General features: G+C 38.5%; 2 protein-coding genes across 2 annotated transcripts; both read left to right on the forward strand.

Moving 5' to 3' along the window:
• The first annotated feature begins 30,758 nt into the window (after positions 1-30,758).
• On the forward strand, positions 30,759-34,120 carry LOC110737742 (ABC transporter I family member 17-like). Its single transcript, XM_021918081.1, has 4 exons — positions 30,759-31,061; positions 31,335-31,688; positions 33,372-33,559; positions 33,647-34,120. Exons 1-4 carry the CDS (start codon positions 31,034-31,036, stop codon positions 33,899-33,901), a joined length of 825 nt encoding a protein of 274 aa, XP_021773773.1. The 5' UTR covers positions 30,759-31,033; the 3' UTR covers positions 33,902-34,120.
• A 1,887-nt stretch (positions 34,121-36,007) lies between these two features.
• On the forward strand, positions 36,008-42,721 carry LOC110737743 (ubiquitin-conjugating enzyme E2 35). Its single transcript, XM_021918082.1, has 8 exons — positions 36,008-36,178; positions 36,344-36,371; positions 36,545-36,631; positions 38,059-38,117; positions 41,442-41,483; positions 41,569-41,642; positions 42,150-42,247; positions 42,403-42,721. The coding sequence occupies exons 1-8, from the start codon at positions 36,143-36,145 to the stop codon at positions 42,438-42,440; spliced, it is 462 nt and encodes a 153-aa protein (XP_021773774.1). The 5' UTR covers positions 36,008-36,142; the 3' UTR covers positions 42,441-42,721.
• Positions 42,722-72,089: the final 29,368 nt, after the last annotated feature.

The raw sequence follows: 72,089 nt of genomic DNA on the forward strand, positions 1-72,089 counted from the left end.
TGCCGTCGGACGCCTGCTATAACGTTGGGACAGGTCGAATTGAATTTTTATATTTTGATCAGTTGGCTTGGCGCCTGGTCTGATCATTTTAGCTACGAGCCTTTGATAGTTCTTGGTGAACTGTATTATGGGAGTGTAGCCGGTTGAGTGAAACAAGCGACGTGCCCCTCTTAAGTAAGAATAAAAATTAAACATGGAGAGTAGCCGACTGTTTGTCAGTAGGCATGCCCCTCTTAAGTAAAAATGAAAACTGAGTATGGAGAGTAGCCGACTGTTTGTTAGTAGGCGTGCCCCTCTTAGTACAAAATTGAATATTAAGTATGCAAACTTTTATTAAGTAGCCCTTGACTATTTATATCATTCAAAAGAAATATTTCTTAAGATTATCTACATTCCAAGTTCGAGGCAACGGTTGGCCGTCTGGTGTTTCCAGACGGTAGGTACCGTCCCTGACCTCTTCACAGATTCGGTAGGGTCCTTCCCAGTTGGGAGTTAGTTTGCCAGACTCATTAGCCCTTCCAACTGCTTCAATTTTTCTAAGTACAAAGTCCCCCACTTTGAGTGGACGCCTGTGTACTTTTTTGTTATATGATCTAGTCATTCTCAGGCGGTAAATTTCATGGCGCAAGACAGCATTGCCCCTCCTTTCAGGAAGTGAGTCTAATGCCAGGCGCATGGATTCCCAGTTTGCCTCTTCGTCATATAGCATTACTCAAAGAGTCGGCTCGTAGAGTTCTATTAGAAGAACAGCTTCCGCACCATAAGTTAGGAGGAATGGAGTTTCTCCAGTCGCCCCTTTTTCAGTCGTCCTAATGGCTCAGAGAACATGTGGCAATTCATCCGCCCAAAGGCCGCCTGCTCGTTCAATCTTTTTCTTGAGACCGTCTGAGATGATTTAATTAAAGGCTTCTACCTGGCCGTTTGCTTGTGGACGGCCGACAGATGCAAAGTAGTGTGCAATCCCTTGGTCACCCAACCAGCTTTTGAGAACAGGCGTCTCAAATTGGGGACCATTATAAAAAACCATAGACATGGGAACCCTGAACCGAGTGATGACATTTTTCCAAATGAATGAAATTACATCCTTCGTCTTGATTCCCTTTACAGCCTCCGCCTCTACCCATTTAGTGAAGTAGTCGACGGCAACAAGTATGTACCTCCTTCCGCCTATAGCAGGCGTATATGGACCCAGAATATCCATGCCCCACTTAGCAAACGGTAGTGGGCTATGAATGGTAGTGAGGTCAGTAGCCGGACGGTGAATTAGTTTGCCAAACCTTTGGCACTTGTCACATTTTTTCACCATCTCCATCGCATCTGCTTCTAAGTAGGCCAAAAGTAGCCCTGCCGCCTTGCCCGTTGAGCAAGCGTCCTACCGCCTATATGGGAAGCATAGTAACCAGAGTGAAGATCATCTAGTATCTCTCGCCCCTTTTCTGGAGTAACACACTTTAAGAAGGGTTGAAGGTACCCCCTTTTGTGAAGTTCTCCCTTAATTATTTCAAAACTGGTTGCTAGTTTTTTCAGTGCTGCCGCCTGTTGATGATCATCCGGCAGGGTACCATTTGTCAGATATGCCCTAATTGGATCCATCCAGGTTGAGCTTCTGTCTAAGATTCTAATAGGGTCTTCCTCAATGCTTCTCCTCTCCATTACTTCCCAAAAAACAGTTCGAGGAGTATCACAGGAGGCGGATGATGCTAATTTTGAAAGTGCATCCGCCCGGTTGTTTTCTGATCTCGGCACTTGGGTAAGATGGAAATCCTCAAGGGAGCCGACTGCTTGTCGGACCGCCTGTAAATACTTGATCATGGCCGGATGGGTTGCTTCGTATTCGCCATTGTACTGACTCACTATCAATTGTGAATCGGAACAGGCGTCTATTTTTCTTGCCCCTGCCGCCTTGCACATGCGGATTCCGGCTAGTAAAGCTTCATATTCTGCCTCATTGTTTGAGGCCTGAAAACTGAAGCGTAGAGCATACTCGTACCTGTCGCCCTCTAGCGACTGACATATGACGCCTGCTCCACAACCATTTGAAGTAGAGCTTCCATCCACATATACCTTCCAGACTTGGTCTGGAACTTGATAGTCAGGAGGACGAGTCATCTCAACAATAAAGTCAGCAAAGGCTTGCCCCTTCACTGCTTTTCTAGGCTCGAAGGTAACTTCGAGGCTCTGTATTTCTATGGCCCATTTGATCATTCGGCCTGACGACTCCATGATGGTCAGTGGCCGCTTGATAGGTTGGTCTGTATACACGACGACTGCATGTGCCAAAAAGTAGGGCTTCAATTTTTTAACAGCCATGAAGAGTGCAAGACCAAATTTCTCCACTAAGGGATACCTCAACTCGGCATTTTTCAGTACGTGACTGACAAAGTAGACCGGGAGCTGACAACCGTCTCTTTCAGCAAGGAGAACAGCGCTGAACGCATGATCAGAGACGGCCAGGTACATGTAGAGTACTTCTTTGGGAAAAGGGCTGACCAGCCTCGGCAAGGAATGCAAGTGAACTTTCAATTTCTGGAAGGCCGCCTCAGCATCCGGCCCCCATTCAAACCTTGCCTTTTTCTTAATTGCCTGGAGAAAGTATAGGCATTTTTCGCCTGATCGGCTTAGAAATCTTCCCAAGGCCGCCAGACAACCTGTTAACTTCTGAACCTCTCGGATGGTACGAGGCGACTGAATGTCGATGACCGCCTGCACCTTCTCAGGGTTCGCCTTTATTCCTCTCTGATTGATAAGGAATCTGAGAAATTTCCAAGACTCAACTCCAAAGAAACATTTCCTGGGATTGAGCATGACATGGTGCCGCCTGAGTGTGGCGAAAGTTTCTCGGAGGTCCGACAGATGATCTTTCTGAAGTTTAGACATGACAATCATATCATCAATATATGCCTCGACATTTCTCCCAATCTGATCAAAGAACACAGTGTTTATCATTCGCTGGAAAGTGGCCGGGGCATTCTTAAGACCAAACGGCATGATCATGTAACAGTATAACCCCTGATCAGTGACGAAGGCCGTCTTCTGTTGATCTTTCTTCCATAAAGGAATTTGATGGAAACCAGAGTAGGCGTCCATAAAGCTCATCAAAGCATGGCCGGCTGTTGAGTCGACCAGGTTATCAATTTTAGGCAGAGGGTAACTGTCTTTGGGGCACGCCTTGTTTAAGTCTGTGTAGTCTACACACATTCGCCAGGTGCCATTCGGCTTTTTAACAAGCACCACATTTGCAACCCAGTCTGGGAAGTAACATTGCCGAATGAACCCTGCATCAAGTAATTTTTTAACTTCGGCGGCTGCCGCCTGACTTCTTTCTTCGCCATGGTTCCGCTTCTTCTGCCGTACCGGCTTCTTTTTCGGATCCAAGGCCAGTTTATGTATCGCCAGATCAGGACTAATGCCTGACATTTCATGGACTTCGAATGCAAAGATGTCCTTGTATTCTTTCAATAGTTTGTGAAAGTCGTCACCCAGGTCCCTTAGAGCAGTCGTCCCAACCTTGATTGCTCTGTCAGGACGCGAGTTATCTAAGATCAGGTCCGTATGCTCACCAGCCGGCTGAGGGCGGAATTCATCCGACCGCTCCTCTGCCAATGATTGCTATTTTAAGTCTTTTCTTGCGGCCCCTGTCTGGGATGCCTCTTTCTTCTTGCCGCCTGCTTCTTGAACAGGCGCACTCTCCTTGACATTGTCAAGGTCTATTTTTCCACCGCTCGACCCAGTGGCCAGAACAGTGGGCCTGACATCCGAGAGATAGCACTCTCGGGCCATCCTCTGATCTCCCCTTAGGGACCCGACTGTTCCATTATCCCTCTCAAACTTGAGCAACATAAGAGATGGGATTATAACAGCCTTGGAATTATTCAGGGTTGGTCGTCCCAGAATCATGTTGTAGGCCGAGAGTTCTTCTACTACCAGGAACCGGACTACCATGTGTCGTCCTTCCCCTTTTTCGCCCAGGAGGATGGGAAAATCCACTCGTCCCACTGGGTGGACGACTCCTCCTCCAAACCCTACTAAAGGGTGGGATGCCGGATGTATGCAATCACTCTGATATTTTAGTTTCGACAGACATTTGCTACTGATGAGATCTGAGGAACTTCCGGTATCTATGAGGATTCGGCCAACTCTCTGGTTGGCCACTTTACATTCAATAACGATAGGGTCGTCATGCGGCCCTCTTACCCCTCCTAGATCTTCTTCAGTGATGACAATCTCAGGAAATGAATATTTGGAGGGCCGTTCTTGGTGAACGGAATTTACATCTAATCGTCTAATATTGTCTTTGTTGCCCCTAATAGTGGGGCCGCCTCCCGAGAAGCCGCCTGCAATGGTGTAGACGACTGCATCATCTGTATCGGAGTTGTCGGCCTGTTGATTCTTTTTGGTCGACTGCTTTTTCGAGGAAGTGTTCCCCGTAGATTTCTTGACATAAGTGTCAAGGTCACCTTGCTCAGCCAGGCGGTCCAGATACTGCATGAGACTGATGCATTCATTGGTGTGATGACCAACATCTTCATGATAATCACAGAATTTTTCTTGGTTCCGATTGTTTGCAGAACCCTTCATGGGACTGGCTTCTCAATTGAGATTCGTCCCTTGATTTCCTTTAGGATAAATTGGCTATCCTTGTTAAACACATACTTTGGGGAGTATGGTTTGAATTCTTTTTTCTTCTTCTGGGACGGCTGTTTAGAGGAATCATTTGCCCAGACCTCTTTTCTCTTCTCGTCTTTGTTTGACGACTGCTTCTGTCGTCCTTCTCTTTTGTCGGACCTTTTCCCGTCTGACTGTTTTACCGTAATACAAAGATCAGTCGCCTGTATATAGGCTTCCGCTTCAATCAAGGCCTCTTGAAGAGTCGCCACCCTCTTTCGGACCAAATCAAATTTGAAGGTCGACCCGTCTTTGAGACCTCTGAAAAAGTAAGTATAGGCTACTTCATCCGGTAACCCTTGAATCTGTATTCTCATCAGGTTAAATCGCCTGATGTAAGAACGAAGCCCCTCCTTCTCGCCCTGCTGAATTGTTCCTAAATCAAGGGTCGTCTTCTTCGCAGGGATGTTCATGGCGAAGTTGGAGGTGAATAAGTAAGCAAGCGTCTTGAAGTTATTTACACAACCAGTCGGCAGGTTGCCGAACCATTGTTGTGCGATTCCTTTGAGAGTCGCTGGGAAACACTTGCACCAAGTGGGATCATCCAACCCTTGAAGGTACATCAGGTTGGTGAATGCCATCAGATGGTCTTCTGGGTTAGTAGTGCCGTCATAGGCGCCTACTAATACATTTTTCACTTTGGCCGGCTGAGCGGCTTCAGTAATTTCCTTGGAGAAGGCCGACGGCTGTTCACCAAGTCTAAGTAACCGTAGCTGCCAGTCCACAGGTTGGACATTTTTTGCTGCATGTCCACCAAACGGAGGTGGCTGTAAAAAATATTGTTGTTGCGGTACAAACGATAATTTTGGTACCGCCTGGTCGCTATGAAAGCCGGACTAACGGGAGGTGCCGCCTGACTGACTCTCATGATACGACTGAGTATGCCTCATCGAGGTATTTCGCAGACTGTCTTGGAATTTTGAAGTAGAGGCCGACTCTGACAATCGGTCACTCTTCTTCTGCTCTAGCAGTAGCCGAGCGTCTATGTATGTTTTCCTCGACCCGTCCGCCTGAATATGACGAACAGGTTTCCTATTTCCTAGAGTAGGAAAACGGTATTTTGTGAAATCAAGGGCAGGTGGCTCCCACTTCCTAGATTTAGGATGAGGGGTCGCCTCTCGCCCTTAAACTGGCTTCCTCTTCCGTGAAGTGGAGGGTTTCTTAGCCGACTGCTCCTTGTCCAGAGCAGGCGGCTTCTTGTTGATCAACTCTTGAATTTCTCCCTTGAAGTCCCTCATGAAGGTCATGAGTTGTTCCTTGTGATGGGAGCAGACCCATCAGTCGGCTGCTGCCGAACAGGCGGTGCGCCTGCTAGCTCGCTTCCAGTTTGAAGATGTTCTCGTTCCCTCCTTTCGGTATGACGGGTACGTCGGGCCCTTAGGGTCTCGTCTGAAGCTGTGTGAGCTTCAACTTCAAATTCATTCTCAGTATCGTGGTCCGACTGAACTAGAGGATCGTCCAGGGGACGTCTCTCTTCAGGAGCCGGTACAAACGTGGGTGCCATCTCAGAAGTACTCTCCCCACAGACGGCGCCAAAATGTTTCGGGGTTTTCTGATGTCCTGCGGGAGAGTTACAATTCCGAGACTGGAACCGGACGCTTGTACCTGCAAAACAAACGGATGCTCCGGATGATTGGAGATCCGCCTCCGACGGTCAAGTTAGTACTTGATTAAGGAGTAATTAATGCGGAAATTAAAGTGATTGGGTCTCTCTAGGTGAGAGTGTTTAATGTGTGTAATCTGCGTCATCTCCCTTAATGAGGATTAAGGGAGGTATTTATAACCTCGGGAAACGTGCTAATCTAGGTTTAGGTTAACCTTTGGCTGATTGGGCTTCCCTCGGAAGTTGGGCCTAGGTGACCGGCTTCTCCATTAGGCATGGAGTATGCCACGTGTCATGACATAATAAGTCCAGGGTGGAAGAATAAGCGTGTGCCACGTGGAAAGCCCTGAGGGGTCCAACTGGGGGACACTTGGCAGGACCTGATTGGCCCACGTGGCGCATTCCGATTGGTGGGAGCAAAATCCCCTAATCAGCAATAATCCGACCTTTAGCCCATTCTTTTTTAATAATCCGACCTTTCGATTATTATTTAATAATCCAACCTTTGGGGATCTTTAATTTTTATTGGTCCCAACCGGTCATGTAACCTGTTACATGACCCGTGGCGACCTGTGATTGGTAAAAAAAATTAAAAAAACAAAAAAAAATCAAAAATAAAAAATTCAACCACCACCCCCACCACCAACCAGCCACTCCTCTCCCTTTTCCCCTCCCTTGGCAGCAGCCCCCTCCCACAACTGTCGTCGCCTTAAATCCCATACCGCCGGCGACCCATCTCCACCGCCGGCCGACCCCCCTCCCTTTTCCCCTTACTCCCTCATTTCTTCTTCATCAATTTCCTCCAAAAATTCCTAGTTTTATCTTTTTCTCTCCTAGCTCAATCCTGGTTATCAATGGCTTCCCCCTCTCAATTTCCCTAAATTATCTCACAAATACCCTCTTTTATCAATCGAAGACTTCAATTTCACCTCAAATTTCTCTCTCCTCCTTCCACCGCCATGTCCACCGCGATTGTTGTTCTCGACCTCCAATTGTGCAAACTCCGATTATTGTTCTCAGCCTTCTTTGGAACACAATTTTTGTGTTTGTCGAGGTGGGTGTTTGTGGGAGAGGGTGGGTTGAATTTCGAGAATTCGTGGTCGATTTGATATTTCTAGGCGGGGTGTTTTCGTGGTGGGCTGACGGTGGGAGTAAGGCGGTTTTCGTGGTGGTGGTTGACGATGGGAGTAGGCTAGCTAGTGGAAGGTGGTGGCTGGGGTGGTTTTCGTGGTTGACCTGGATAGGGGCAACGATTTTGGTGGCTTAGTCGGTGGTGGGGGTTGCTGCCAGGGGAGAGGAAAAGGGAGTAGGTGGCTGGTTGGTGGTGGGGATAGTGGTATGGGTGGTGGTGGGCTGGTGGCTGAATTATTTGTGTTTTTTATTTTTTTTATTTTTTTTTACCAATTATGTAATGACACGTGTATTTTAAACCAAAAAAAATATACCTCTTCAACCGGTTTCTGGTCAAATGAGACCAATAAAAATTAAAGACCCCCAAAGGTCGGATTATTAAATAATAATCGAAAGGTCGAATTATTAAAAAAGAATGGGCTAAAGGTCGGATTATTGCCATGAATTTTTCCTTTAAACAATTCCAAAAGAGTAGGTGAATGAACATAAGAATTCACCAAGATGGTAGCATAGCTAGATATAATAACATTTTGTTGAAAACAATCACTTCCATAGCTCAAAACTAAATAGTCAAACTCATACTCCAAAATAATATGTGTCAATATTCTCAAGGTTCAACAAAACAAGAGTCCTCAATATTTCAACAAAATCATAAATTCTCAAGACTCCAATAATACATAAAAATAATATTCTCAATTCTCAATTTCAAAATAAATAACCTTAATCATAAGAAATGATAAGTTACTAAGTTTATAATGTCAAACTCCAATTGGTTCGAATTGAGTATCCCTTAGCTTATATAATAATTTTCGTCATTACTCATCTCTGTACAATTCTTATACTCATCTCTCATGGGCTCTTATTCAATCTCGATCCCAACTTAAACTATTGCTCAAAGACAAAACATATTCCTCAATATGGATACAAAATCCTAAATGCTCCCAATTACAAGTTCTTTAATCATTAACATCAATCTCCTTATTCTTATACCTTGGTGTCTCAATAGACAAGTGTACAAAACTCAAGTACTCATTCTTAATAACTAGGCAAGGTGTCACAACAAACTAGTCAAAAACACAATACTAACAACTATGTGACGATGTGCATCCCATTATTTATTTCAAAACACATCTCAAATAAGAACAATGAAGCGAATAATCCTAATATAAGCAATTGAACTCACAAGATCCAAAACATTCCTCAAAATTCTCATCATAGAAACTCACAAGGCATAGCTTTATAAAATCTGCAAGAAAACAGGCTTAACTAGCAATAGGAAACCCTTCCCAAAACAATATAATATAGTTCTTGCAGAAAATTAAGTTCGGTGTTCAATCATACAATCTTGATAGCTCACATATAATAATTCACATATTGCATGGTTTCATCAATAAACACTTAGTCATACAACATGCTTGAACACCTCATAAGTAAATTAATATGCACATAGGAAAGAAATTAAATTCTAGCCAATATGCCCTTTCTTATCCTACATAATCTCACCACATGCTTTTAAAAGCGATTAACACATAATTACATATCTTAATTCCTTCGCATACCTACACACATAATTTTTTAAAATTCAATTTTCACTTTCGAAAATTCAATGCCAAAACTTAAAAAAATTCGGCCCTTTATTTAAAAAGAAAAAAAATATGACCAATTTTAAATAAAATAAAAACAAAATTTGGTCCTAAGAAAATTTCGGACCTTCTTCTCTTTTTTAAAATTCGTTCACTAAAATAAACGAACTTAAAATAAAATAAGTACTCTTAAAATATTTTTTTAAATCATTTAAACAAGCACTTGGTCAAGCTTTTAAAATATAGGTTTCTTAAAAACAAATTTTTGGCTTTAGTGGTGATTAAAATCCAACCTGGCTTTGATACCACTTTGTAATTACCTGGAAATTCCATTCTTTTAAAATACCCGTTTTCTCTAAAATATAATATAAACTTAGGAAATAACTAAAACATTACCGTCATCATGATAACAACTAACGTTTTCAAAGTCACACAGCGAAAGACTAACTTTCGAAAACTCAAGTAAAATAAAGTTTAATAAATCAAACCCAAACCCATCTTACAATAAACAAATGACTTGAAACCATTAAAGGCCCTTTTAAAAACCAAACTAAAATATTAAAACAATAATTAATGTTAGTGTCAATGATTACATAAATAATTCAATACAATAAATAATAAACAAAGGAACAAATTACCCTCTTCGCTTAATCCCATCATGCTTGATATGCTGCTTCTTTACCTGTACTTCTCTTTATTTCAACATCACTACTCGCCATATAAAATGAGTCATAGTAGGGCCAATCCAAAGAAAAGCCAAACACTAACAACAAAGTATGAGTCAACAAAAGCTGAGTACATATGCACCAATAGAAATAATCACACTAACATGAATATCCTAGCAATACATAATGAATAAATAAATAAATAAATAAAACATGCTTGCCATACAACACAAGTTAACTTACCTTTGACTCATGGCCCTCCTTTAATTTATTAATATATAGCTTTGGATAATGCATCGAACGCGTTTCCTTCCTTAAGAATAGCCCAACTGGCACCTACTATGTCACCTTATGAAGGAATTCCAGCAAATTAATAATAAAAGAAAGTACAGCGTCCTGTACCCCTGTAGAGTTATGGTTAAATATAAAACCCCATAACTCCCCCCTTATGTTCATACTCAAGGTGTATATGTTCCAAGAGTTTTGGTGCGTATCCTCTTACACTTTATGTGATTTATCAATTTAACTTGTGATGACTCCAACCAATCAATCAAGAACAAACATAACAGCAATCAACACATACTTTAATTTCCTTCATGGATTAATTAGTGAGCACATATAATTTAATTTAATTAAGGTTCCTTGCCTAGTTTTGTGCACAAAATTACCTTGGTGCATAAAATGCACCAATAACTTCCTTGACTCAATCTCAACTTATGTAAGTGAGTAATAAACTAACTTCTTGACTTGACCTCAACTTATGTGGGTGAGTAAATAATTCATGAATTATGCTCAATAAATATAACTTAGCTCTTTTAAACATATATAAGTCTTGCTTATTAAATACATGTCTTATTAATAAAGAATAATAAATAATATAACATGATTCAATCTCTTTCAACTTGTATCAAGCTCATGATAATTATTTCACATACTCACATGCTTACATATAAGACATGGAAAATCAATCAATCATTCCAAGTAACACAACAACTTATTAACATGATACTAATCTCATACTTGATACCAAATTTTACTTCCTAACATGCTACTACGCATAATTATTACATCCTACGCACATACGTACCTCAAATCGTCTTTCCAACTAGCCATAATGCTAGAAATAACTCAAACTTAAAGCCTCCTACAATACAAAATACATAAATTCAATTACTCCCTTGATTACACAAATTTCCAGCAACTTTTAAACACTTTAAAACCTCTCTAATAAGCTAAAATTTTGGTTTAAAACCCTTAAAACTCTTTCTTTAATTGGGTAACTAAAACCACAAAGTAAAAACTCAATTATAGTGTTTATATAAAAATTACAGCATACTTTTCAAGGTTTAAACCCCTCAAATAAATCTGAAAATTCAATTGAAACCAATTAAAAACTTCTCTACCTATGGGTAATTAAACCCTTTTAACAAAACTACAAAAGTTGTGCTTAAATAAAAATTCCAACATTATTATTTTGATAAAAATTCATTAAAACTCCATATAAATATAGTGTTTAAGCTTAATTATCACTTATAATCAATGGGTATATAAAACCCCCAAATCAATTGGAAGTTAGAACCCTGAAAATCAACTCTTTTATAAATAAAACCCCAACTTTTAATACTTTATAAAATCAGAAATTAAAACACTCCATAATCCAAAATTTATACTCTTTAATCATTAAAAACACAATTATAAAACATACTAATCATATTTTAACAATTAAAATCAAAACCCAAAATACATAATACATAAAACAAATTAAAAACAAGAGGAGAGAGAGAAGGGAGAACCATCGTGGGTGGCTAGCCGGTGGCTAGGTGTGGGACGCCGGAAGGCTGTCAACGTGGCAGTGAGGTGGCAGTCGGACGTGAGGTGGTAGCGAGGTGGCGTTTGGCATTGTTGGTGTGAGTTTTCACGATGAAAGTACTACAAAGAAAGGGGGGAAAAATAAGGAAAAGGGAGAGAAGAAATAAATAAAGAAAAGAAAAATTAGAAAAGATTACTTACTTTTAAAAAATTTGATTTTTAAGACTCTTTATGTGGCAAATTTTAAAGTTTTGGGGGATATTTATAGAGTGAAAAATAGAGGGTAGGTTTGGGCTTAGTAATTAAGTGGGCTTGAATTATGGATATTTGACCCACAAGGATTCAAATAAATTAATTGGGCTTAGTTAAATAGTATAGGGTAGGTAAAATAGGAGTATGTAAGGATTATTTACATATGATTATTTAAATAAGTCCAAATGCTTAATAACGTTTAGCCTGTAATATATTTTACTTTTTATAAAACGTTATAATTAAAGTACTTTAGGCCTTTAAAATATTTAATTAAAATACTTGAGCCCTTAAGAATATATTTTATAATTAATTAAATAATTTATAAAATATATAAAAATATGGAGTATTACAACGCCGGCACCGGGATAGGGGAAGGGAGTCTGCGCGACGATCGGCGCTTGGGGGAAGAGGATTGGCTGGCTGTTGGTTGCAGCAGGCCGGTCGTGGGTGGCAGCGGGTTGGATGTGGGTGGCGGGGATAGTTTTTTTTTGGTTTTTTTTATTTTTTTTATTTTTGATTTTTATCTTTTTTTATTTATTTTTTAACCTATCACATGCTGACATGTGTATATTAAACTTCAAAAAAAATAAAAAAAATTACCTACTCAACATGATACCGGTCACCTAACAGTGTTATGAGCAGAAGGAGTATAATGTTCGGATTAATAAAAAATAATCAAAAGTTGGGGTTAATATTGGCGGATGAGGCAAATTTGAGATTAATCGGGGCAATTTTTCCTTAAGATTTCAATGTTAAAAATAAGGTTACTATATTAAAATTAGGGTCACTATATTCAATATAACATTGTTATAATGTTAGGGTCACTATATTCACTATATTCAATAATATTATTGTGAATTGAACCAGCTCCACGCAAATTTTTTCTTTAAATTTCTATATGATTATCTTGAGAAATAAAATAAAAATCTATATTTTGTTCATTAGTAGAGTTTTTCTAAATTTATAACAATGTTTGTTCAACATACATGAACGAGAATTATACATAAATCCATTTAAGAGTTTGCAATATTCATGTTTAGTTTTTTTTTTTCTTTTTATTTTTATTTATTTATATTTTTTTTAAGGCATTCAATCTTACACAAATCATATCATATCATATAACTAATACATAAAGCTAAACTTTTAGCCAGGCCATGAGATAACGACACTTAGCATTTCAACTTTTCGCCAAGTGTCGCGCCACGGAGAAAACAATTAAATACTAATATGACACGTAGGATTTATTTGGATATATTTTTTATGAATAAAAAAGTTGTATTTTTTTATGAGGATAAAAACTTGGATAGATTTTGTAGAACAAAAAGGTTGGTTCAGAGTTTTATTTTCAATAAAATTTGGACAGATATATAGGATAAGTTGTTGGTTTAGAGTTTTATTTCCGATAAAATACCAATATTTCACATATACAAAATAAATTATTAGTTTAATCAAAGCACGAGACAACGACACTTGGCATTTCAAATTTTCACCAAATATCACGCCACGTAGGCAACAAGTGAAGGAAGTATAGTTCAAAACATACAACATTCATTTATAATATATTCTAATTGATTGAAATAAAATATTTCACAATCTAATATATTTTATTACTGTATGTGGACCTGTCAATCGGGTCGGGTCACGGGTCATTTCGAATCGAGTCACTTCAGGTCACGGGTCAAGAAATGTTCAATGATAGCCAAAAGTTTTGGGTTCGGGTCAACCCAACGGGCTTAGAACACATTTTTTTGTTTAATTTATTTTTGGCTAATTATTAGAAATTTCTAATATTTTAAGATTACTTTGCTATTTTTTTTAATTTTTTAAATCGAACATTTTCACCAATATTATTATTAGTCACTACATGCTTACTATAAAATTTAAATTGTCATCAAAACACATCAATTTCTAACTAATTTTGTATCAATGATATATTTTAAGACTTGATACATACATACATACATACATACATATACATATACATACATATATATATATAAATATATATATATATATATATATATATACACATACATACATACATATATATATACACATACATACATACATATATATATACATACATACATACATATATAAATATATATATATATATATACATATATATATATATATATATATATGTGTATGTGTATGTGTGTGTGTATGTATATATATGTGTATGTATATATGTATGTATATATACATACGTATATATATATACATATATACATACATACATACATACATACATACATATATATATATATATATATATATATATATATATATATATATATATATATATATATATATATATATATATATATATATATATATATATATATATATATATATATATATGTGCGCGCGCGATATGTATATATATATATATTGGAAGTAAGATACATGAAGTAGATTAGGAACGTCTTCTCGCAAGACCATGCCCTAGCCTAATCTATCTAGAAGTAAGAAATAAGAAAATTTGTTATCCATAAAAGGGTCAATATCTTGGTGCGTTGGAGTATACGCAAGAGAGGCAACATAATCTGTTGCTCGATTTTCTTCACGGTAGATACCTTGTGATTTGAAGGCTGGGAAAAAATCCAAAATGTTCTTGACATCATCCATCAATAGCTGGAGCTTCCACGGGCAGTTATAGTGACCCTGCAAAATATTAATAACTGTTAGATTATCACCTTTAATAAAAATATGGTGACCATTACGAAGGGCAATGACTTCAACAAGAAAAGGTAGGCAAGAGCCTAAATTATAAGTACGACTAGCAATATGATTCACTAAATGATCCCTAATAACAACACCAACAGAGGTTAAATTAAAAAGGGTGAAACCATCAAAATTGTGCTTACAGTAGCCCACTAGGAGAAGGGACCAAGATATAATAACAGGGAAGGACTGGGTGGGAGTAAGAATAGACTTATTGGTTGGAAGGTGGATATCATTCAAAATATAATGAGCCTGCCATTCTTGAAATAGAGAAAAGACACGAATATAAATACTATTAACATTGGCCGTAGTATTTTTAAAAATAAAAGTATTACGACATTTCCAGATACTCAGAAAAAAGGATGGCAATCTTAGGGAGGGAGCTGTGAGAAGAAACCTTAAGAGGCCAAAAAAGATACGGGATCAAAATAAAAGAGTGGATCATACCTACTCAAGTACAGACATAAGTAGAAGACCAAATATTTAAAGAAAAAGAGCATGGAAGGAATAAATGATTTGAGACTCAGAATGCATAATACAAAATGCACAACAAGAAGGGACATTAATATTTCGGGATACTAAGGTTGGTCTAGTAGGGAGACTATTTAGAAAGATTTACCATAAAAAGATTTTAATCTTGGGTGGAATTAGGGGTGCCACTATTCAGATTAAAATCGAAATCCAATCCAATCCAAACCGAATAATTAATTCGGATTGGATCCAAACTTTAAATCCGGATTGGATCGGATTGATTTTTTTTTTTTTATAATTCAGATTTTCGGATCGGATCGGATTGACCTTATTTTGATCCAAAAAACCGAAATAACCGAAAAATAAAATCGTGCTTTTACAAACAAGAAATCTTAGTATTAATCATGTTAAACTATGTTTATAATTACATTAATATTAATCATGTAAAACTATGTTTTTCGATGCTTGTATTAATCATGTACAATCATGCTTTCAAGAATTGATTTTTTATAATTGTAATTTTATTTTTATAATTGCACTAAGCCTAAAAACATTTCAATGTATTTTAATTTGGATTTTCAGATAGGATCCAAATAACCGAATTTTAATTCGGATTGGATTTGGTGAATAATTCGGATCGGATTGGATTTGAAAATTGAAAACCGAAATCCGAATGGACACCCCTAGGTGGAATGTTAAAATTCCATATCCAACGAAATTCCCATTTAGTAGATGATGAAATAGAATTGTGGGCCAACCAAGTGGCTGATTTAACAGTAAATTGACCATCCTTAGACATACCCCAACAAGGTTCATCAGGAACAGGGGAAGAAGGGAGAGGGATTCCACGGACAATTTGGACAAGGTCATGAGAGAGGATTGAAAGTAAAAGGGAAACATTCCAAGTATTATTTTCAAAGATAAACATATCAACACTGACATCAATATTAGGAATATGATCTGGATCCAAATTTAAAAGGGCAATGATATTAGTATCAGCACACCAATATAAACCCAAAAACGAATAGAAGAACCATTACCAACTTTCCATCGGATGCTTCTAATCAGTAAAGGACAAATTTGGAGAATTTTTTTTTCCAAATCCAAGAATCCGTAGGTTGAGATCGATAATTCATAAAGTGGGAGTTACGAAGATATTTTGCCGTGATTGACTGAACCCATAAATTAGAAGGGCCAATCAAGATTTTCCAACCTAATTTTGCTAAAAAGGCAGAGTTAATTGCATTTGATTTACGTAAACCTAGGCCACCTTGACTCTTTGGTTGACAAATAGAATCCCAAGCAACTAGTGGGAGACCTTTCTTAGCAGGAGTCTGTTTCCAAAAGAATCTCGGTTAATTTTATCTAAAGAAAAGGTAACGGAAACAGGAAGGTGAGTTGTAGTCATAGCATAAGAGGGTAAAGCCTCTAAATGACTTTGAATCAGCACAATCTTACCCGCTTTAGAAACTAAATTTGAAGACCAAGAGTTCAATTTTTTTATCATCTTTTGAGATAAGATGCTAGAAGTTATCTTTGTTAAAACAAAAAGATGAAAGAGTAGACCATAAAAAGTCCAATTCGATACGATCATAAGCTTTTTCCATATCAAGTTTAAGGGCTAATTATCCTTTCTTATTTTTAGATTTATTAAAAAGATTCAAAACTTCATGTACCATCAAAATGTTATCTTGGATTGCACGATCCGGAGCAAAAGTATTTTGGTGAGGACCAATAATTTTCTTAAGAAAGGGTTTTAAACGATTAACCAAAATTTTAGAAATTGCTTTATAAATTGTAGTACAAAGACTAATAGGTTTATACTGACTTGCCATAGTTGGATAAGCAATTTTGGGAATTAGCGTAATAATAGAATGGTTAAGTTCTTTTAATAGAATGCCATTATAGAAGAAGCCTTTGATTGCTTTACAAATATCTAAACCTATTATCTTCCAATAATGTTGGAAGAATTTAGGACCATAGCCATCCAAACTCGGGCTTTATAAGGAGACATATCAAATAAAGCATCCCTAATTTCATCATTGGTAAAACTCTGAGTAAGTTTCATATTATCATAGCAGAAATGAGCTGAGACGAGTAATCCAAGGAAGAGACATAACCCTTTCTTGCTGATGATTTGATTTGAATCATTTAGAAAATTCAGAATAAAATAGGTTCGTTATTTTAGAAAGGGTGTCAACCCATTGGTTATCACCATTTTGCAAGTGAAAATTTTGCTTTTTACTAGAACGATATTCATCGACTTATGAAAAAAACAAAAACTTCTATCACCTTTAGTTAACCATAATTTGTTGACCAATTTGCCCCAATATTTTTGGCCAAATAAAAGTAACTTTTCTCTTAACTAGTTCTTTTTTTTTTTTTTTTCTTAACTAGTTCTTATATATAGCTAGTCAGTCTTAATCGTAGTATTTGTTTTCCTTCAAATTGTTCAATTCAATTGATTTTGTTTAATAAACAAACACAGACAAGTTACCACTGACCCAAACTCAACCTCACAAGAATCTTCACAACTTTGGGCCTTTGAAATTGGTCTTGGGCTAAGTGTCTTGGTAATACATGATACAAGATATAAGATTAAATCACAGTAAAAATAATAAAATTTGATACTTTTTTTTTTTTTTTTTTTTACGAAATTTTTTTGATATTTTGGTATATGCAAGAGAGTAAAATCATGTTTTATTTGCATGACAGACAAATAAATGTAGAAAATTTTACTGTTTTTGATCCCATAGATGTAGATAATAAAAAATTTAAGTCTTCTTATATTCCTAGATTAGTCAATGACCCTTAACATAATACAAGTAGTTCCTTAAATTATGTTATTTTATATACAACATAATGAGAGATTAATTGTAATTATATTAGTGAAACAATATGATTTTTAAACAGTTACTATCTGAGTATCAAAATAACTTTCTACTTTGGACTTTGTATTGGTTAAGCTTATAACTAAGGACAATCTAGTTTAACTAAACAAAAAGCAAGGAATTCACCCTTTAACAACTTAATCCCAAATGCTTACCAAGGCTCAGCCATCAATAGATTCGAAGGTATCACAATTCACAAACATTACCCTTGTATGCACAACTCTAGAAAAATCAATTTTGTCATTCTTCATAAGCTAACTTAGGCATCAAAGTGATGGTTTTCCTCAAAACTATCCCTGAGGTCAGCTCACTGTATAGTATGTTCAAGTTTCAACTCATATTTAAGGCCTAATGATATGTTCCACGATTAATACAATCCAATTTCTTTCAAAGTGATTTATGCATGCTATATTAGGCATCAGAGGGGGTTTTTTCAAGACCACCCCTAAGACCATCTTACGATATTGTATGTTCAAGTGAAAACTCATATTCAAGGCCTAATGAAATCTTCCACCATTCATACAATCCAACTTCTTTCAAAGTAGAGGATCATGGAGTGGAGGGACGGTTTGTCCCTCCATCTCCCCCAGGAGTGACCTGGATTCGATCCTCACCCCACCCCTTCTGTGATAGGAGGACCACCCCCGTATCTTACCATGTTTTTTTTTAAAAAAAAAATATAAAATAAAACCCTTCTTTCAAAGTGATTTATGCATTTAGACACAATTTGACCATTTTGGAGAAGAAATTTATTTTAGCCTAAAAACACATTCTTTTCTCAAAGAATGGCCTCTCATATTCCACACGAGTTCAAGGGTGTGAATATCCATGTTTAGTTGACGACCTTTAAGCAAACAAATTCAAAAACACTTACTTTCCTATCTTTTCTAAATTTCTATTGTATCAATAATTATTAAAAAAAAATATTCAATAGTAACCTTTTCTTTGTTTTGTTGTAAAATTGATTTATCATTTATATTGAAAATTTTCATTTCATGTATTAACTCTACTAGTTATGAAGATACAAAAGCGTACCAAAGATTCCCACAAATGTCTTACAAGTGATTAAATAAATAAAATAATAATTTAGGGATACATCATTTGAAGTGCTAGCTGTTTCGGGGTTTTCTGATGTCCTGCGGGAGAGTTACAATTCCGAGACTGGAACCGGACGCCTGTACCTGCAAAATAACGGAGACTCCTGAGAGCTCCGCCTCCAACGGTCAAGTTAGTACCTGATTAAGGAGTAATTAATACGGAAATTAAAGTAATAAGATCTCTCTAGGTGAGAGTGCTTAGTGTTGGTAATCTGCGTCGTTAGCGAGATTAGCCGGTTGTTGGTGTTCCGTAATATCTCTGTTCTTCTCTGCTTGATTTCTTGATTATTCGATTACCCAACTAATGAGGATTAATTAAGTATTTATAGCCTTGAGAAGCGTGCCACTCTCTAGGTTTAAGGTAAACCTAGGGCTGATCGGGCCTCTAGACTGGATTGGGCCTTGATGGCCGGTTTTCCCATTTGGCATGGGTGGACACGTGGCGTGTCTAAATTGGTCCGTAGAGGACGTATCTGTGATTGACACGTGGCAGGCTCCTGTTGGCCTTCGTGAAGGACACGTGGCGGAACCTGGTTGGTCCACTTGTCAGACGGTGATTGGTGGATAAAAATCCCCTAATCATTTGCCCCTCACAGGTGGCACGTGACTGGTCACGTGTCGCCTGTGACAGGTGTCGCACGGTGACAGGCGACGGCCTGCTACAGGTGTCACCTTGCAAACGGCCGAGAGATTTTCCCGCCCAAATTTTGAATTTGGAAGCGACCCTTCGCCTTCTCACTTTGCCTATAAAAGGAAGTGCTGACTTCGGTCATTTTCACATTTGAGAACTTTGCGAGAACATTCGGACCCCTGAACTTGCTCTGACATTTTGGACTTTTTCTGCCTACCGCCTGTTCTGACAAGCCGACTGACCCGGACTTCCAAGACTTCATCAACCGTCACTCGTTCAGGTAACTCAGTTCTCCTACCCTTAATTTTATTTTTATTTTTTGAAATGGCACCATGGAAGCACACGACACGACCTAAGTTAGTGATCAGCCGGTCACCGGGGACGGCTGAATCTAGGACTAGGAGTGCCGCCTGCCCTTTTCTGGACCCATCTTTGCCCTTTATACAAAGTCCGACTGTATCTGTGTCTATGCAGAACGTGATGGCCAGAACGAAACAGACTGCTATGATATCAAACTCAGACGGCTCCTCCCAAAGGGTGCTCCTTAGTGAAACATCTGACCAGGCGCCAGATGTAGAATTGAAACGAGGCGACTGTCAAGCCGACATTTCTGAGAGAGGGGCCAAGGTGTTCCCTTCCCATCTTACTGTTGACATGTCTAATTTTCCTCCTGCTCCTTCTAAGGGAGAGCAGGCGGGCCCCTCTAGGAGAGGGGAGGAGTCGTCCTCCTCGGACTCGTCAGAGGACGAGTCTGAGTCCAGCTCTTCTGGCCACAGTTCTCCAGGCTCAGAAGAAAAACATAGCCGCCTACAAGAGGCGAGACTTTCTCATGCAGTTGAGAAGGGGGACAATTGGGCGGAGCCATCCGCCTCTTACAGAGAGGAAAACGCCCCCTACTACTGCAGGGTACCCCGGGGCCGGATTGCAACCATGCAAGACAACGTGGCGAGCTTTATTGCTAACCACAAAATGGGCCCGGAATTTTTACTGTTTGTGCCGGATCCAGAAGACACTGTCGTCTGGCCGGCTGGTACCAGCTATGGTGACGGCTGCTTTGGCTGCTATGTGGCGGCCATCAAAGCTGGACTGCGCTTCCCATTACATCCGGCTGTTCAGCGGATTTTAGATGGGTATGATCTGGGGTTATGGCAGTTAGCCCCCAACTCTTGGGTAAACGTACTCGGCTATGTGGCCGGGTGCGAAATGTACGGGGTGGAGCCAAGCTTTGAGGCTTTCGCCCACATGAACTATCTCAGCCGGACCCCTAAGTCGGGAGGTACCGGCTGGTACCAACTAACAAGCCATAGGGGTTACCTCATGACGAGAGGTAAGGCGAACAAATGGAAGGATTGGCGGAACACCTTCCTTATTATCGAGGGTTCAGACACGGAGCTGAACAAACGCTTTAACAAGTGGAATAGGGATCCGCCTCTTCTCGCAGGCGGCCGCAGCATGCCGCCTGTTCCCCTAAAGGCTAAAAAAGAGATCCTAGACAAAGGACTCTTCAAAGTAGAGACTAGGGTGAACTCTACTTCAGGGGTACGAGAACAAGTACCCCTAAACTGCGTCCCGAGCTTCAAGTGGCTCTATGACGAGTACCTTTTGGCCGCCTGTGGCCTCGGCAGTCGGTGCTCTAGAGGTAGCCGGCCTGACAAATACTCTGTTTTTTCATGCCTTGTTTACTTGGGATTTTTACTAACTTTGTTGTTTATTTCTTGAAGCTGACGCCATGAGTAAAATAACAGCATCCAAGACTGCGGCGGCCATGTTGCGGGCCTCGCTCATGAAACAGTCGTACGCCGACTCCCACAACAAGGAGGCACCCTTGGTAAGCTTCAAAAACTCTTCCTCTTTTAGTTGTCTTATGAATATACTAACTCTTTTTGTTTTTCAGTCTGGCACTCCAAGGGCTTCTTCCTCGCAACAGCCGGACCCCAAGGCCCGGAGGACGACTGTTGCAAGCTCTCCTGGGTCTTCCAGGAAAACATTGGCGGTTGAGAAGCAGCCGGCCACTTCTTCAAAAACCCAGGCGGGGCCGCCTAGATGTATGGACACTCACTTGTAAAAACTCACCCTTGCTTCCTTCTTGACTAGGTCTAACTTGTTTTTTCCTTTCACTTAATGCAGCCGGCCCCCAGGGACTTGACTTGGTTGAGGTAACCAAGTCTATGGTTAAAGTAGTTCCTCCATCTGACAGGGAGGCGGTCAGGGGTGCCGGCACCCTTGACCTTGATGGGATTTCAGGGGTCCTTGCTGAGGTATACTTAGCATCTTTTGAGCTTTTGAGTTCCAGGACGCCTGTTAACTTTTTGTTTGGAAACTGACGCCTGTTTTTCTTTGTACTTAGGCCCTGCTCCGAGTCAACAGCCTTCGCAAGCCGATTGATCGGAAAAAGAAAGAGGTAAAGGCCGCAAAGGCTATGGCCGCCTCCAGCTGTGATAAGGCAATGTTTCAAATTGCCCAAAATGAAGTACTGACCATTGATCTTCTTTATTATCAGGCGCAGGCTACCGCCGCTGTTCGGGCTCAGTTAGAGGCGGCCCAAAAGAAGGTTGACGAGCTGGAGGGGACCGTCACCAACCTTAAGGCCGAGCTGAAACCTCTTCGCCAAAAAATGCACTCTTACGAAGCCATGGAGAAATCTTTGGCCAACGTAAAAGAACGCCTGGTGAACCAAGAGAAGAGTCTTACCCAAGAGCTCTCGGATAAGGCCGAGCAAGAGAAACAAGAGCTCGTCCGGGAGATGGTGGAAGACTCCGCTCAAATCCAGCGCATGACCTGGGAACGACTGTTCCCCAGTGCCGACTTTGCCTCATGGGAAAGAACGTACCGCCAGTGTTCGGAAACATATAATCAACAGATCCTGGCGGCTGCTGAAGAAGAGGCGTTGGACGGTGCGTTGGAGGAGGAAGAGCCGGTTGTGGCGCTTGTGCCACTTGGGGGTAAGGCATCAAAAGAGGGTGCAGCTAAGGCCGAGTCCAGCAAGAAGAGTGCTGACCAGGCGGCAGCTGCTGATACTGAACTGCCCCCTTCTTAAGCTTTAAGTATATATTTTTTTTTTTTTTTTTTTTTTTTTTTTTTTTTTTTTTTCACGGCCTGCGTGCCGTTTGCTTTGTAATTACCCGGCCAGGGGGCCGGGGTTTTGAATATTCTGCTGGTCTTTAATGGCCGGCTTATTTTTAATCAAATTTTTGTTTTGGTTCAAATTTGTCTAAGTATTTTTAATTTGTTCACTAGACCGACTGTTGTGTATGGCCGAACGTTAAGACAGGTACAAATAGTATGCCGCCTATGCCCCTGGACGACTGGTGGTCTGGTTCCAGGGTAGATGATCAGTCGGCCATTTATTCAATCGGTATTCGAACTATTTATTCAATTTGTCTGACCAAGTAAATAGTATTTCCTAGTTGCCAAGGAATTAAGTAGGATAACAAACGGCGGGTGCCGGTTGTTTCCCTTTATTGCCAATGTTGGCTTTTAACTCGTAATTTGTTAACCTAGCAAGAGTATTGGTTGAGAGCCTTTGTTTATTAAAAACAAGTGGACGACTCATACCTTTTAGGCTCCATACTAAGTTTGAGTGACTGTTAACTTAGGAGTTACTTAGTCTTCGTCACAATCTAGATTGAGTAGTAGAGGTACCAGGCGGCGTAGGCCGGCTAGACCCCTTGATTCACCAATGTTTGTTGGCTATTACCTCAATAGGTTATCTAGTAGGAATAGGGGTTCGAGTGCCCTTGTTTGTTTAAAACAGGCGGACGACTCAAACTTTTTAGATTCCATACCAAATTTGAAGGAGTGACTATGAGTTAACTTTGGAGTTACTCAGTCGCCGTCACTTTTGTTTGAGAAGTAGAGGTACAAGGCGGCGTAGGCCGGCTAGACCCCTTGATTCGCCAATGTTTGTTGGCTATTAACTCAAGAGGTACCCCCTGCATTTATCCCAAGTAATACAGGCGGTCATCTGACTCAGATGTCAACTGCTACCACTGGTTTGGTTAGTGATAGAGTTATCCTTGTCTCAAAAACGGCTACGTGGTTGCCCTTGGGGACAGTCGTATAGGTGCCGTGTAATTAGTTTATAGAACAATGTTCCACCCAAAAGGGAGCTGCTCTCTGCGACGAATTTCATCCGGAGGGATGCCGTCGGACGCCTGCTATGATGTTGGGACAGGTCGAATTAGTTTTGTAGATTTGATCAGTTGGCTTGGCGCCTGGTCTGATCATTCGGCCGGTGGCCTTTGTAAGTTCTTGGTGAACGTAGGTGCTAAGTAAAAGAAGGGTAGCCGCCTGTTAGGCACAGGATCGGCCAGGCCCTAATCTTTTTAGCTAAGTGTTTGAGTAAAATACTCATTGGAGAGTAGCCGACTGTAAAGGAACAGACGGCATGCCCTTCTGAAGATTGAGTGAAACTCAAATGGAGAGTAGCCGACTGTAAAGGTACAGACGGCATGCCCCTCAGAAGATAGAGTGAAAAACTCAATGGAGAGTAGCCGACTGTAATGGTACAGACGGCATGCTCCTCGTAATACAAAAATTGAATAGTAAGTGCAAACTTTATTAAGTAGCTCTTTACTTTACATCTTTCAGAAGAAATATTTTTTAAGGTTATCTACATTCCAAGTTCGAGGCAACGGTTGTCCGTCTGGTGTTTCCAGACGGTAGGTACCGTCCCTGACTTCCGCATAGATTCGGTAGGGTCCTTCCCAGTTGGGAGTTAGTTTGCCAGACTCATTAGCCCTACCTACTGCTTCCATTTTTCTAAGTACAAAGTCCCCTACTTTGAGTGGACGCCTGTGTACTTTTTTGTTGTATGATCTAGTCATTCTCAGGCGATAGATCTCATGGCGCAAAACAGCATTGCCCCTCTTTTCAGGAAGTGAGTCTAATGCCAGGCGCATGGCTTCCCAGTTTGCCTCTTTGTTATACAGCATTACTCGAAGAGTCGGCTCGTAGTGTTCTATTGGAAGAACAGCTTCTGCACCATAAGTTAGGAGGAATGGAGTTTCTCCAGTCGCCCCTTTTTCAGTCGTCCTAATGGCCCAGAGAACATGTGGTAGTTCATCCGCCCATAGGCCGCCTGCTCGTTCAATCTTTTTCTTGAGACCGTCTGAGATGATTTTATTAAAGGCTTCTACCTGGCCGTTTGCTTGTGGACGGCCGACAGATGCAAAGTAATGTGCAATTCCTTGGTCTCCCAACCAGCTTTTGAGAACAGGCGTCTCAAATTGGGGACCATTATCAAAAACCATGGACATGGGAACCCCGAACCGAGTGATGACGTTTTTCCAAATGAATGAAATTACATCTTTCGTCTTGATTCCCTTTACAGCCTCCGCCTCCACCCATTTAGTGAAGTAGTCAACGGCAACAAGTATATACCTTCTGCCGCCTGTAGCAGGCGTATATGGACCCAGAATGTCCATGCCCCACTTAGCAAACGACAGTGGGCTGTGAATGGTAGTGAGGTCAGTAGCCGGACGGTGAATTAATTTGCCAAACCTTTGGCACTTGTCACATTTTTTCACCATCTCCATAGCATCTGCTTCCAAAGTAGGCCAAAAGTAGCCCTGCCGCCTTGCCCTTTGAGCAAGCATCCTACCACCTATATGGGAAGCACAGAAACCAGAGTGAAGATCATCTAGTATCTCTCGTCCCTTTTCAGGAGTAACACACTTTAAGAAGGGTTGAAGGTACCCCCTCTTGTGAAGTTCTCCCTGTATCATTTCAAAACAGGAGGCTCGTTTTTTCAGTGCTGCCGCCTGTTGAGGATCATCCGGCAGTGTACCGTTTGTCAGATATGCCCTGATTGAATCCATCCAGGTTGAGCTTCTGTCTAGGATTCCAATAGGGTTTTCCTCGATGCTTCTCTTCTCCATTACTTCCCAAAAAACAGTTCGAGGAGTATCGGAGGAGGCGGATGATGCTAATTTTGACAGTGCATCTGCCTGGTTGTTTTCTGATCTCGGCACTTGGATCAGATGGAAATCCTCAAGGGAGCCGACTGCTTGTCGGACCGCCTGTAAATACTTGATCATGGCCGGATGGGTTGCTTCGTATTCGCCATTGTACTGACTCACTATCAATTGTGAATCAGAACAGGCGTCTATTTTTCTTGCCCCTGCCGCCTTGCACATGCGGATCCCGGCTAGTAAAGCTTCATATTCTGCCTCATTGTTTGAAGCCTGAAAACTGAAGCGTAGAGCATACTCGAACCTGTCGCCCTCTGGAGATTGACATACGACGCCTGCTCCACAACCATTTGAAGTAGAGCTTCCGTCCACATATACCTTCCAGACTTGGTCTGGAACTTGAGAGTCAGGAGGACGAGTCATCTCTACAATAAAGTCAGCAAAGGCTTGCCCCTTCACTGCTTTTCTAGGCTCGAAAGTAACTTCGAGGCTCTGTATTTCTATGGCCCATTTGATCATTCGTCCTGACGACTCCATGATGGTAAGGGGCCGCTTGATTGGTTGGTCGGTATACACGACGACTGCATGTGCCAAAAAGTAGGGTTTCAATTTTTTAACAGCCATGAAGAGTGCAAGACCGAATTTCTCCACTAGGGGATACCTCAACTCGGCATTTTTCAGTACGTGACTGACAAAGTAGACCGGGAGCTGACAGCCGTCCCTTTCAGCAAGGAGCACAGCGCTTAACGCATGATCAGAGACGGCCAGGTACATGTAGAGATCTTCTTTGGGCAAAGGGCTGACCAGCCTCGGCAAGGAATGCAAGTGAACTTTTAATTTCTGGAAGGCGGCCTCAGCATCCGGCCCCCATTCAAACCTTGCCTTTTTCTTAATTGCCTAGAAAAAGTATAGGCATTTGTCGCCTGATCGGCTTAGGAATCTCCCCAAGGCCGCCAGACAACCTGTTAACTTCTGAACCTCTCGGACGGTACGAGGCGACTGCATGTCAATGACCGCCTGTACCTTCTCAGGGTTCGCCTCTATTCCTCTCTGATTGATAAGGAATCCGAGAAATTTCCCAGACTCAACTCCAAATACACATTTCTTGGGATTGAGCATGACATGGTGCCGCCTGAGTGTGGCGAAAGTTTCTCGGAGGTCCGTCAGATGATCTTTCTGAAGTTTAGTCTTGACAATCATATCATCAATATATGCCTCGACGTTTCTCCCAATCTGATCAAAGAACACTGTGTTTATCATTCGTTGGAAGGTAGCCGGGGCATTCTTAAGACCAAACGGCATGACCGTGTAACAGTATAATCCCTGATCAGTGACGAAGGTCGTCTTCTCCTGATCTTTCTTCCATAAAGGAATTTGATGGAAACCAGAATAAGCGTCCATAAAACTCATCAAGGCATGGCCGGCTGTTGAGTCGACCAGGTTATCAATTTTAGGCAGAGGGTAACTATCTTTGGGGCACGCCTTGTTCAAGTCTGTGTAGTCTACACACATTCGCCAGGTGCCATTCGGCTTTTTAACAAGCACCACATTTGCAACCCAATCTGGGAAGTAACATTGCCGAATGAACCCTGCATCAAGTAATTTTTTGACTTCGGCGGCTGCCGCCTGACCTCTTTCTTCACCATGGTTCCGCTTCTTTTGCCGTACCGGCTTCTTTTTCGGATCCACAGCGAGTTTATGTACTGCCAGATCAGGACTAATGCCTGGCATTTCATGGACTTCAAATGCAAAGATGTCCTTGTATTCTTTCAACAGGTTGTGGAAGTCGTCACCAAGGTTTCTCAGAGCAGTCGTCCCAACTTTGACTGTTCGGTCAGGACGTGAGTCGTCTAATATCAGGTCCGCATGCTCACCAGCCGGCTGAGGGCGGAACTCATCCGGCCGCTCCTCTGCCAATGATTGCTATTTTCTTGCTTTTCTTGCGGACTCTGTCTGGGACGCCTTTCTCTTTTTGTCGCCTGTTTCTTGAACAGGCGCACTCTCCGTGACATTGTCAAGGTTTGTTTTTTCCCCACTTGACCCAGTGGCCATAACAGTGGGCTTGACATCCGAGAGATAGCACTCTCGGGCCATCCTCTGATCTCCCCTTAGGGAGCCGACTGTTCCATTATCCCTCTCAAACTTAAGCAGCATAAGAGACGGGATTATAACAGCCTTGGAATTATTCAGGGTTGGTCGACCCAGAATCATGTTGTAGGCCGAGAGTTCCTCTACTACTAGGAACCGGACTACCATGTGTCGTCCTTCCCCTTTCTCGCCCAGGCGAATGGGTAGATCTACTCGTCCCAGTGGGTGGACGACTCCTCCTCCAAACCCTATTAAAGGGTGAGAGGCCGGATGTATGCAGTCCGTCTGATATTTCAGTTTTGACAGACATTTGCTGCTGATGAGATCTGAGGAGCTCCCGGTATCTATGAGGATTCGGCCAACTCTCTGGTTGGCCACTTTACATTCAATAACGAGAGGGTCGTCATGCGGCCCCCTTATTCCTCCTAGATCCTCTTCAGTGATGACAATCTCAGGAAATGTATATTTGGACGGCCGTTCTTGGTGAACGGAATTTACATCTAACCGCCTTATATTATCTTTGTTGCCCCTAATAGTGGGGCCGCCTCCTGAGAAGCCGCCTGCAATGGTGTAGACGACTGCATCATCTGTATCGGAACTGTCGGCCTGTTGATTCTTTTTGGCCGACTGCTTTTTTGAGGAAGTGTTCCCCGTAGATTTCTTGACATAAGTGTCAAGATCACCTTGATCAGCCAAGCGGTCTAGGTACCGCATGAGACTGATGCAGTCATTGGTGTGATGACCAACGTCATCATGATAAGCACAGATTTTGTCTTGGTTCCGGTTGCTCGCAGAACCCTTCATGGGGAGCGGCTTCTCAATTGAGAACCGTCCCTTAATTTCTTTTAGGATAAACTGGTTATCCTTGTTAAACACATACTTTGGGGAGTATGGTTTGAATTCTTTTTTCTTTTTCTGAGTCGGCTGTTTAGAGGAATCAGCCGCCCAGACCTCTTTTCTTTTCTCATCTTTGTTGGACGACTGTTTCTGTCGTCCCTCTCTTTTGTCGAACCTCTTCCCGTCCGACTGTTTTATCGTACACAGATCAGTCGCCTGTATATAGGCTTCTGCTTCAATCAAGGCCTCTTGAAGAGTCGCCACCCTTTTTCGAACTAAATCAAATTTGAAGGTAGACCCGTCTTTGAGACCTCTAAAAAAGTCAGTATAAGCTACCTCATCCGGTAACCCTTGAATCTGTATTCTCATCAGGTTGAACCGCCTGATGTAAGAACGAAGCCCCTCCTTCTCGCCCTGCTGAATCGTTCCCAAATCAAGGGTCATTTTCTTCGCAGGGATATTCATGGCGAAGTTGGAGGCAAATAAATAAGCAAGCGTCCTGAAGTTGTTTACACAACCAGTCGGCAGGTTGCCGAACCATTGCTGTGCAATTCCCTTGAGAGTCGCTGGGAAACACTTGCACCAAGTGGGATCATCCAACCCTTGAAGGTACATCAGGTTGGTGAATGCCATCAGATGGTCTTCTGGGTTAGTAGTGCCGTCATAGGCGCCTACTAGAACATTTTTTACTTTGGCCGGCTGAGCGGCTTCAGTAATTTCCTTGGAGAAGGCCGACGGCTGTTCACCAAGTCTAAGCAGCCGTAGCTGCCAGTCCATAGGTTGGACGTTTTTTGCTGCAGGTCCACCAAATGGAGGTGGCTGCATAAAATACTGTTGCGGCACAAATGGTAAGTTTGGTACCGCCTGGGCACTATGAAAGCCGGACTGACGGGAGGTGCCGCCTGACTGACTCTCATGGTACGACTGAGTATGCCTCATCGAGGCATTTCGCAAAATGTCTTGAAAATTTGAAGTAGAAGCCGACTCTGATAATCGGTCACTCTTCTTCTGCTCTAGCAGGTGCCGAGCATCTGTGAACGTTTGCTTTGACCCGTCCGCCTGAATATGACGAACCGGTTTCCTATTTCCCGTAGGATAACAGAGTTTTGTGAAATCAAGAGCAGGTGGCTCCCGCTTCTTGGATTTAGGATGGGGAGTCGCCTCTCGCCCTTGAACTGGCTTCCTCTTCAGTGAAGTGGAAGGTTTCTTGGCCGACTGCTCTTTGACTGAAGCAGGCGGTTTTTTGTTGATCAACTCTTGAATCTCTCCCTTGAAGTCCCTCATAAAGGTCATGAGTTCGTTCCTTGTGATGGGAGCAGACCCATCAGTCGGCTGTTGCCGAGCAAGCGGTGCGCCTGCTGGCTCGCTTCCTGTTTGAAGATGCTCCCGTTCCCTCCTTTCGGTATGACGGGTACGTCGGGCCCTTAGGGTCCCGTCTGGAGCTATATGAGTTTCAACTTCAAATTCACTTTCGGTATCATGGTCCGACTGAACTTGAGGGTCGTCTAGGGGACGCCTCTCTTCTGGAGTCGGTACAGACTTGGATGCCATCTCTGAAGTACTCTCCCCACAGACGGCGCCAAATGTTTCGGGGTTTTCTGATGTCCTGCGGGAGAGTTACAATTCCGAGACTGGAACCGGACGCCTGTACCTGCAAAATAACGGAGACTCCTGAGAGCTCCGCCTCCAACGGTCAAGTTAGTACCTGATTAAGGAGTAATTAATACGGAAATTAAAGTAATAAGATCTCTCTAGGTGAGAGTGCTTAGTGTTGGTAATCTGCGTCGTTAGCGAGATTAGCCGGTTGTTGGTGTTCCGTAATATCTCTGTTCTTCTCTGCTTGATTTCTTGATTATTCGATTACCCAACTAATGAGGATTAATTAAGTATTTATAGCCTTGAGAAGCGTGCCACTCTCTAGGTTTAAGGTAAACCTAGGGCTGATCGGGCCTCTAGACTGGATTGGGCCTTGATGGCCGGTTTTCCCATTTGGCATGGGTGGACACGTGGCGTGTCTAAATTGGTCCGTAGAGGACGTATCTGTGATTGACACGTGGCAGGCTCCTGTTGGCCTTCGTGAAGGACACGTGGCGGAACCTGGTTGGTCCACTTGTCAGACGGTGATTGGTGGATAAAAATCCCCTAATCACTAGCTACACCAAAATCTCGTACAATCCAACTCGGCCCAATTAGTGAGTAAGATATTAATGCCCTCTTGGAAGTTGCAAGTGATAAAGGCAAGAAAAATCCCTTCTCTAAAGTGCCTCTAATAAATTTCTATAATCTTAAAGTCGCAAAAGTTGTGAAATTCAATCTTTTTCACTTGACCAAACTTTACTTGATATTTGATACGCTATTTAGAACCCGTGCTCCTATCTCTTGTATTCGAGTTGTTCAACCTAGAATCAACAAAGTGTTAAAATCAAAAATAGCCCCACCACACGATAGATTCCACCCAAGAGACAAAAATTGCAACCCCCCTCAAATAATACTATCCTCTTTAGTTGACACCAGGGAAGGCTCTTTCTCTCATTTTCCTTGTATATTTCAACTAAGACTGCTTCCCCCTAAATATCCATTATTTTCTCCTTCACTATAAAATTCATATAATCCAAAAAAAAAAAAAAAACAATAATTTATTCATCAAATACAACATCCTTACAAATTTAACATGTCACCCACTGCTGAACCTTTTCAAGGTACGTTCATGCTCCCCTCTCCTCTTTTATATTCATTATAAAATACGAACTAATAGAGCTGATCATATGTCCGGATCAGGGTCATAGCACGTTTAAATACAAAAAATATTGTGTCCAAAACCGCTAAAATCAAAATAGGCCCAATCGGCCTAGCTAGTCAAAGACTATAATCAATAGTCTAAATGTGTACTTGAATCGAATCATATTTGATCAGCTCTATATATTACTATCGTATAATCATATTTATAATTTGTGGTACGATGGATAATACAGTTGAAGGGGTTGACCCAACAGAGCACCTACTCATTAGCATTGAAGATGATAACAATATCGTCAATGATGATGATAAGTTAGAAAAGAAATTTGAAATAAAGAATTTGAGGAAAGTTTCAGATAAAGGGGTGTGCATATTAGATGGGGTAAACTTGAAGATATCAAGGGGTATGATCGTAGGGATCATTGGCCCTAGTGGTAGTGGCAAATCGACGTTGCTACGGGCGTTGAACCGGTTGTGGGAGCCGCCGGCTGGGACGGTGTTTTTGGATGGCCGTGATATCTGTGATCTTGATGTCCTCTCCGTTCGCCGTCGTGTTGGCATGCTCTTTCAACTCCCTGCCCTATTTCAAGGTAAATTGTTAGGTTACTTGGTCTTTTATTTTTATTTATTTTTTTTTTTTGGGTTTGGAGTTTTTTTTTTGGTTGGAGTTGATCAAAATGGATAACAAATGTGTTGTTATCATGATTCTAATTTGGATATTTATTTTGAAAGTGTATTTTTTGTATTGGGTTTCTTACCATATTTTGTTTTTAAAGTGAGTTTAAAGTAATAGTTAGCGTAAATTGAGTGGTTAAAGTTATATACAAGAGCTAATGAAAACAAAATAAGTCGATGGTTATATATGTATGGAGTAGTAATTAATGGTTTTGCGGATAATTTGGTTGTTTGTAGGAACTATAAATCCAAAAGTTTGGGAAATGTGGCTTTAGTTGTTTACTTGAGCTAAATAATGCAAATTGACTAGCTTAGATCCATGAGTGAGCATTGAAATGTAAGTTTGTAACATCAAAAATTGATTGTTATTAAAATATTAATGCTAAATTGTTAAGTGCCGTATATGGTACAGAGGCACTAAAGCAGCCAGGGACCGAGGGTGAGAGTGTAGGTCCACACTTCCTTCTCGATAAATAGAGGGATTCATTTACTTTTATCTACAATAAATAAGTACTCCGTAAATCATTGATATATTGGAGAGATTTGGAAAAAAAATATTACCCTCTATCCCACTTATTCCCTAGCTTCTTAACCCGTCCTTTCAATTATTTCCCTCTCAATCTCCTCTCTCTTTCTCTCCACCAGTGTTATCCAAACATAGGGAAGGATTTAGTGCTTTTTTAGTTCTTATAACACAGTGATATTGATTGAAGACCAACTTTCTTGATTTAAGTCAAAGTATCACTAAGTACAAGTTTACACATACCTAACATTATTGTTTATAATATAGCGTATGTATCACTAATTATTGTTTATTGTTAAATTTTCTAGGCAAAGAGTAAGTTCAAATTTTAACTAAGCTTAGAAAGTACTTTGATAAGGTACGGTTTAAAAAGGAATTAAGAACTATTTTACGACTGAGGGAGTGTAATCTTGTTTCGAGTAAGGCAAGCATGAAAACTTTTAGTTAGTCATCTAATATGCATTTGATGAGATTTGATTCTGAATTGCGAATAAATGTTTTGAATACGATCTTGGATTCCCCTGATGAGAGTTGGTCTAAATTATTGAGCTAATAAATTGCTTAACAATTCTTAATTGGTTTCATTCAGTACATTTCCCTGCTTTAATTTTTTATAAATTGCAAATTGATGAAAATCCATGTTGGTCCCCCCCCCCCTCCTCTAAAAAAAAAGTAAGTCTATGTCAGTCTAACTTGTTCTAATTTGACAACATTCGGTAATGTTCCAAATTATCGAATAAACTAGTTTATGAACAAGAATTTTATATTGCTCGAGTCTTGAAACATCACATGGTGACATGAAATCTTATGTGGTGGTACGTAATTGACTTGTAAATGAATTACACATGGAGTTATCCAGATTAATATCTAATCAAAACGTATGTGAAAAGTAAATTTTCGAAATAAATCTTGTGTGATTTATCTTTAGTATATTATTGTCTACGAAATGAGTCGTTATACATTGCAAAATAGAGGAGATATTATGCAATGAATTTTCCTGATTGCAAGTTTGAGTTTCGATTAGGATTGTTTGTTGAAAAATCTGACGACATTAAATTGACGATTCAAATTGCAGGAACAGTTTCAGAGAACATACGTTATGGACCAAAATTGAAGGGAAAAAAGCTAAGTGATCAAGAAGTGCAAAGATTGCTAAATGCTGCTGATCTTGACGCCTCTTTTATGAACACGAATGGGAACGAACTATCTGTTGGACAACAACAACGAGTTGCACTCGCAAGGACCCTTGCAAATGAACCCGAGGTAACAACAATGACTTACATTCATATAATGTATGTCCAATTTCATGGCTTACACGAATTCTAAAATTTGAGATCATATTGTTTAAAGGTTTTGTTGCTAGACGAACCTACAAGTGCCTTAGATCCAATATCGACTCAAAACATCGAGGAAGCACTCGTGAAGTTAAAGACAACCCAAGGGATGACAGTGATCATGGTATCCCATAGCATAAGGCAAGTGCAAAGAATAGCTGATATAGCTTGCCTTTTGGTAGATGGTTCTGTTGTTGAAGTTTTGCCGCCTAATCAACTTTCCGATGCTAAGCATCCAATGGCTAAAAGATTTCTTGAGCTTAGTTCTTAATAACCAAATTAAGAAATCCTTGCAATTAAGGAGAGAAGTTCTTCAAATATGAAGAAGATTATTACTTAATAGAAGAAGAAACTTCCTTGATTTCGATATAAAAGACTGATGTAATTGTATAATGGCACCTAATAACAAGTTAGTGTATTTTGGATAATGTGCTTTGCAATGTGATACAGAGTACAGAATGCATCGGATATGTTCTCTTTTAAGATTTAATCCACTTTTCAATTAATTTTATTGGAATCATATTAGGTCTATGACTTCCTTTCACAAAAAAAAAAAAAAAAAATAGGTCTATGACTTGAGTAATGTTGTTTATATTAAAAAATAAATAAATAAATAAAATAGAAAAAATATAGTAGATTTGTTTAAGAAAATCAAAATTATTTAGAGTATTATTAGATTCTCTCAAAGTCTATTTATCAAATATCAATTTGTTACAATTTTTCTTATATTTAAAGTATAACTGAAGATATTAGAATTTGAAATTACGAGTAGTTGACAAATCTGCATATATGAAATGTGCCAATTAAGATGAAACAATGAAGGAAGTAGTAATTAGCGTAGTGAAAATTATCACTAGACCTAACTTAATTTATGTGAAAGATGACTAGTTATTTGAGTTACCAATTTAAAAAAAGTCTTTAACTTATTCCCTGCAACGCAAGAGAATAATTATCCTCTTCATTTTTTATAAGTACTTCATTTTTACTTTTGCACTATTCACATGCATCACTTGAACCAATATTTGTGATTTATACATAAGAGTAAATATAGTCATATTAGTACGAGTAATAATCATTTCAATATGTATTTTTCAAATTTCAATAATTAAAAATACTAGTTAAAGCTCCACATCAACAAATGTGTCAATCAAAGAAAGACAAATTAAAAAACAGAAGGATTTTGATTTTTGCAAATTTTATATGAAATGTGTAACAAGTTTGGTTATCACAAGTTTTGAAACTCAGGATCATAATTGCTGTGGGTACCATTCTGATTGCCTCTTACATGATCTTCTCTTACAGAATGACAATTCTATAAGGCTGAAAAACAAGCTCTCAAAGAAGGAAGATCAACCAATGTCAAATGCAAAACCCCGAACTTCATTAAGATCTAAGACACACTTTAACCATAAATATTCATCAATATATAAAAATAAATTTTAGAAAACATTTACAAGAAAATTTTGTTAGAATCATTTCAAATGTGTAATTTCAAGCATTAAACATGCAATTGAATATAAATAAGATAACTAAAAAAGGACATAAAGACCAGTGGTAGATTCGGTATGGGTTCAGTTAAACCCACATTATATCCAAAATAAAAAAAACTGATTGGTTTTCTTATACAAATCGGTCATTGAAAATGGACTATATAGAAAACAAAGCGCTAATTTTGTAGTATTCTTTGGCAACCTTACGATAAGGGATCTTTTATTTACTCGTAATATCAATGGTCACAAGTTCAAATCTCCTCAATGACTTACGTAAAGAATAAATTGTTTAATAGGAAGGGTAATCAACTATGGAATGATAGTTAGTCATATTTATTGAAAAATATTTTTTTTTTAATTTTTTTTTCCTGATTAAGGATGATAATATAGTAAATCGCTTTTAACTCCTCTAGTTCAAATGCATTTTGTTAAAATTATATGCACACCCAAAGTATTATTTGGAATTTCTATTTTAGATGATTATGCTATTTGACTTTATTGTACATGTTTAAGGATTTTGAACCCATAAGAAATTTTTTTAAAATCTACAGACAGAATAGACTAAACATCTGAATCTGCCAGTGAAAGAGAGAGTAACCGTTCAATGCATCTGAACGCACATTCGATTTCTCCATTAAAAGAGAGCCTATTCTTACACTCCATTATTTCCATTTAATTATTTGTTGCAAAAATCTTCAAAATTTAAAGAAAGGAGTGGCAAATGCGGGAAGAAACGAACAACGCGTTAAAACTAAGCAACCCAAAAAAGCATAATATACTTGAAATAAATACGGTTGTATACTTGTATTAATATAAAGTCAATGCCTTGTAAAATAATCAATTAAAACTATTTTAGTCCAACAGAATAAATAAATATACAAAATAAAAATATTAATAAAGCAGCCAACGTCTGTGAAAATACAAAATAGAGAACAAAGATCGAGCTCCTACTGTAGGACTCCTATTTCCATTTTCTCTCTCTAGTTTCCCTCTCTTTCTCTCTCCTCTCAAGCTCCTCATCAATGGCGAACAGTAATCTACCTCGAAGAATCATCAAGGTTTGTTCTTTCTTTTACTTAATTTAATTTTCTGTTTTTGATTCATTTTTAAGCGATCATTTTGTAAAATTTGTACAGATGAAAGTCTAGGGTTTGTGCTTTTGTTTGTTAATCTTGATTAATTTGGTGATTTTAATGGAGGAGATTTCGTGTTGTTTTGCTCAGGAAACCCAGCGTCTCCTCAGCGAGCCAGGTTTTTCTCTTTCTCTCTCTAAAACCTTAGTTTTTTTATTGTTTGGGAATGTGTGTGCAATTTATAGTGGATTAATTGTGATTATTTTTGTGTTTTTATGATTAAATAGGATTGAATTTTGAGGTTGATCATGTTTGTTTTTTAATTCTGGGTTTGGTGGGTTTTGGTTGCAGCTCCGGGTATAAGTGCTTCACCTTCAGAAGACAATATGCGATACTTCAATGTTATGATTCTTGGACCTTCACAGTCACCATATGAAGGTATAATCATAGTTTAATCGTCTTTCGGAAAAGTTAATAAGTTTTTGTTTGATGTGATTGTGGTTCTTCAACATTCTTTTATGGTTTTTAGGAAAATGGGATTGTTTGTTTGATGTTTTGGGGGACGAGGGAAGAAAGGGCTTGTAGAGAGTGAGTGGCAGGGTAGTGTTTGCTAGGTGGCATGGGCACAAAGCTTCATCGGAGTTTCTTGCATGAGTTATCGTTCTCGCGTCTGATTGTGTGGGGATGGGAGTTGGGGGTTGATGAGACTTTCAAATTAGGGATTTCCCTTGGGAATTATGCGGATAAGTCACTCCAACTGTATATGCTGACATCTTTAGGAAGACCGGCTTTTGTTTCTTAGTCTTCTCTTTCACTTGTTCTTGGTTATTCGATTTCAGTTGTCTTCTATAACTCTTAGTAAATAACAGAATTATCTTTTAGCAATGCAGTTTTTGAAGTTTGAATATGATTCACCTTGTGATGCATGACCACTATTGATTTGTGTAAGATATCAGTCATTCTCAGGATTTTAGAATAGAAGCTTTTTCTAACATGTTGCTGTGGCTATAACCATTCTTCTTGACCCATTATACTCAATGCCTATGATTGTAAAGCCATGGGACCTCAGTTCTTAGGCATGCGTTTTTGGTGCGTCGTAGGTCTGCTGTAGTCCTCATTGAGTACAATAGTTGAGGTGCACAATATCTCTCCCGTTCTATATTGTGCTTTATTATTTGGTTTCCTACTGCTGTTATGTTGTCTATCATCCTCCTCTCTTCCTTTAGCTCCTACCCTCTGCTCTTCTCCAATCATGTTCTCTTTTCTAATTCAACCTTTTTTTACATCAAAACCTCCCTTATTAAGATGGCTCAGGGTCTATCATATATTTTTTTCAAGGATTGTATTGTGAAACAAAAGATATAGATTTTTAAGGAATAGAAGCTGCTTAGTCCTTCGGATTAAGGATGTGGGCTTTTAATGTAAATGGGGCTTCCCTTTTGAGGCTTGACTAATGGACCATAGCCACTGGTTTCCTAAGATTTGGTTCCATGTAGTGCTAAAATTCGCGCTTACCTTCTTATTTAATATCAGTGCTGAACCCATGAGCCTAACGCTTAGGACCCAAGATTTGCCTTTTTATTCTGTACACAATTTTTGCTTTGGGAATCAGCTGGTAGGTATGATATTCACTTGTGGTGCTAAATGCGGTTGCCTTATTATTGTTGCTTTCTGAATTTGCATAATTCTTTGATTGGTTGTGAATTTCAGTTAACGCCATACTCTTCATTTTTGTTTCTCTTGTAGTCATGTTTCAAAAATGCAAATAGAAATGTTCACTAAAATTCTAAAACTTATTAGCATTTGATTCGGTTCCAGATTTTGACGCTAATGCTCCAAAATTTTGTTCCTATTATTATGTACAGGAGGAGTCTTTAAGTTGGAGCTATTTTTGCCGGAGGAGTATCCAATGGCTGCTCCGAAGGTATGTCAAACTTCACCTGCCAAATTTTTACTGGTTTTCCAATTGTGGTTCTGGCTTCTTGCATATCATGCAGATTGTACTTCTGGATCTAAAATTTATTAGCACTGAGCCATTGAGCCTTCTCATTAAATTTCCCATGGAAAAACCTTTATAGCTTTTAGAGTTTAGACCTTTGATTTCCTAATAGAGCTGAATTTTGGAAGAGGAACTGTTTTTAGATATTTATGTCTGTTTACAAAAAGAGCTAAATAGCAACCAAATTTTCTTTTTGATTTATGTCTTTATGAAAATTTAACATAAAACAAGCTCCTTCCTCACCCATCTAACATACTGCTTGTGTCCCACATGGCCACATGTGTATTTGTTTAAACTAAATAAATAGTGAGAACAAAAATAGCCTCAGTGGCTTGAAGCAAGGAGAGAACCAAAGGTGGTTGGTCTTCAACCTTTGATTTACAAAGAAAACTTCGCCTTTCCTCCATTAAAGTCCTAACCATTTCCAATCTTATAGTTTATTATTGCCTAATATCAACCCTAGATCTTATAACGAGTATATATGTATAAGATACCTCAGTTTTATAATGTTAGTCCCACTTAGAATGTTTTGACTATTAAAAATTAGTGGAAATCTTTTAAATTTCTCTCTATATATACTCCCTCCGTATTTTATTACTTGTTCCACTTTCCTTTTGTGGCCGTATTTTATTACTTGCTCCATTTCTTTTTTTTGAAACTTTTAACAATATTTAACTATTTTCCTCACCACTTGTGGTTCCCTCATATCATATTTTAATATTTTTCATATTCTCTCTCCTCCTCACTTATATTCACTTTTGCTTTTTAAATTTTTTTTTTTTTTAATTCTTCTCAACTCCACTTCCATTGTAAAATAATACTTTATATTATTTCTCCTAAAACTCTGTGTCCGGAAAAATGAGAGCAAGTAATAAATTCGGAGGGAATAATAACAAACATTGTCATATGAGATCTAGTTTAATTCGTTTCAGGGAATAATAATATTTAAGTTTTATAATTTTTGCTAGTGTGAGATTAAAGATATTTGCGATCAAAATACGTAAATGAGACTAACATTATGAAACAGAGACTAACATTATGAAACAGAGGGAGTAATATTTGGAGTCACTGTAGATTACATTGCCAAATTGACATGTCTTTTTATTTTCAATAAAAAAAGACATGTCTAAGCTGTTTATTACTAGTAAAACATACGGTCATAGTCATTTTATGAATGCCGCAAAAGTCAAATTATTGTGATCTTAAAAAAAACAAAGGAACTATGCTAGTGCAACTAAATCTCGCTAAGTTCATCTTCTACATGGATCTTCTCTTCTGGCTGACATACTATGAAACATGCTTTAGGTAGAGAATTGGACCTCTGAACTATGAACTCTCAAGCCTTCCCGTTTCTGTCTTTAGCCACCAGTCTCACCACCCTTATTGGTGTTGTAAGGATGTTGGAAAATAATCTGTTCTTTCTAATGGGATAGCGAGGGTGGATTGGAAGGATGCTTTCTCACGAAATGGGAGGAGGTCCTAACACTGTACCTTTTTATCTATAAAAAAAAAAAAGCTCTCACATGATTGGGTTTAGAAAATTTCGAATTATGAAGATGTCTTTAGAGAGATTGAGGTGGAGTAGAAAGTATTCTTAGCGAAAAGAGCGGCTTATCCTAGGAAATTTAATTTCCATCTCTTATAGGTCAACATCCCTTAAGAAAAGGATGTTGGGACCTATCCTTCTCTATCGCGCTCAAGTAAAAGGGAGCAATCTGTACCATGCTCAGTATGCTTTCTTAGCTTATCAAAGATCCCGTTGTAGGGTGACTCTATTAGCTTAATCCAATTTCAAATGCATAGAATTGCCTCAAAAACATATTTGGGTCTAAAAGAACATTATTAGAGCAATACATCATCCGTAAATTAATGGGAAGCTGTATCTAAATGGTGGTCAACGAAACATACTGGTTCAAGCTGATATGTTGATTATTTAAAGCCCATTGATGTATATCCTGATTTCGAAATTTGGTGTTTCCTTTGATTCTGCATCCAATCTTGTTTCCCTGTTTTATTGATTAGAAGTGTTAAATCATTGTCACGTATTTGTGACTTAATAATCTGTTCATAAGGAACTAAAGCTTTGGCGGATTTTTCTCTTGCTTTACAATTTGAGATACTGCATTTGGATATACGCCCTACAACATCTAATTGCCGAATGGCAGTCCAGACTCCTGAGTAACACACCTGTCACAACTGATTGGAGCTTCATTAGGGTTACCTCCTTAGCCCCTTTCTCATGGGATGAGTCCTTATCATTGCTAGAATCGTGGCTAACTTATAAATTAATCGTAAACAATAATAATGTGAAATTAAATGCATGAAACAACAATATAAGTGACACAGATTCTATCTGGAAATCCGAGAACCGGGAGAAAAATCGCAGAAGTGCGTTGGGACCTCCTATGATGTTTATGATGTTTCAGTGACTTTCAAGGCTCTCACAATCACCCTTGATCGGAGTAGGCTGACCATTGTCATGTTAACCCAAGGTAACCAATCCTGTGATCAAAGCTGATTGACCATGTCATGTTAACCTAAACACTCACATCTTCGCTATCTTTGTTATTCTCTTCTTGATTTTACAATCTCTCATGATCTTTATATATTATTCTAAATCCCTGGATTCAAAATATGAAACAAAGTAAGTCTTGTAAAAGATATCCTATGCCAAGTCAGCATCTTAACTGAATAGACCACACAGTTGTGAACCATGAACCACATGGTCGTGAACCTTGTACATCTCACGTCTTCTATCTTCTCAAGAAAGGGGCACATGGCCATATGCTTACACATCTGTGTGCGTTGTCTTTGAGGACAATTGTTACTGATTCACGTTTTCACATAATCACGCAATATATGCTTCCCCGATTATACTCAGTTTTGACAGCACTTATGCCTAAATTTCCACAACCAAACAACTTTTTTATTCTGCAAGGATTTTCTGGCTGATGGCTTATAGTTGCTTTTGCATTGTCTATAGTGCTTTCATTAGTTCTTATGGTGTAACCATCAAAGTTTCAGCAAATTGAATGTATTACTGAATGCCTTTCTGCTACCTCTCTCTTCCTATATCTCACCTTTTTACTACTTAGGGGTTTTGAATCATTTAGTAAATTGGTGACGATGAGTTACAAGAGGGTGTGATGTTTCACTGTGTTGATTGATTGATCTTATTTACTCTTCTCCACTTTGTTTAACTGCACATTTTGTAGTGTTTGATGTAACTTGCTTGATTGACTGTAACAGGTTCGATTTCTCACCAAGATATATCATCCAAACATTGATAAGGTATGGTGGATCTTTCTTTTAGCTTCTTTAGTTTTTCCCTATTCAAAACTATCCTCGCGTAAAATATGTTTTTTGTTTCTGGCAGCTAGGGAGGATATGCCTTGATATTCTCAAAGACAAGTGGAGTCCTGCTCTTCAGATACGAACTGTACTCTTGAGGTAATTTTTGTTTGTGATAATATGAACTATCAGCCCTCAGGCTTCCCTATTACTGAAGATGATACAGGGTTGTTACCAGAAAGCCTCCCTTCCAAGCCCCACCCTCTTTTCCTTTCTTTTTAGGAAACTAGATCCCTCCATATTGAAAAAAAATGCATGCCCATTCCCTTCTTCATCCGCCATTTCCTCCATAATTGTTAGCAAATACTGTGCAAGTACAATGGAATCAACATCCGTAGTTGGTAGTTGGTACCACCATAACCGCCAACAAACTCTTCATCAATGTGAGTTTCTGGAGAAATCTGGGGATACTCTGCAATATGTTTATAGCCTGAAGGTTTTCCTAGAAGGCCTGTCAAATATTAGATTTTTTTTTCCTAATCACCCTGCCATATTTTATCTAGGTGAACTGAGTCATATGATCTTGTTTCTGATGGCATTTTGTCCTGCTTTAGTTTTGCTACTTTGGTATGGCTAATGATTATGCTCCTATGCTTGTTATTTCAGTATTCAAGCATTACTTAGTGCTCCAAACCCTGATGACCCTTTGTCTGAGAACATTGCTAAGCATTGGAAAACAGATGAGGCAGAAGCTGTTGAAACTGGTGAGTAATCAATATTCTTTTAGAAGACTTAGTAGTTTGAATTCATTTCTTTTTGGCCTACAAATAAGTAACCAAATATTATTTCTACCACAAATTAATCAAGTATTTCGTTCTAGAGTTGCAATTGATGTCGCCTTTTCATCTGAAATGTGCAGCAAAAGAATGGACTCGTCTATATGCAAGTGGGGCTTAAATTACATGGCAACTTTACCCTCTTCAAATAACAATTGTGATGTTTGTTATCTGACTGAATTCTAAACCAAGCCTGCTGGTTAGAAACATGAATATCAAGTGATAATCTAGGTTAAATGATGATCAATTGTTCGTATAAAATAGCATTATTTTCTTTTGTCTCTTCTATCTTTTCTACCCTGTCGAATCTTTTGCTTGGAATTGTATAATTTTTATTTGCATTGCATATCTGGAGCTGTTTTATTGTCATTATAGAAGGTAACTGAAATTCAGTTGCGTGTAGTCATCATGCAAGAACTGTGAGTTCATGGTGGATCCAAGGGTGCGAAGTGCTGTCGTCCAGTTGCGTGCCAAACTAATAACTCATACCAAATTCTTTTCTGTTACGTTCAGCTAACAGGGACATGGTTTAAAATTATGAACTTGTTAATCTTATTATTATCGTAAATTTTTGGATGTCAATTTCTTTGAAAGTTTGAAGTACATGATAACCTTGGAAACTCTCAGATCAGCTTTTCATGATTAATCCCACCAATCAAAATTATTTCGGCTTGTGCACGTACTTCTTTCTCCCTTGTAATGTAAGCCGACTCCCTAAAATAGTGTTACAGTATTCCTCAACTCTCCCCCGATCTAGTGCCAGTGAATTTTACAAATGCATTTAAAATGGCCCTTTTTTCATCACAACAATGTTATTTCATCACCCTTTTGTTGCTACAGCTGCTTCGCTTACTCCGTCTCTTACCTGTCGACTTCATCCCATTTTAGCTAAAGATTGAAGGCTTGAATCGCAGTACTTACATTGGGGTTGGATTAAATTTTTCCTGTAGCACACAATAAATGTGTGCATCTTGAACTGTGTAGGCTAAAACTTCAACTTCAATCATTCACGCGAAATTGGCAAAAATTAATTAGGTCGTATAAGTGAAAAATAATAAGTTAATAACATTGCGAAAAGCCAAAATAGAAATCATGCCTTGTTCTAGACTCTAGTACCACTATTGAGATACTCCCTTCTTTTTTTTTCTTTTTTTTTTTTAAATGCATCACTTTGATTTTTGCACTATTCACCTATCATGATTGACTACTTGACTTAATTTTTTCACCTCTATAAAATAAATAAATATTATTATATAATATATCATTAGATTAGTCATAATGTCTAGTTTCATAATATAATTTTGTTACAATTTTTACTAATATACAATTAAACATATTAATGGTCAAAGTTGCGTCTCGACAATTGTGCCGATCAATCTGATGCAAATAAAAAAAAACAGAGGGAGTACAAAACTTGTGTGAAACAATCGCACAGCATTTTACAATGAAACCTATAAAATGAGCAAATAGATTATTCCTGTTCGCCAAAAGAAAAAGGTTAAATCTCTATATTTTGGGACTACTTGTTGGAATAAAGGGAGGTAAGGGGAAAGGTCATTTGGCATCAAAAAAGAAGAATAAACTGCCCATCACCGGCTGCCCGATCGGGCGGGTGAAGCTGCCAGGTTTTTATGTTTGCTTTGGATGCCCGCCCGATCGGGCAAATGTGGTTCCGTTGGATACCAACGGACTAATTCTCTTGGATTCTTTCCTCTTGTTCTCTTGTTGATTCCTTGCGACCCCCACATTTAAGGAGATGATTAAGGTGATTTAATCTTCATCTTTATGTTGATTTATTCACTCTCATTGATGATTGAAATTCTTCAATGTTCTTCTATCCATCTTTATAAATTGAACAATCATTTTTCTGACTTATACACTTGAATAGAACCTTCAAACACAAACTTAAACACATACTCTATTTTGGGCATAACTTGGCTCCAACCTTCCACCCAAAAGTGCCTTTGTGTGGAAGTGGTGTGTTAACCTTAGGAAACGTGCCAGCAAATACAATTGTGCACCACGGTTGCGCCTGAATTTCGTTTTCAAGTCAGTGAATTTGCTTCACGACACACCGTAGTCTTTCCATTGTATAAGATCAACTTTTCAATCTTATTGTTTACTTTTTATTGTAGCCTTGAAATACCTCTTTATTTTACAACAATTTGAAAACGAAATTCTTATTTTTATGGCTACTTATTGAGTATTGATCGGAAGATTAAATGTGCAAAGGAAAATAGTTTTTGAAGGAAAATTGTGTTCACGTTTTTTTGGGAGAAGTCTCGAAGATGGTCCCCGATCGAAGGTCAATCGTTGTCGGTTTGGGCTGAAATTTTGGGAGCATGTTCGGGACTTATGAGGCTTCATTTTCAACGGTTGGATTGTGATATGCTCACGGTTTGGTTTTTATGACGATATTTTTGAGCTGCAGTTTTTGGAGAGGATACTTGGGAGTACTACGGAGAATGCTCATCTTTGATACTTGAATTGATTCAAGGGAGGTCCTTTCTAAACTAATTTTAAATTTGATTATGCTTGGCATGTGATTTAATTCTAATAATCATCTTGACAGATATATGAGTTGTGATTTTTTGGCATTACAATGTTGGATGATTATTTTGTCCATAACATATTATTTGTTATATGATTATTAGTTTATAGGTTAAAGTATAATCCATGTTATATATTTGTGAAATTACATGGTATGTTTATCTCTTTTGTTGGTTCAATACTTGTGTTTGGACTTAGTGTTTAGAGATACTCCTTAATTGATTTAAGTATCAATTTTATTGGAGTTTTGAAGTAATATATATATGACTATTCATTATGGAGGATTTTGTTATACCTTTGCTTTAAAAATAAATTTTTTATTAGTAGGTTGTTTCTTCCAAATGTTTACATGTTTATTTGTCATTAGATAATTTATGGGTTGATCCTTTTTAGGATGCATATACTTGTATGTATTATTATTACCATGAATTTTGGTTACAATTAGTATAATAGATGTCAAAGTTTATATATATATATATATATATATATATATATATATATATATATATATATATATATATATATATATATATATATATATATATATATGTCTTGCTTTGAGGAGACTTTGTTCATACTCATAATGCTTACTTTGCATACTTCTTTTCAAGAACTTGTGTTAATTCTATCAATTTATTAAGTATGAGAAGTTTTTGAATTAGAATCATGTGATTATTTTATGAAGAGTCATATGTGTATTTTTCCCCATAGGAGAATATCATTATGGTTGTTATTTTTGTGACTCTTAGTTGTGCCATATATCTATAGTTCTTGTTGAGTAATACATGTACTACTTCTATTAATTTTACTCTTGAAATTCTTTTGGTGGTTATTTTTGATATTTTAGCGTGTTAACTAAGTTGTGTTAGTCTTGTGATGAATTTTTGAAGTATGATAATGTTTGAATTATTTTTAATTCAATGGTTAGATTATATTACTCCTTTAATTATCCACCTTAAAAGAGAGTTTTCAAGAGTCATTAATTCTTATTGCATGTTTTGCCCATTTTTGTTCTTACTTAGTTCGATTTGGTTTGGTATTGGCATTTGTTTAAAGAATCATTATCAATTTCCTTATGTGTGGAAAGTGACTCTTAAAAATTTTATTTCTTTTGATGCTATGCCTAGTAAATCTCCACATGATGCCAATATGATTCAAGTAAAGAACATGGATCCAAATGGGCTTCAAGAAGCTCAAAATACTTAGTGGATGTACAATCACTAAAAGTGGTGGTCATTGGGTTGTTCATCATTGATCGCTAAGGTAAATTATTAGAGCCACCATGGAGGTATGTTCACATATTCTTTTCTCCATAATCAACTATGTTTTGTTTTTAGACTTAACTTTGGCATGTGGGAGTTAAGATTCTATGAGTGTATAGAATTTTGTAGTAGGAATTTAGTCCTTATATGCCCATGTGAAAGGAGTAGAGTTTACCATGTCTAATTTCAATACTTAGTTGAAGACTGCTATCGTCCAACGTGGGGGAAAAGTATAATATGAGAATAAGTGTTGGACTCAAAGTCTTGGTTTGTTTGATGTCTTGTTTTTGGTTTTTGAGCAATTGATAGTATGCTCCATGACATTGTATGTGAATGTTGGATTATTGGATTATCTCCATGTACCACAATATTTGGCGTCCTTTACTATATTTTCGTTTTAGCAATTTTATGCATCATGTCATGTTTAAGTGACAAGTGATTGGCTATGCATATTGGAATTCTCATTTCTCTTGATTGCTATATTTCCATCTATATATTTATTTTGTTTATTGAGTAAACAAGTTGACTATAAGAGGAATAAGAGGCATTAATATTAGATCTCTCTATTATTTGATGCAAAGCATGAAAGTGACTAGTTATGCTAAAGACTATTATTTGTTTGCTTTGATTTGTTGTTTTGATATCTCTATGTTTGAAGAGTGTTTCTTTAACTTAATGAATTGATGACATGAATGATTGTTTACCTTGGAAGAAACTTTTGAGGATAAGTTAGATCATTTCTAACATGCTTAGAGTTCTCCTATTTTTTTTTATTTTTTATGGAGTGTGTTTCCTAATATTTCTTCTAAAGGTTTTTCCATGTCAATTCACTAAGTGTTGTTGAAAGTGTTCAAGGCTAAACTTGTGAGTAAAGGCTACTTTATTTTTCTTATCTTAATGGAACAGTGTAGGTTCTACTTAGATGATTTAGGCCCTGTTCTTTAGAACTGCTCTGGTCTGTCGAGCCCTGCTCTGGTCTGTCGAGCCTTGCTCTACTCTGCTTTGCTGAAATCTATTCTGCTCTGCTCTGCTCTACTCTGCTGAAATCTGCTCTACTCTAGATTAAAAATAATAATTAATAATATCTTTAAGATAAATAATTAATAATAATAATAATTAGAATAAAATAATAATAATAAATAATAATAATAATAATAATAACAATAATACTAAAAGTATAATAATAATAATAATAATAATAATAATAATAATAAAATAATAATTATAATTATAATAATTAATATAAAGTAGTAGTAATAATAATAATAATAATAATAATAATAATTAAATGTGATAATAATAGTAATAATACTTAAAATAAAATAATAATAATAATAATAATAATAATAATAATAATAATCTGGGTTGTCTGACTTTGTTTCTGGTCGTGTTGTGTCGGCTGCGGCTCAGCGGAAGCGGGACAAGTATGGGGCGTGTTGCAGGGCAATTGGCTATGGTTTTCTTCCTTTCTCCTTTTCTTCATAGGGGGAATTAGAGAAGGATGATGTTGCGTTGCTGAAGCGGATTCAGGCGTTTGCTAGGACTCAGGATATTGGTGCTCGTGCAGCTGCTCATATCTTCAACAGGATCGGATTCGCTATAGCTAGAGGGGTGGGGGCCCATATTGTATCTCGACTCCCCAATAATAATAATAATAATAAGTAGTAGTAGTAGTAGTAGTAGTAGTAGTAGTAGTAGTAGTAGTAGTAGTAGTAGTAGTAGTAGTAGTAGTAGTAGTAGTAGTAGTAGTCTGAAGAATAGGACCTTATTTATTTTGGATCCTTGTCCTTGATGATAAGTTTCCCTCTAGTGATTGAAGTTTGTTAAGCCTTCTAAGTGGTGAATTAATGAGTTGGTTGGGGAGTTTCATGTTGAAGATAAGAGATGTGAGTTGAAAGTTCAAGTGTGAGTTGACTTGAGATTATTACCTAGGAGGTGGTATAAGAGTTTGGTTAGTACCTTGTGAGAATCTAATACTTGTGGTTAAGTTTGCTTCTCATTACTTGCTTCAAGGTAATATATTTTTTGTTTTATTTCTACAATGTGAGAGTGGTGGTGTTGAGAATCACATGTGTAATTGTAGTTAATAACTTTCTTGAACTTCCTAGTTCTTCCAATTTGTTTAGCAATTTTTCACGAATTTGATTATGACATGTGTTTTATTATTTTGAGAATAATAATAATTATTACGAGTTTTTGGATTTTCCGAAGTGTCATACATGTTTCATGATTGGAAAGTTTTTTTGCGATGATATGTTATTTGTTGTTCATGTTATCATTCGAGTGGAATATGTTTTGTATTAGCATGAATTGCGTATACTTTAAAAAGGTCTTAAAGTATGTCTTGATTGGTGTATGCTAATACATTTAGCTATGTGATAGTAACATGCATTGCATTTTATTTTAACATAGCATATATTTGTGAAATGATTGTAGTGCAATATTTTACAAATTTTATTAGTAGATGATTAACGTTGTTTAATTTTGCTTCATCTTTTACTAAGTATCTTTTTAGGTACAAAGGTTGTGAAATACACTAGCTTCCAGGAAAAGTTGTTCAAAAATTGCCAGAAGGCAAGTATTGGAGATTGGTGGTTGATGAAGTATGTTAACTAATGCGGCGTCTAAAGGTGGGCAACGTGCCGTGCCAGGCCGCTGCGGGCCATGCCTGGAGAACCACGGTCTCCGACGTGCCGGGCCGTGTCGTGCCACCCAAAATCGCAGGCCAGCCCATGGCATGGCACGACCCACGTGCCGAGCAGGCTGGCCTGCGTGCCGCCACCGTGCTGCTGCCTTGCTTTGCTTCTTTTTTTTTTTTTAATGTTCATACTTTATAGTTTATACTATTATTTTTCTAAAATAAATTAAGTTTAATATTTATGTTTTATTATTTATTATATTTAATATTTATATTTATATTTAGTTTATACTATTACTTTATAGTTTAATGTTTATAATTTATTATAAATCAATAATAGGAATTTCTTAAAGGTAGTTTACTTGCTTACTCAAGAGAGTAAGGTAGTTTTTACTTACTTACTTGTTAGAGTAAAGGGAATCCGCTCATAAGTCGAAGACTAGATCCGCAAGCACTCTTTTTTTTACTATGTATACTCCCCGGATCAGTCGCAGGGGAGGGGGAAGGCCTTGGATCTTGATTCTGGTATTTGAGCCCTATCCGCAGTCTTTCCACTAGGAGATTATTCCCTAAGAGCTTGTCCAGTACCATCTATACCTAAAATGAAAAAAGAGTTCTTAGGCGGGGGCAGGATTCGAACCTGCAATCTTCAGAGCATGAGCCTAATGAGTTTTCCAATTACTACAGTCATGGGGCTGGGTTGGCTGGTTTGGAAAATAAAGCTCTTCCGCTTTATAGTGTGGTTTCTTCTAACAGCTATCAAGGTGTGCCCTGACAAAAATGATATAGGGGCAAGGCTGAGATGGTACAGAAGAAGTCTGCTTGCCACGGGCAGATCCCGCTCCTATAAAAATTATCCCCTCAGTCCACGCTTTGAATAGCCTTAGTTTCTAGTAAAAATGATCCCTCTTTATAATGAAGTTTTATAAGCCTTCACTTAACAGAGTGGCTAGGGATTTTCTTTAAGTAGCGCCTCCTTCCTTTCCTTTCGCATTTCTTCTCGACCAGGACTTCCACACCTCCGGATATCTGGTGCCAAATCGTCGCCCGTTTCCTTATTTCTTCGATAATAGAGTTGGCTATCTTTGTGGCATCGATTGTACAAGTTCGCGAAGAAGGCTGGACGAGTGGAATGAGGGGGAGCGGCTCGAGCTTTGACCATTTTGCTTTTTGTATGAATATTTATATAGAAAGAATTCCTTATACTCTTTTCTTCATTGGGTTGGAGGAATCCATAAGAAAAAAATGACCTTATGTATGAAATTTTTTTCCAGAGTTAGATGTTGCCTCTCATTCCTTAGGGAGTGAGAGGGTAAGGGAGAGAGTTCAATGTAGTCGGATGGAACGGAAGCGTATATAGGAAACGAATCAGGCATCTATGGAAAGAATAAACCTTCTGCGTTGTCTAGTAAGCTGCCATTTTCATATAAAAAAAAGAAAAAAATGGAATAGGGAATCACTCGGAGTCTGAATAAGATCAGTCCTTGATGAACCGAAGGAGGCCTAAGCATTTTGAAAACCCATATCATTCATTGGTAAGCGTAATTGGTTGGCCCTGCCAACTATATGCAGGTCTCTCGAGCCTTCCCTATTTCTCGATCGGTTCAATGCTTCATATTTATTCCACTCAAAGCCTGAGCGTGGCTAGGATCAACTTTTTAGGATGACTGACCCTTATAATCCACTCCATATAATGTATTTTTCGGGAGCTAGAGGAAATGTGTCTCAGGTGGGGCGTCACCCCCTGGGGCAGTGAGCTTTCTCGAGGTGGGACATGTGCTTTTGCCGCGGACGCCCCTTCAGGGGAACCTGGCCCTGCAGCAGTACCGGGAATTCCGGATCTGAATACTCCTTCAGTTCCTGAGCAGCCGCCCCTGGAACCACAGGGCGTCTCGCTGGAAGAAATTCTTCCGGTTAGGGAACGCCTCCGGGATTACTTCCAATCCCTAAACGTTCTCGACTTCCCTCCTAGTGACGCCTTTTAGTTTAAGTCAGTTCAAGGTAGGGCAACTTTGAAAGCCAAGCCCTCTATTCTATATGGGGCAAGGCGTGATTCCCTTCTTGTTAGGTCGAATTAGACTGAAATAAATTCACAAACTTGAACAGAATCAAAATTTTTTTTTCTGATCTACAGAGTGGCGGGGACTTCGGCTGCCTTGTTTCGGGTGAAAAGAAGAGGGTAGTAGGCTTAGTAGGGTTCGAACCCAGTCCATCCCTTGACCTTCAACCTTTCTGCAGCCAGGAAATAACCTGATCTTTGATTCTAAGGATTTCTAAGATAAGACCATGGGAAAAAAGAAAGGCTCTAAGTCCTTTTATCTCCCGCTTGAATGAACTCCTGAAACATCCACTTCAATTGATTCTACTTCATCTCCCCCGGGCACCCCTTTCTCTCCTTACCAGCCTGGACAAGACGGATGGGATGAAGGATAGCGGACAAAGCAAGCCAACCAACAAAGATTGATCCAGTTGCTGTTGGGGACTTTCCCGGGGATGGGAGTCCTTCATATCATATGAGGATTCACCTCTGAAACTCGAAAGAGGGTCCTACCCTACGCCCGACAACTTTTCCATAATGCCTGGGGATTGTTGGGACATGTTGAGAGAATCGCCTGAGCCAATTAGCTGTTGCCGACCGTGCTTCACTCCACCTCGCGAGAGACTTGACTACCACCAGCAGGAGACAGGACTCAAGTCCTTAGTCACTCCGCGTACGAAGAACCGCTTAGCAAACTCCAAAGCACCAACTGACGATACTAATGAATTAAGATGGTTTGGAAGTTGTCTCTCTCCATGACCATCTGTGATGCCCTCATGCCTATGCTATCCAATATCCAATGTGCGCATGTGATGTGCTACACATTCTTCTCTTACCAATTTTATGTCTTGCCCTACACATTCGATATTTCCTTACTCAACTTCATTGACTTCTTCCTACTTAAAATTGACACACTTTACAATAACAAAGTTGACCCATCCATTGTTATATAGTTTACCAACTGTTTTGGTTTCATTTTACTTTCTTTCTTTTAAGGAGTTGATGGATTCACACATTCTCTTATCTCTACGAATAATCATAACGATATATTCACGGTTCGTTTTCACCTTTTAATTGGTCATGTACTATAAATTTTGCAAACATAATAAGTAGATAATATTTAACAATAGCGGGAATTTATGTTGTGTATTTCATAATAGACTATTTGGAAACCTGAAAAATTCTGAATTTGGCCTAATTACCTTGTTTGAATGTACTTGGAATTTGGGAATTGGATTTGGCCCAATTCCAATATTTTGAAGATATTAGTATACTTTGATAAAAGTGAAATTCCAATCCTACAATCGTCATTTCACATTCTAACATTTATTATTATTTTTTTTTTTTAAAATTAAAAAAAAAAGAGAAAAAAACACCTAAACTCTTTCTCCTATGCTTGATTTTCCCGTTTTTATCTCTCCTCCATTGAAGTAGATTGTGAGTTTTCCACTCCATGAAGTAGCTTGTGAGCTCTCTGCTTCATTAAAGCGACCAGTGAGCTTTCTCTCCTCTGTCGAAGTGTACTCTCGATTCCCCATTGAAGCGACACAGCGTGTGAGCTTTCTCTCCTCCATTGAACCGGCTTGTGAGCTTTCTCTCCTCCATTGTAGGATACCTCTAAATTCTCCATTTAAGTGGATTTGAAGCTTTCTCTCCTCCATTGTAGCCTACACTGAACTCACTTTGAAGTTGCTACAAAATTAGGATCTTATATCTATTTGGTTAATTTTTTAGTTAAAGGGTTGCCCTAGTTTTTAATGTTTTTAATCTTATATCTATATGTTTACAATTCTGAAATAGAAATTCTAGTTAATTTCAAACAACAAAGTAAATTTGAAGTGATGGATTTATAAATCTCAATTTTTTCCAAACACAAAATTTAGAATTGAATGTTAGTATTTGAAATTAAATCCTTGTATCCAAACACTACATTATAATTAGTATTGGGATAGATGGACGGATTTTAACATCGATCTTAAATATGAAGCAATTTTATTTTGAAGTAATTATAGAGTGACTAAGAAAGCCTCCACTATAATGTTTACAACAAACTAACAAGTCATTACTTCTACCTCTACCTCTGCCTCAAAAACTAGTGCTGAAAAGGGTTGTAAGCGAAAGATGCGTTAGGTTAAACTTTTTCGCAGTAACATAGATATCACCATTATGAAGTTGGTTTAAGTACGGATTGATTAAAGGAATTTATTTAGATGTGTTGTAATATAAGTGTTTCAAAGCTAAAAAAAAATATAATGTATAGTGTGTTTGATTAATCAAAGGAAGATGGTGTGGCATGATATTTCGTCACTAATTTTGAAAATGAATCCTGTGCAACCAGGGTGCACATTGTATCGCCTATACGTTCTCTAAGGTTACACATCACTCTCATTCAAAGACACTTTTGGGTGAAAGATGAAGCTGTATAAACTTATGCCCAAAAGAAGAAGAATGTGTTTACCTCTTTGTATATGAATAAATGTGATTATCAAAGAATGTATTTTCTGATTTTTCCAAACAATAATATATCATGAAACATGGGGATCTCAATGGATGAAGAATCCAAGGAAACAAAGCTTTTAATCAAAAAAATTAATAACACCCCCCTTAAACATCCCATTAATTATGGATGTTATGAGGGAGTTACAAAGGAAGAGGAAGAGAAAGAGTATAGTCGTTGGTCTGCTAATGCGCATCCGCGCCCGATTGGGCGAGGTTCACCCGACCGGGCAAAAGTGATACATAATCTCAACTTACATGCGCGTCCGACCAGGTGAGCATCCGCCTGACCGGACTGCCCGGTTGAACAAGCGAGATTCGCCCGACTAGGCAAATAAACGTATCAAAAAACACTTGTACTAGCGCCCGATCGTGTGAGCCGATCGGACGAGAGTGCAACGGTTAGCTACCTTTCCTCACTTTACTCCAACAAGATGTGCTCATGATATTGGAGATTTTCAAATGTAGATATCACATGGCATTATTCAATTAAAACTTTCTATTACTTGTCAAAATGCATACATCATTATAAATTATTTAATTAGTTAGTAAGAAGTAGAACCTTGATGAGAACTGAATCCATGCCTCATGCATATTTCGAAAGCTGGTCCAACTTCTCGAAGGCAACTTCTACGACGTCATAAAAACAAATTAAAAAAAAAAAAAATTGTGAGTTGCATAAAACATTGGAAATATCGTACATTTTCTTGTACAATAAATGTACAATTGTACATTGCTTTCTTCATAAAGACGAAATGAGGCAGTACTTGCAGTGGGGGACAAGGGGCATTCGTTACAGATGCCTTGTGCCGTGTACATACTACTCATTTTTCTAACTACTACAGTATAATTTGGAAAACTAATACTAGTGTAAATAATAATAAACCAACCATTTTAAACTTCGTATTATACTTATACAATTGTTTGTCTCATAGAAACATTTCGCTTTATTGAGTTAGTGAAAATGATGAGAGAAAAAAGTGGTGAAACCTAAAAGTAATTTTATTTTCGTTCAATGTGATCTTTAAGAATTATTGTGCTGCTTCTTTATCATCATCTTTATGTAATTATATAATCTTTCTGTTCAACGTTGCTCTCTAAAAAATATGTTGCAACTTGAACGGGCTAAAAACAAGCTTATAAACTAATACGAATGAGCACATTGCATGATCGAACGAGCTATACGCGAGCATAAACTAAAAGGACCCATAGTTGTTTGAGACGATGAGCTTGTTTACTAAACAAGCTTTAAATTTTGTTCGAGCTCATTTTTTTAGTTATGAATGAGCTTTGATCGGGCTTGTTCACGAACACATTAACTCATTGACATCCGTAACAAAACCAATACTAATTGATTGTATAACGCGTGACAATGGGGTAATTTATACGGAGTACTTTGTACAGAATATACTCCAGTTTATATACAGAGTACTTTATACAATAAAATAAATACCCTAACAGCAAAAAAATTTATATGAAAAATAATTATCTCCTTCTTTGGGTTGGGGGGGGGGGGGGGCGGGTGGGGTTGTGTTGTTTGGACGGTGATTTAAGATGTAACACAACATTGATTGTAAATTTGTAAAACACATTGACCCATTTGGCCCTTTCACAGCATACAAAACATGTATAGTGCTTCCAAAATGCCAAAAATGAGGATTAAGCTAACAAAACCATTCAATTTCTTACAACTAATAAGCCGATTTTTAATAAATAAATGATTGTATCTTGTGCATGGTACAATTAAAGTTGTGTGTTTATTTATGTGCTAAAATTTTTGCAAGCACATAGATAATTAAAAAACAAATAGCTAGATCGTAACTTATAAGGTAGAATTGATTATGTAGGAAAAAGTTCACAAAAGAGTCAGCATGCACATAGATAATAAAGAGCTAGTATGCACGTCATTTCGATGCGCAAATTAAATGGTGCACTTGGGTGCACAATGCATATAGTGCTCCAGGTCAAAATAACCTGTGTCTTCTGGAGTTCAAGTGTTTAACTTTTGGATTTAATTTTAGTAGAAAGAAATTCATTATCGCAAAATTAATTTACCCTTGAAAAATATCAGGTAAGTGAACAAGACCTTACATTACATTTACTAAATAATCTTTTTTTTTATAAAAGTGAAAAGAACAAGAACTTAACTCCATAAAATATTCAATTGGACCCCTTCTACTATGTGTAATTTCTCGTTAAATACTTGATTTGAATCATTTAAATAAATTTATTTTTTGCTGGATGGAGTAATTTAAAAAACAAAATTGAGTATATAATGAAGTCTCTTTCCATTCTATTACATCACCACTTATCACGTGTACATCAATATTATTAATTGATTTCTTGTTCAAAGAATATATATTGATTTATACACCTAATTTTCCTTCTTGGGATGTTTGATAGATGTAGAAATAATTTGTCACGATTGAAGCTTGCGGAATTTGGAAGCATAGCATAAAAAATAAATATTATAAACATAATATTATAATTATAACTAAAAAATAAAAATAAATGAAATGAAAAACTCCACTCGACAAGGGATTTGTAATTATGTATCACATGATTGCTAGAAGTGTAATTATCAAGACTTGATATGGCCAATCCAATGGGCTTTTCTATGATTAGCAACAACATATATGAAAGTCATAATAATAAAAGTAAAAAAAATAATCGAAATCAATCATATTGAATTTATAAAAGACACGTGTCGAAAACTTAGCGGGTTGGGTATTAATCATGGGCTGAACCAACCATAATTTTTAAATTTTTTGGTATCATATTGATCATATCAAAGACTTTAATTTATGTTACATTGTAATGATTCATGTGTACATCCAAAAATTGACGGGCCTCATAAATCATAATAGCATACAAGTGATACAACTCAACCCCTTCACCCATGGACGAAAAGGTCAAGGCATATACTACATCACCCTCTAGCTCCCTATAGGGAGTTATTAAATTTATTCGGTGGGTAATTTAGATAATTTCATGTAGGATACATATAATATTTTGCTTGATTAGTCTTGAGTATGAGATATCTTAGTTCATTAGTTGGTTAGAGAGTTAGAGTCTCCTTTCTTCAGAAAACCTTGGAATTTAATTTCACCCTTGTCAAGTTGAGTTTTGAAAACTAGAATAAGTAACGACGAAAACCAGCCAATAGGGTATGCCGCGTTATAAACTAAGGGGAAAGCTATCTTTAAAATATGGCTTATTCAAGGATGTTTTTAGTACTTCGTATTACATTTCAATGCTGATATTACAATTCCCATGGCCAACAAAGCTCACTTGAATCCTCTAAACTCTTTTCCAGCATTTTTTTCCTTACAAAATTCACTTTTAATTCTCTAAACCACAAATCTTAATTTATTACACTATTATTAATTTTACTGTTTTTCCAGCATTTGTTTTTTTCCTTATACCCACTTTAAAAAAAATTTATGCAAGGCCCCATATGTATTTAAACCTGCTCTTGACTAATATCATTTTTTCTCAAGGTTGAATATTTTAATATGCAAAAGATATTTCATACATTACAAAATATTCTTTTTATTTTCAATTGTTATAGATTTCTAAGCTAGATTTTTCTAAATTTCTTATTGATTTCTTTGACCTATGGTAGTTGAGCATAAGTTGAATGTTGGTAACAAAATAAAGCTTTTGAAATCGAAGGAATAAATAAAGTCTAGTTATCTAAGAGAATAAAGCTGCTAAAAGGTTTATGTACGGAATAGAAGTTGATGCAATAAGGCTCCAAGGCATCCTTGACGCAAGTATTAATTATTAAAGGAAAGGTAAGGAAAAAAAGAAATAATGAGACACGAATGGAACACCTATTACTTACTATATATTACAAAAACGATCGCGGTAAAAACATTCATTGTATAAGTGATAATAATAAGGAGGAAGGAAAGAAAAAAAAAAAAAAAAAAAAAAAGATACATTTTACATTTGATAAAGGCAAAAAGGTTTTAGAATATATATATATGCTAAGCAAGATTCAAACTCAAAAGCTCTTGTACTAATTCAATTCATTTTGGCCCGACGCTCCTTACCACTAAACCAAAGTATTTGCTTCTTTTAGGAAATGTTTTATTCACCTTATTTTTACTTATTTTATGTCTAGCTAATAATTCACATAAGATAAGATAAAATGGGTTCAGATGAAAATCATATGAATAAAACACATTTTATTGTTGCAGTCGATAAAATTACAAGTATATAATATGAGGCCCTAAAATGTTAGGGATTCCATGAATTTGGCTATTTTACACACCCTCGGTATCGTCTTTATGAATTTAGTTTTAATGTCAACACATCATGATGAGGAGGACTATGCCCGTTTAGTTAATTAATGTGTCATTTAATGATTCAAATAGAAGACTTGAACTAATTAATCACCTCATCATACCTAGCATAGTAGCATGCATGCAAGCGGGGCCTAACAACTAAGGTAATAGCCGTAACACTACCACATATTAATACGGACTACCTAATATAGTAAATCGTAAAGAGGGTCGATCTCTAAAAGACTCATTTAAGTATTTAACAACCTGCCCACATAATAACCATAGATAAAGATCTTATTTTGCATCCTCTTTAATATTAATTTTATTTTTTTGCTTGTAAACTACACCTACTATGCAACATACTAATACTAGCAAAAGTGTGCGTATTTTTAAACTAAAGATTAAAACTGATCTTATACTTAAAAAATACCTTAGACCGCCACAATTAATAGTCAAGTTAGATACCGTAATCTAAAATAAGTAATATGACAGCTAATTACAGGAAAAATAACATACTAAACTGTACTTATTGTGATGGTGATAATTAATGCAATATTTTAAGCCCTAGTAATATATAGCCAATATAATTAATGTATACAATACATGTACTCGTAAGTGAATTATCAATTTGATTTGTTTTATCCGTTTTTAGATGATTATATACCATCCTAGCTAGATTTCTGATATTGTGTCATACATACAATTAAGCTAATTATAAAAACTGAGTTATTAAGCAACATTAAATTAAGATTGAATTTTGAATCTTATCACACGGGATGGTAGTGTATATCGAAAGGCATGCATGACCTCAGTTCAACACGTGCTTTCTGGATCTTATTTACAGCAATCTTGGCCCTTCATTCATTTAATTCCTGTATTTAATAGTCTAGATTTGGAGTTAACTAGGGTTAATTAGCTTTTTGGGAGTCTCATATAACTGTGTATAAGTAATCAAAAAGAAGCTTCATTACCTTTAATTAGCTTGTTAAATGTTAATGGTAATTAAATGAGATGATTAACTATATTTGTGTTTGTCCTATAAAACAAATACTAATAATTAAAAGGAAATTAAAAACATGTTCTTGTGTCTATGTCTTGTGATTGCTTAGACTCAAATCCATAATCTGATCATAATTTACATCATCTACTTTTTAACTCTTCAATTGAAACACAATAACTTTATTTGGACATTTGGTTGGCATAAAAATGCTTTTAAAAAATGCACTACGGAGTACATAATATGTACTCCGACTGTTTTAAAATATCCCCAATAGTTTGACTAATATAAGTGTTAATGCACCAAAAAAGTAGTAATCTTTTTAGATCTTTTAAGTACGGCTCACACCCTTGGAAAAGTATGGGAAAAGTATGGGAAATTTTCAAACAGAATATTTCAATGGGGAGTGGGGGAAGGGAGAGACATCCTTCTTTGGCATGATAATTGGACGGGTAATGCTTCTCTTAGATCAATGATTCAGGGGCCATTAAATAAGGGGGAAGAAGAGATTGTGCTTAATCAATGTATTGAGATAAATTAATGGAATTTTGGTAATCTTAATTTTGTAATCCCGGAGCAGATTTTGAATTTATGCACTAGTATTCCTATCTATGTTGGTAACCCTCCTTTGGATGATTTCATTTTCTCAAACCTCACTTCAAACAAGAAATTTGATTTCAAAAAAGCTTCGAATGCCATTAAAAGTTTTCCTGGTGAAAAACTTGATTTAGCTTGGATTTGAAAAATTGCAACTCTTCCTAAAGTTAGACTTTTTATTTGGCTTGCTTTTTTGGGTAGACTACCACACAAGGATACTTTATATCAAAGAAATATTATTCCAGATAACAGTTGTGCTTGCTGCCACAATTCCCCTGAAAATTCTATCCATATTCTCAGGGATTGCACGGTAGCAAGGAAAATTTGGGGAAAGTTCCATGTCAACCCAGATTTCTTCTCTCGCCTTATTGATCATACCAAGAATCTCAAAATGCCCCCTCCATCTGACTTCCCAATATCATTCCCATGGAAAACTCTATTCTCCTTTATTATATGGAAGCTCAGGCTCCATAGAAATGAAGGAGTTTTCTCTCTCTCCTAAAAAACATAGGACCTACTTATCCTTGAAGCCCAGGCTTTAGCCTGGGAATTTCATACTTCAAGAGATAGTAACCTGTCATCCTGTTTGCCTTTTACAATGCATGTATTATTGATAAACAAAAAAAATATGAAAATAATACCCGTAATATCTGAAAATATACATTGAAACTATTCCAAGTAGTTATTAGTGAAATATGTCATATAGTACTTATTAGTGAAATATGTAGCCAAAGTTAATATATACAAGTAATTAGTATCAAAGTTAAATTGTTGCGAGTATTAAGAATAATGGAATAACAAGAAATGGAGTTTTCAGTTGACAAAAGTTGTATTCTTCTTCTAATGCAATTAGGCCACAAATTGGGGAAATTGATGACCTAAACCCCATGTAATAGTGATTCTTATTGCGTTATTTAGGAAGCAAAACTTCTTAGGAATCATAAATTTATAGAAAGTACGTGTAGCTTTTTGCATCCAACTAGATGACCACCAATATTAAGTAAGACAATTTGGATGATTTTAATCCAAAATTGTAAGTAATTCTAGAAGTTCTATATCAAAGTCAAGGTTCAACACCATTCATGTGATTGATGAATTTATTTTACATAAAAGGTAGAGAAAGATCGATTAGGTGAGATTAGAACCCAAAGTCAAAACCTCATTATGCTCAACCTTTAACTCAAATATTTAGTCAAAAAAGCCATAGAAAAGCGTAATTTAATACGTATAGTACTAGTAGACTAGTAGAAGTTATTAATTATAATAATGAAGTAATGTTGTAAAAGTATGCATAACATACTATAAAGTTAGCATTCATGAATTAAAGAGAGTTAATTACTCTAGATTCAAGTCTAAATATATGAATACACTCAACTTCGTAAGTACTATCCATCTTGCTCGAACCCTATTGGGTTGGGATTATGGGAAATCTAGATTTGAGGATCAAATCCTTACTATACCCATTTAGAATAATTACCTTTATTCATAATTAGTTGTCATATAAATCGCTCTAATCATTTTTTTTACAACACATACACAATCCAACTCTAATTTAGCTTTTTAAAAAAAAGGTTATAGTACTAAAAGACTTTCTTTTACAATTGAGTCATTAAATTAAATTTCTTCACACTACTAGTTGATCACCTACTATAATGGTGAAAACTTTTTCTAGACATCTTAATAGAGAATGATGTAGTGGATACACATAATACGCATGTGAAATCAATAAACATGTTGATAGCTTCCAATATAATACTCTCTTCGCCCCTTTGTGTAGTTCCCATTTAGACTGTGCACGTTTGACAATGCAACATTTTGACCATAATATCGTTAGTTGCTTATTAGTAAAAGAATATAACAATTGAATATTAGTAATCTATTCATCGAGACGAATCAAATAAGACCTAATATGACTATGTTATGTCATAAATATTAAGAGTAATTTTAAATTTTCTCTCACATTATGAATAGTATCAAAATTCCAAATGGGAATTATAAAAAAGGGGTGGAGGGAGTACATTGATACGATTCAAGGGAAGAACTAAGAAGTGTTCATCGTCTCAAGCAATCAATTTCTTCCATTCCTTAAATGGTGAGACATTATTTGTGACATATGTACGATAGGTCACAAATTCAAACTCCTACTGATTTGGGTAAAAATACCCATGTCACGTGGTCCAATCAGAGTGGAACACGTGTCACCCCAAGACAGGTCCAATAAAGGCCACTCACCAGTTGACACGTGGCACTCCAAATCAGCAAGGGAAAAGATGGCCTTCAAGGCCCAATTCCCTAGACTGCCAAAAAACGGCGCAACCCATCACTCCTAGGTTTACGTAACCTAGAACAAGGGCACAAATTCCAATAACCCTATAAATAGGGAGATTTACCTCACTTTGAAGGAGGACATTCAATGATTACAAAATCAATTCTCTCGAAAACAGAGAAAAACACTTGATCTCAGAATCCGAGAAGATCTCACTTTACATTCCACACCTTTTTACATACTTCAACTGGTTTTAACTTGATCGTTGGAGGCGGATCTCCCTCCACCCGGAGTCTCCGTTGTTTTGCAGGTACAAGCGCCCGGAGTCCAAACTTAGTGACGTAACTCTCCCGATGGACACAGAAAACCCCGAAACATATGGCGTCGTCTGTGGGGAGAGTACCTCTAATATGGCTTCACAATAGCCTGTACTCCTAATGAGAAACCACCTATGGCCGAAGCTGAGGTCTATTCGGACCATGACAGTGATGACGACTTTGAATTCAAAACGTATGTGGCCGTTGATGGGTCACTTAGAACCAGACACACTCGTCCCAAGGAAAGAAGGGAACGGGGCGATGATTAAGCTAGTCCAAGTAATTTATCCAGACAAGCGTCTGGACAACACCAGGCGATGGAGGGCACAACCCCACTCACTCGAGACGAACTCATGAATTTCATGACAAGTTTCAAGGGGGAGATGAATGACCTGATCAACAAAAGGACGGCTGGCTCCAACAAGGGTTAGTCGGCCAAGAAGCCTTCTCTCTCTGAGAAAAACAAGCTAGTTAGGGACCGGGAGCCCACTCCACATCCTAAATCAAAGGAGGGGAAGCAGCCCTTGATTGGTCTTTCCAAGATCCAATTCCCTGAGATAGGACAAGGGAAGGCCATCCGGCATGTTCAGCCGGATGGCTCAAAGAAGACATACTCTGATGCCTGGTTTCTAATCGAGCAGAAGAGAAACCAGCAACTGTTTGAGTCGGCTTCAGCGTCGAGTTACCCAGACAGCTTCTAGAATATCTCAATGAGGAATTCTCAATTTGTACGAGAGAGTCAGTCAGGTGGCCTGTCCGTTTACACTGGCCTTCAGATTATCAATTCGGCCCCGTATGTGCCTCAACAGCCATACATGCCGTATGGACAACCTTACATGCAACCGGCCCTCTTTGGGGGTCAGGCGGCACAAAACGTCCAACCTATGGACTGGCAGCTCCGTCTGCTAAAACTTGGGGAACAACCTTCTACATTCTCCAAGGAGATAACCGAGGCGGCACAGCCGGCCAAGGTGTCATGGTGAGTACTTATGATGGTACCACCAACCCTGAAAACCACCTCATGGCCTACACCAACCTCATGTACTTGCAGGGGTTAGATGACGCCACCTGGTGCCGATGCTTCCCGACAACATTGAAGGGCATCGCCCAACAATGGTTCGACAACTTGCCAGCCGGCTGCATCAATAGCTTCAAGACGTTTGCGTTCTTGTTTGCTTCTAACTTCTCTATGAATATCCGCGCCAAGAAAACAAGTCTTAACTTAGGTGCAGTGCAGCAGGGGGGTATAGAAGGGCTATGGTCATACGTCAGGCGGTTTAATTTGGTGAGAATCCAGATTCAAGGGTTGTCTGATGATGGCTTATACAGACTTCTTCAAGGATTTGAAGGACGGGTTGACTTTTAAGTTTGACCTCGTCAGAAAGAGGGTTGCCACCCTCCAGGAAGCGCTAATGGAGGCGGTAGCCTATATACAAGCGAACGAGCTCTGCTCCATCAGCAAGCAGTCGGACTCCAAGAAGTCTGACTAAAAAGAGAGTCGACGAGCTCAACCGGCTAAGAAAGCTGAAAAGAGTAAGAAGAGAAAAGAGATCTGGGTGGTTGACGACTCTGATCAGCCGTCCCAAAAGAAAAAGAAAGAGTTTAAACCGTACGTCCCAAAGTACGAGTAAAAAAAACTGCTACTCCATCCTCATGGAGATAAAGAACCGGGTGACCATAGAGAAGCTCGCTGCTATGAAAGGTTCCGCCAAAAGTCGAAACAAAAACAAGTACTGCCATTTTCATGAGGATATTGGCCACGCCACCATTGTTATAGTCTCAAGCGGCTGTTGGACCGTCCGGCTGATAATGGGGTGTTAAAGTCTTACATCCTGAAGTCTAAGGTGACCCTGAAGACAAACCCCGGGCAGTCGTCCAAAAAGGATGCCCAATCTGCTAGTAGCTCGGACACTAAAAAAGAGCCGATCTACACAATAACAGGCGGCTTTGCTAGAGGGGGCCCAACCATCAGGGGCACCAAGGACCATGTCAGACGGCTGGATATCAGTTCAGTTGATGAGGGTTAAGCGTCTACTGACACCTTCCCTGAGGTCATCATCCCTGATAAGGACAGGGGCAAGGTCCGCCGACCGCATGATGACCCAATTGTCATTGAGTGCAAAGTGGCTAACCAGAAAGTCGGTCAGATCCTCATTGACACCGGAAGCTCGTCTGTCATCATCAGCCACAAGTTCTTGTCAAAGCTGAAGTACAGGCCCGACAGCATGCATAAGGTGTCTTACCCCTTGGTTGGTTTTTGGGGTGGGTTGTGCACCCTGTCGGACGGATTGACCTACCCATCCAGCTGGGGGAGAAAGGAGATGGACGCCACATGGTTTTCCGGTTTTTGGTCATAGAGGAACTGACCGCCTATAATTTGATATTGGGTCGTCAGACTCTGAACGAATCCAAGGCCGTCATTATTCCATCCCTCATGCTGTTGAGATATGAAAAGGATGATGGATCTGTTGGCTCCCTGAACGGGGATCAGAAGACGGCTAGAGAATGCTACCTCTCAAACGTCAAGCCCATTATGGTCACAGTCGGTCAGGTGAGGAGCCAATAGACCTTGACGATGTCAAGGAAGCCGAGACTACTCCAACTGCAACCGGCAAGAAGAGAAAGGCCGATCAATTGGTGGCCTTGAAGAAGGAAAGTCAATAGAAATCACTGACCAGGGAACGGTCGGATGAACTCCGTCCCCAGCTGGCTGGTGAACACATTGATATTACTCTGGACGACACACGTCCGGAGCGTACTGTTAAGGTGGAGACGGTTGCTTTTGCGAAATTGGGTGCAGACTTGCACAATTTGTTGAAGGAATTCAAAGACATGTTTGCCCTTGAAGTGGAAGAGATGCAAGGCATCAGCCCAGATCTAGCTGTCCACAAGCTCGCCGTGGATCCCAAAAAGAAGCCGGTTAGGCAAAAGAAAAGAAACCACGGCAATGAGAGAAGCCAGGCGGCAGCCGCCGAAGTGAAAAAGCTATTAGACATCGGGTTCATTCGGCAGTGTCACTTCCCAGAATTAGGTTGCAAATGTTGTGCTTGTGAAGAAGCCGAATGGGACTTGGCGCATGTTGTTGATTACACTTATTTGAACAAGGCATGTCCGAAGGATAGTTATCCACTTCCACAGATCGACAGTCTGGTCGACTCTACAACCGGACATGCTTTGATGAGCTTTATGGACGCCTATTCAGGCTTTCACCGGATACCCTTGTGGAAAAAAGATTAAGAGAAGACAACATTCGTTATTGGTCAAGGGTTATTCTGCTATACTGTAATGCCGTTAGGCTTGAAAAATGCGTCTGCTACTTTCCAACGAATGATTAATACAGTCTTCATTAATCAAATTGGGAGGAATGTAGAAACGTACATCGATGACATGATAGTCAAATCCAAGCTACAGGCGGATCACCTTGCTGACCTCCGAGAAACCTTCACCACACTCAGGAGGCACAAGGTCATGCTCAATCCCAAGAAGTGTGTCTTTGGTGTTGAGTCTGGGAAGTTTCTTAGATTTTTAATTGATCAAAGAGGAATAGAGGCCAACCCAGAGAAGATACAGGTGGTCATTGACATGAAGTCACCCCGTACTATCAAAGAAGTTTAGAAGTTAACAGGTTGTCTAGCGGCATTGGGGAGATTCCTCAGCCAGTCAGGTGACAAGTGCCTCTATTTTTTCCAAGCTATCAAAAAGAAGACTAGGTTTAAATGGGGGGATGATGCTAAGGCGACCTTTCAGAAATTGAAAGAACACTTGCACTCTTAACCGAGGCTTGTTAACCCTCTGCCAAAGGAGGCGCTCTACATGTACTTAGCCGTCTCAGACCATGCTCTCAGTGCTATTCTCCTTACTGAGAGAGAAGACATCCAGTTCCCGGTCTATTTCATCAGCCATGTTCTTCAAAATGCTGAACTACGATACCAAATGGTTGAAAATTTTTGCCTGGCTCTTTTCATGGCAGCCAAGAAGTTGAAGCCTTACTTCTTGGCACATCCGGTTATGGTCTGCATAGACCAACCTCTCAAGCGGCCAATGACAACCTTGGAGTCATCCGGTAGGATGCTCAAATGGGTTATTGAGATGCAAAGTCTTGAAATCTCTTTCGAACCAAGGAAGGAAGTGAAGGGTCAGGCGCTTGCTGACTTCATTGTCGAAATGACAAGGCTGGCTGAGCCGAAGAATCTTGACCAAGTTTGGAACATGTATGTAGACGGGAGCTCTACTATGAACGGATGTGGTGCCGAAATTATATGTCAGTCTCCTGAAGGGGACAAGAAAAAATATGCACTACGGTTCAAGTTCCAGGCCTTAAATAATGAGGTGAAATATGAAGCCCTGCTAGCCGGCATCCGCATGTGCAAGGCGGCAAGGGCAAGAAAGATTGACGCCTGCTCTGATTCACAATTGATCGTTAGCCAGTACCATGGTGACTATGAGGCTACCCATCTGGCCATGATCAAATATTTACAGGCAGTCAAAGAAGAGGCTGGGACACTTGATGAGTTTCACTTAAGCCAGCTGCCCAAATCTGAGAACAATCAGGCGGATGCTCTGTCCTAATTGGGTTCATCTGCCTCATGTGATACGCCTCGGTCAGTCTTCTGGGATGTAATGGAAAAGCGAAGTATTGAAGAACATCCCATTGGAATACTAGACCGGAGTTTGACCTGGATGGATGGCATCCGGGCCTATCTACTAGACGGCACTTTGCCGAATACATATCCAGAAATGGCAGCAATGAAAAAACGTGCGGCCAACTTTGAGATTCATAATGGAGAGCTTTTCAAGAAGGGTTTTCTGCAACCTCTTTTGAAATGCATCACCCCAGAAAAGGGGCAAGAGATTCTAGAGGATTTGCACTCGGGCTTTTGTGCTTCCCACATAGGCGGCAGGTCTCTAGCAGAAAGGGTCAGGCGGCAAGGCTACTTTTGGCCCACTCTTGAGGCAAACGCCATGGAAATGGTGAAGAAGTTTGACAAATGTCAAGATTCGGTAGACTCATACACCGTCCGGCCACTGATCTAACGGCCATCCAAAGCCTAGTACCGTTCTCCAAATGGGGAAAGGACATTCTGGGTCCATATACGCCTACACCAGGCGGACGACACACTGCTTCATCAAGTGGGTAGAAGTAGAGGCGGTTAAAGGCATCAAGACAAAGGATGTCATCTCCTTCATCTGGAAGAATATCATCACCCGATTTGGGGTATCTATGTCTATAGTCTTTGACAATGGACCTCAGTTTGAGACGGCTACCCTCAAGAATTGGTTGGGAGACCAAGGGATCTCTCATTGCTTTGGATTAGTCGACCGTCCTCAAGAAAAAGGCCAGGTTAAAGCCTTCTACAAGCTTATCTCAGACAGCATAACAAATTGAAAGGGTTGGCGTTCTATGGGCAAAAGAGTTAACTCATGTCCTATGGGCCATCAGAACAACAGCAAAAGGGGTAACCGGCGAAACCCCGTTTCTCATGGTGTATGGTACTGAGGCCGTCTTGACTGTTAACCACTATGAGTCGACTCTTCGAGTCATGTTATATGATGAAGAGGCAAACTAGGAGGCCATGCGACTAGCACTGTACTCACTCCCGGAGCGCAAGGGCAATGTCGCCTTGAGTCATGAAATTTACCGTCTGAGAATGACAAGAGCCTACAACAAAAGAGTACACAAGCGGCCCTTGAAAGTAGGGGACTTTGTGTTACGGAAAATGGAGGCAATCGGTAGGGCTAATGAGGAAGGAAAGTTGACTCCCAATTGAGAAGGCCCCTACCGGATCTATGAAGAAGTGAGAGGCGGAACCTTCCGCCTGGAAACCCTAGACGGAAAGCAGCTAGCCTGAACTTGGAATGTAGATAACTTTTAAAAGTACTACTTCTAAGACCTGTAAATTTTTTGTAAATAAAAAGCCCATCAATGAAAAGTTGCTTTTTATTTTCGACGATATTTATTGCTTTAACTATACATCTCCCAATGGGAATACCGTCTTTGCAATGTGCAGACAGCCTTATTAAAACGCAACATCTGCTCCAACATGAGTAGACATCAGACGATGCCCATCTGAGTGAATTCGTCGTAGAGAGCATCTCCCATCCGGGTGGTACATTGCTCTATAAACTTAAAAACAAAAAACGGCCCTACCGACTGTCTGGATTAAGATAAGATCGCAACTGTTTGAATTGAACTATCTAATGAGACCTAGATAGCCAGAGATTACCGCTTGTTCTATAACAACTAGCAGCCGGCTATTATTTCATTTAGATAAAAGAACTCACTTTTGACGCCTGTTATTGCCCATGGGCAATGCTGACTGCTAAATTTGAAAATATAAGCCAAGTCCAAAACTTAGCAGATAAACATTGCTCGTTTACAACGACTTGATATGGCCAATGGCCATCTGCTACTAAACGTTTACCCATCTGCTCCAACAAGAGCAAGACATCCAGCGACGCTCATCCGGGTGAATTCGTCGTAGAGAGCATCTCCCATCTGGGTGGTACATTGCTCTATAAACTCAAACTCAAGCGGCAAAGATTAATTAACCTAGTAAGGGCTAATTCACAGCCAATTTAACCTGAGTAATCTAAAATGGATCATAAATGGCATAAACAAAACCGCATGTCCCATTGACACCATCCGGTAATCGGCCGCTATTCCCACTTAGATTAATATCCCGAACTAATTACATAGCTAATAAATTTTTCCCAATGGGGTAAAAGGACGCTTGAGTATATATTTGGAAAACAATCCCAAACAGCAAAACGGAAACGTCAGGGTATTCAATTTTATTCCGACTGTATGATGAACGGCTGCGTACTTTGTTTGGGACAATCACGGTAGTGATTGATTGAACAAGAAACCCTTCATACTCTCTAAAGTATCTAGGGTCCCCAAGTCAATCAATCTACTTTGAAACCAACCACACAGCCGTCCAAGGGCAAGAGGCAGTCGGTTTGTTAAGTGTCGTGCGCAATTAATAGGTCTGCTAAAGTTGCAAGCATATACATATAGCAAAAATAAAAAAATAAAAAAAAATTGCAAAGAATTGGTCAAAACCGACCTAGTCGGCTATTTCATTAAAAGCTCCTAGCATAAAAAGACCGGGAGAAAAGGATTGTCATACCAGATCCACATTTGGAAAAATGATAAAAGTGTTGGAAATAAATTCAAATACTCGGCTCCCAGGCCGGAAACAAAGACGACTCAGGGCCGAAGAGAAGCTTAATTTTGTTTTTGCTGAGGTGGAGGCACCGACTAGTCCTGGCCGGAGGGGAGCTCGTCTTCAAGTTGCCTTGGTTAAACCTGGTCAACGTCAACTGGCACTTACTCTTACTCATGCTCAATGAGCTCTCCATCCCCCTGCTCCTTATCAGATGGCTCAATGCTGGCCCATTCATTAAACGGAGCTGACGTCTTCAGACCGAGGGATTGGGCATCATACACCTCAGTGGCATACTTGTACCTTAGGTTGAACAACTCCCTGTTGTAGTCCGGATGGATGAGATTCCACGCTATCTTCATGCGTGCCTCGCAATCTCGTTCAATCTCACCCACCAGCCGCTCTTGCTTAGTCGCCAGCTCAGCCTTATTATCAATCCGCATCTGGACCATCTCATCCTTGAGCCGGTCGACGTCTGCCCTAAGCTGGGTATTTTCTTTGTCGACCCCCTCTAGTGCCTTGAGATTTGATTGGGCATTTTTACGCTCAAGCTCAAGGTCAGACGCCCTATTGTTGGCCGTCTCCACAGCAGCCATGAGCTCCTTAACCAGCTCCTCCTATTTCATCTCTTTAGCTTTAGTCTTAATATCATTCAGAGTAATTCGGTATTGAGCTGAGTTAATGGCATCAGTCGCCCGTTTATTGGCGTCTCTTACCTCCTCCTGCTTCCTTTTAAACGGGGCTTTGATCCCATCCACCCTTAGCATTGCCTGCAAAGCTCAGCCGGCGAAAAGATAATTTCGCTGACATACCAAAAAAAAAAAAAAAAAACAAACATTTGGAAAAAGCTAAGTTACCTCAGCTAGCAAGGCCGAGATGCGGTCTATGATGACCTGATGCACCCCAGGAATCAAGTCCTTCTCTGACCGGGTGAGGCACCTCAGCATCCTAGACTCAGCCGTACCAGGAGACCGGCTAACTACTGTCTTAGATTGTGTCGTGTGTGTTGTGGGTGAATCTATTATTCAATGCAATATATACAAACAGTAAAAAGTTTGAAAGAGCAAGGAAAAGGAGAGACGGTTACCTTGTTGATTGCTAGAACAAAGAAGTCTCAAGCTTTGACCAGCTGCGTCAAACGGAAAAAGCAAACGGAAATTTTGTGAACAAATGCAGACGGTTATCAAAGTCTCCCTCTCTAAAATCTTCTTTCTCTTTCTAGACTTTTTCAAAAGGGTCAAAGATGAGGGGGGAGGGGGGGTAAGACCCTATTTATAGAGGGGTAAAAAATAGGGGCATCCTCGTAATTTCCCCAGAAGGTGAACAATTAAAAACCGTTCACCCAGTCCAAAGTGACATGTGTCATAGGCGCCACGTGGCACGCTACATCACCCCTATGAGGGGAAAATGATTTAGGTAAAAATACCTATGTCACGTGGTCCAATCAGAATGGAACACGTGTCACCCCAAGATAGGTCCAATAAAGGCCACTCACCAGTTGACACGTGGCACTCCAAATCAACAAGGGAAAAGACGGCCCTTTAGGGCCCAATTCCCTAGACTGCCAAAAAACGGCGCAACCCATCAATCCTAGGTTTACGTAACCTAGAACAAGGGCACAAATTCCAATAACCCTATAAATAGGGAGATTTACCTCACTTTGAAGGAGGATATTCAATGATTACAAAATCAATTCTCTCGAAAACAGAGAAAAACACTTGATCTCGGAATCCGAGAAGATCTCACTTTACATTCCACACCTTTTTACATTCTTCAACCGGTTCTAACTTGATCGTCAGAGGCGGAGCTCCCACCACCCAGAGTCTCCATTGTTTTACAAGTACAGGCGCCCGAAGTCAAGACTTAGTGACGTAACTCTCCCGAGGGACACAGAAAACCCCGAAACACCTACACTTCACTTATAATTTGTATTGTTATTGTGGGTCATTATTTTGACCAAAGATTGAAAAATTATTACCTATACTAAATTACTACGTAGGCAGTAAAATACTTCCTCTGTTCCACAAATATAGTAACAAGGATGAAATTACACATTCCAAAGCACATTTCATATATTAAATATCTATAATTATATAAGAGTAAAAATTATAAAAAATTGATATTGTGAAAGTATTTTACAAGACGACTATACTTTACTTTACACATAAATCATAATTTGTGGTCAAAAAAGCATGATAAATAGTGCAAAAGTCTAATTATTGCAATTTACTAGAGCAGAGGAAGTATTGAAGAGTGATTCTAATATGTTTTATTTGTGAATTGTGACTACCAATTGTTCTTCGATCCTACATAACACAACTAATTTTTCAAAATTAAAAAAAATAAAAAAATCTTACAAGTATACCCGTTTAAAAATTTTACTTTTATAGTTAAACTTCCAACATTTTTATGATAGTAAAAACAATCTATTCTTATACAGTCCAGTTCATATAAAAATTCCATTAATTTAAGCTATTTTGTCATTTCCATTCAAAATTTCAAGGTTATTTTTTCAAATATCAAGCAATTCATTATCATATCATGTTGTCTACACAAAAAGGTACAAAAAAATAAATTGGATATATGCATAGTTACGAAAAATAACAATGCATTGCATCGCACAGGACATTTAATTGGTTTTTCCTCATTTAAAAGCAATTTATTTATGTAGACTGTTGGGCCTTTCATATTACTTTCTTAGAATGTAAGTTATTCTGAAACCACTACGTAGTGCGTATATTGAAAAGCTCTTTCAAAGAAAAAGGGAGGTTTGGGTAAGTGTAGGGAGAACGGAGAACAGCTTTAAATGTATTTAATTTTGACAATTGCACCATTAATTATTCTTAAGTATGTAAGAAATGATACATGAGATATGATGCTTAAGAATGGGGGATAAGATCACATAAGAACCTTATTAATTACATAAAATTATAATTTAAAATTTTATTAGTAGTAATGTAGTTTAATTTGAAGACCGAAAGAATCATTGATTAGTGTGAAATTAAAAGAAAAAAAAGACTTATACAAGTATATGCAAATTAAAGCTATTAAGCTAATATACAATTATACATGAATGGTGCACAAAAACAAATAGTTCGATACTTAAAGTAATATCATCTTAATATATATGAGAATGTGTAATTCCCTTGGT

The sequence above is a fragment of the Chenopodium quinoa genome, unplaced genomic scaffold (assembly GCF_001683475.1).
Source record: "Chenopodium quinoa cultivar QQ74 unplaced genomic scaffold, ASM168347v1, whole genome shotgun sequence".
Classification (NCBI taxonomy): domain Eukaryota; kingdom Viridiplantae; phylum Streptophyta; class Magnoliopsida; order Caryophyllales; family Amaranthaceae; genus Chenopodium; species Chenopodium quinoa.

Coding starts and splice junctions, on each gene's coding strand:
- LOC110737742 (XM_021918081.1), top strand. CDS start 31,034: ATGTCACCCACTGCTGAACCTTTTCAAG. Junction 31,062..31,334: donor CACTGCTGAACCTTTTCAAG/GTACGTTCATGC, acceptor TGGATAATACAG/TTGAAGGGGTTGACCCAACA. Junction 31,689..33,371: donor ACTCCCTGCCCTATTTCAAG/GTAAATTGTTAG, acceptor TTCAAATTGCAG/GAACAGTTTCAGAGAACATA.
- LOC110737743 (XM_021918082.1), top strand. CDS start 36,143: ATGGCGAACAGTAATCTACCTCGAAGAATCATCAAG. Junction 36,179..36,343: donor TACCTCGAAGAATCATCAAG/GTTTGTTCTTTC, acceptor TGTTTTGCTCAG/GAAACCCAGCGTCTCCTCAG. Junction 42,248..42,402: donor GGCAGAAGCTGTTGAAACTG/GTGAGTAATCAA, acceptor TGAAATGTGCAG/CAAAAGAATGGACTCGTCTA.